Below are 72,089 nucleotides of genomic sequence, written 5' to 3' on the forward strand. Positions count from 1 at the left end.
ACTACAACTACTACCACTACTCCTCTTACTACTACTACTGCTACTATTGCTAATAAAACAACTGCTACTACTGTTACTGCTACTGCTACTACTACTGCTACCACTCCTACTCCTCCTACAACTCTTACTCATACTACTAGTCCTACTAGTCCTACTACTACTATTACTACTACTACTACTACTGCTACTGCTACTACTACTACTAATACAGCAACTGCTACTGCTACTACAACTACTACCACTACTCCTCTTACTACTACTACTCCTACTACTACTGCTACTATTGCTAATAAAAAAACTGCTACCACTCCTACTCCTCCTACAACTCTTACTCATACTACTAGTCCTACTACTACTACTAGTCCTACTACTACTACTACTACTACTACTACTACTACTAGTCCTACTACTACTACTACTAGTCCTACTACTACTACTACTACTAGTCCTACTACTACTACTACTAGTCCTACTACTACTACTACTAGTCCTACTACTACTAGTCCTACTACTACTACTACTACTACTCCTACTACTAGTCCTACTAGTCCTACTACTAGTCCTACTAGTCCTACTACTACTACTACTAGTCCTACTACTACTACTACTACTACTCCTCCTACTCCTACTCCTACTACTACTACTACTACTACTACTACTATTACTACTCCTACTACTACTACTATATAAAAAACATCTGCAATTGAATAAATGTAATACAGGTTAAGCTGTTTAATGTCATACTGTGGAATATTCCAGGCAGAGCAATGACATCTCCATAGAAACAAGCAGGTGACGGACCCTCAACCAAAAAGTTACACAGTGCACCTTTAACTATATTTCTGAATAGTATTTAATTTTGTTTATTGTTGTAAAGAGACTTTGAGTGTCCAGAAAGGCACCTAATAAATAAAAAAATGTATTATTAAGATTATTATTATTAGTTGTAGTAGTATTAGTACTTCAGAATAATTACTAAAGATACTACAACCAACTCTTTGTGTTTAAAACTGTAAACGAGTGTAACATATGAACCAGCGGAGCTCCTAATCCTCCACAAAGACACAATACTTAACAGCGTGTAATGAATCCTAACATAAGGTCCGCGCCCTCCTCTCCGCAGAGTAAGACCATAAGCCTGTGCGCTAACTGATTACACTTCGCTGTCTCTCCGTCGGCAGCGGTTTGGGGTCCGAGCTGAAAGAGAGAGGGGCCGTATCCCACTGACAGGATTATCCAAATGAAGAGGAGAATACAGTAATCCTGAGCGAGCAGCGCCGGACGACCCCAGCTCACACCGTAATTACATTCACACATAGAGTTAGTTTCACACTGCTAAAGCCAGAGACCAGAAAACAGCCGCTGATTCAGAGACATGTCGTTTATCACAGATGTATAAAGACGGGAATATAAATGCTGCAAAAAATCTTGGTCAAAATCAATCAGAAAATGACTTAAAAGTAGTGAAATTGTCTGTCCATGCAGCAAGATAATTTTACTTGACAACCAGGACTGAACAGGATTAAACCAGAACTGAACCAGGACTAAAACTGCACTAAACCAGGTCTAAAACAGGACTAAAAAAGGACTAAACCAAGACTGAAACAGGATTAAACCAGGACTAAACCAGGACTGAACCAGGACTAAAACAGGACTAAACCGGGTCTAAAACAGGATTAAACCAGGACTAAACCAGGACTGAACCAGGACTAAAACAGGACTAAACCAAGTCTAAAACAGGACTAGAACAGGACTGAACAGGACTAAAACAGCACTAAACCAGGTCTAAAACAGGACTAAACCAAGACTGAAACAGGATTAAACCACGACTAAACCAGGAGCACTAAACCAAGACTGAACCAGGACTAAACCAGGACTGAACCAGGACTAAAACAGGACTAAACCAGGTCTAAAACAGGATTAAACCAGGACTAAACCAGGACTGAACCAGGACTAAAACAGGACTAAACCAGGTCTAAAACAGGACTAGAACAGGACTGAACAGGACTAAAACTGCACTAAACCAGGTCTAAAACAGGACTAAACCAAGACTGAAACAGGATTAAACCAGGACTAAACCAGGAGCACTAAACCAAGACTGAACCAGGACTAAACCAGGACTGAACCAGGTCTAAAACAGGACTAAAACAGGACTAAACCAGGACTGAACCAGGACTGAACCAGGTCTAAAACAGGTCTAAAACAAGACTAAACCTGGACTGAACCAGGACTAAACCAGGACTAAATCAAGACTAAAACTGGACTAAAACAGGTCTAAACCAAGACTAAACCAGGACTAAATCAAGACTAAAACTGGACTCAAACAGGACTAAAGCAGGTCTAAACCAGGACTGAATCAGAAGGACTAAACCAGGACTAAAGCAGGACTAAACCAGAACTGAACCCTGACTAAACCAGGTCTAAACCAGGACTAAACTAGGACTAATCTTGGACTTGGACTTGGGAGCGAGAGAGAGAACCCTGAGCCCATGGAGCAGACTGTCCGCAAAGCTTCGCGCTGTGCGGTCACTCGACGGTCTACACAGACGCACCTCCGGGCTCGTCCCAACACTCAGTCTTGGTTCAGTCCTGATTCAGTCCTAGGACAGTACTGCAGACATCCTATGCAGTTTGTTTTCATCATTGCCAGTAGCTCCGGTTTGACATTTAAGTTGTAGCTATTTTATATTTGTTATTTTTTTATCTCTCACGTCGGGAGAAGTGGGTGGACGCCGGAGCCCCCACGTACCACGCCCACTACACCCCTGGTTGGGCTCAAACTCAACAGCAAACTCAGCAAACTACAAGTAAGTAAATAGTCACACCTCTTGCCCAAGGACACAATACCAGCACAAGTTTTACCAGTTGAGAGAATCTATATACATTTTCTCGAAGGGTTTTTGTCCATCAGCAAAACCAGAAAAGACCTAAACAAAACTAATCGGACCCCAGCTCTTCTATAGGGCGACAGCATCACCATGAAAAAGCAGGTCATAAGAAAACTCCGTAAACAACCTAGTACAGTGTGTAAAACAATAAACCAGCCACTCATGAGGAAAAAACATGCACAGATACAAAGAGCTACAGCCGCTTTAATTAATCGTTACGTTCGATATTGATGTGATTGGAGTTTACACGAGCAGAGGACATGGATCTGCAGATGGTGATTGGCGAAGGGTAATGGAGGATGCTGCTGCGTTTATTCAGTCTTCACTCATTTTCATTATGACTCACTGGACTGAAAATACGACTGGTGCCAAATAATCAGAGGTACATTTACTTAAAAGTGCACTGTGTAACTTTTCTGGCGCAGTTGCATCGTCAGGCCAAGTTACAGGTCAGATCTGTGGAGAAGTGGGACCGCTCACTATAATAATGTACATTTTTGTGGTAGTTTACAATTGACTAAACGCATACTGTGGAACAATAACATCACCATAGAGACAAGCAAAAGGCGGACACTTCACCAGAAAAGTTACACGGTGCACCTTTAACTACTAACTAACTTGCTTTTTCAATAAAATTGTACTTCTCCAACTTCTCCTGAGTAGTTTTCTGACATTAAACGAGACAGGTCTTGGTCTAGGGATCGGCCACGAGACCATTTTTGGCGGTCTTGGTCTAGTCTCGGAATCGACCGCATTTGGACTCGGTCTTGTCTCAGTCTTGAAGGCACTTGGACTTAATCTTGTCTTGGTCTTGAAGGCGCTTGGACTTAATCTTGTCTTGGTCTTGAAGGCGCTTGGACTCGGTCTTGTCTCAGTTTTGAAGACGCTTGGACTTGGTCTTTTCTCAGTCTAGAAGGCTCTTGGACTCGGTCTTGTCTCGGTCTTGAAGGCTCTTGGACTTGATCTTGTCTCGGTTTTGAAGGTGCTCGAACTCTGTCTTGTTTCAGTCTTGAGGTCTGACACTCGACGAGTGATAAAACAGATAGATTTATACAAAACATTGATATAAATGTGTCAAAATAAGTGCAAAATACAAATAAATGTAGAAATTACAAAGATGGTCTCGATGTCTTGTCTCAGTCTGTACCTTTAAAAGTCTTGGTCTTGTCCTGGTCTCGGGACCCTGTGGTCTCGGACAGGTTTTGGTCTCTATTAGTGCAGACACGAGCTCTGTCAGATCGTTTCTCATTTTTGTAGCCAATTCTTTGAAAATACCAGATCATTCTTCAGATTAACTCACCAGATAGTTACTCTTACAATTACCCTTACTTGAGTAAATGCCTCAGATACATTTTTAGTTAACTTTACTTTTTTACTACTACTTTTTTACCTGAGTAGTCTTTTTGGAACATTATTTTAAAATAACTGTCCTCTTACTCATTTTACAATTGACACTTTGCAGCTGATGACAACATTCCCTGGGGGTTAACTGAAAGCACTGCTCTGTCTGAAGCTCTGTTCCTCAAATTATCTTTCATTCTGAGCTTCATTTTAACACAATCTGACCACAAACAGCAGACTTGGCTGGAACTACAACAGATGAGCTGATTTGTGCTGCCAACAGTTTTTCAGCCACGCTCAACTTTTTGTTGAAAATCAAACACCTAACCAGGACCATGAACACTTGTATTGATCGCAGGCTTCTAAAAATGTGCTGTTTAAATCAGTTTTGTACTTTTTCTTCAGTTTTCAGACTATATATAAAACATTTTTGACAGTGTTCGTTGATGTGTGCATTGTGTCACCATAGTAACTGTTGAACATTTCGCCAATAGAGATACGCAGATATTGCAGTGAAATGTGTCAGAAAAAGTTAGTTTTGACATTAAAAATATATTTTTTTACAAAAGAACATAGCCCTTTAATTCCGACTGTCACAAATATGCGACAAACCGTTTGGATTAAGATATAAGCCGAGATAGCGTCTGCATTCCCCCAGTGCTGGTTTGTGCATAAGCAGCACCTTCTTAGGAACCTTTGGCAAAGCATGATTAATCTATTAATCGATAATTGATCATTAAGAATTTCATTGATTACGTTAATTTTAATCGACAAACCGAATGTAGGTTGCTGTGCGTAGCGTGACCAAACAGGGGTCTGTACATGTGTCTCTCTGCACTCAGAAGGAGCGAGACACAAACAGTAGGTCAGCCTGCAGCGTGCCGAAGCACAAATGTGTATTTAACGATGATTTGTACAAGAAATTCCACGCTTTCTGTTGCGTTCGGGACAAGTGGGAGTCCTTGTGCACAGTGTACAAAGCAGCACATATGTTTTGGTGTTCAGTGGGAAAAAGCTTTACCAGGTGAGAGTCGCGCAATGTCGATGACGAGTCCCCACCTCCTCCCCCCGTACGGTGTCCTGGTTTTGACAAACGCAAATATGGTCACACTAACCTGTATTCCACTGAATCATGTCTTTTAATCCGACAGAAATTGACCGCATCAGCGACACAAGAGCTGTAGTTTTATCTTCGCTTAGTTTATGCAAATTAGCGATGCGGTTTTAAGTTTTGTTTCTGTGAGAGTTGTGCAAAACTGAATTAAACACATTATAATCTCAAACGGGCTGATGTGGCTCTAGAGTCGTTACGGTTTATATGTCGTAAAGTTGAATTTATTTATGCAGATTAGTAGTGCAGATAGTAATAATAATGATGATCATTTTAATATAAAAACGTTAATGATTAATCGATAATCGATCGTTAATTCTTCCGACGATCGATTAAGAAAATTTCATCAAATGCCCATCCCTAGTACCCACATTTCTATTTATTTATTTTTTGCTATAGTCAAATTAATAATCTCAGTTTAATTTACCATCTACTTAAAGGCTAGCCTGATTCATTCACTTTGTGGAAACCATCTGAGCTCACAGCGCTAGGATTCGTTCACTCGACAGTAGGCAGGTACTTCTTTTATTTAACCAATCGCTGCTATTTGGTCGTGACATATGTAATGCGCCACTAACGGGGCTAACTGGTATATTAAGCTTTTCCCAAATCCCATAAGAAGAAGGGCAATAATGTCTTTCCCCTTGATAAAATTCAACAAACATTCTCTTTGTTCCAGCTTTAAATATTCGATCTCGTGAATCGTTGCCAACACAGAATATATGTCTCTTCGCTGATTGGCTGGTGCTCAAATTCACACTTCCGGGGGTTTTGAGAACCATTTAGTGTATATTCTGATTCCTGATCTAGTCGCTGGAGACAAATGAAATTGAGCGGAGGCACTAGGTTACTGGCTACTTAAACTCTGGCAGAAACACACACAAAACATTTTTTATACAACTATATAAATTCAGTTGTTAATGGGTTAAATTTAAACAGGGAAAGTGCTAACATGCTTCAGTTTTATCCAATTGTGTAGTGTTTTACTCATTTTATGAAAAAAAAAAATGGTACCAGAGTTAAGAGTTAATGTCATATTAGGGCAAATTGTGAAATTCTTCAAAACTTTGAGAAAAATTAAATAAAATAAAAACTTTTTAATGGCCTATTGTTTATTTGTAGAGCTCAGTTTGTGTTTGAGTTATTTTAGATTTCATTACATTTTAACAATATGTCCGCTGCACCAAATGACATTTTTAAGACCTCCCTGGCTTTAAATGCAGAAAAATGGTTTTAATCAAAGTTTTTTCTAGGGGCATGTACAAAATGATAAAATATACACCAGAAAATCTACACATTTTGTATGCCATTTAAATTTTTTGAGCATTTGAAAACTACATAACTCACAAACTGACCCACATGTAGAACACCCCCAACACGATATCCCTGTAAAGTATCAATTAAAAATGAATAATAAATAAATAAAAATAAATAAATAACCAAAACTGCCTGTGTACGTATTGAAAAGCTCCTCCCATCATCATCGTCATCATCACCGCTCTAGTCACAGGGACACATTCGCACATTGGAAAAGGTGAGTAAAGTGTCTTGCCCAAGGACACGACATCAATAGATCCGTGTTTCGACTTGTCTCCTCTGTATAGTGAAGTCAATCCGCTTTGTCATCATAAAACGTATAGCGCTGGTATTGACAGATGTCGAGGCCTGTCCCTGAAGGTGACACAGATTCGCTCACACAGACATGGCTCGGTGTCACCTGTCACAGCTGCCGGTGAATGGCTTTAAAAACAGCTTTGCTTTTTAATCTCCACGACAACAGAGAGTTTAGACCCAATCTGTATTCGAACACCTTCACTGCGCTGTTAGAAGGTCATTTACATACCTGGACGCATGACACAGGCACCCACTGACCCAGAGGAGACGGACCTGGCTCAAACCTGCTCGATCTGGGTGGACAGACTGGAAATTTAAAGGTGTACTGCGTAACTTTTCTGGTAGACAGTCTTGATTATTCTACAGTATGGTAATAAACTCAGTAATCACAATGGAAACAGATGAATGGTCAGATCTATGGAGAACCAAGCGAGAAGAATTCGTATTTTTAAAAGGGTTCCCACTCTTTTTCACTGACAAAATTTCAAAACTTTTTTTTCATGACCTAAAATAAATTTTCCATGACTTTACAGCACCTACATGTGTAAAACTGATCATACTTTTAGGGCTAAATATGAAATGTTAACTCTTTCCACTCACCTTATGGTTTGGTATTATAGTTTTTTTTAACGTTCAAAATACTGTCAGTGCATTTATTGTCGTCTCTTTTAAACAAAAGGTGCATAAATTCAGAAATAATCATAATAGCCTCATGATAACTTAACAGAACGCTGTAGTTGCGAGAAAGAGATAGTAAAATTCCATGACTTTTCCAGGTCGATTCAATACGGTTCAATAAAAATTAAAGCTAAATCATGACACTAAAAGTCTTTGTTAACTTCTTATGCAAAGTTAATATGAAACACAAACATTTTAATCATCAAAACTGTAGCACTGACAAAATAATTTAGTAAAATGCTGAATAATGCTCTGTAAAGCGTCTTTGTGACATATGTCTGTGAAAAAGCGCTAAATAAAGACTTATTTACTAACTAAATTATTTAAAAAAAAATACTCTTGCTGATCGATACAGCAGCCCACAATATCAATACTGTATCATCACATTCAACAATACAATATATCGATATTTTCATATTTTTGCACACCCCTTTTGATTATATAATATTAACGAGGAAGTATTTTACTTGCATAGATCAGCATGTTACTTTTAACTGTTTTGAAAATGCTATATTTGCCGAAAACAACGTATTAACATGTTTCACTGTTGTTTTTCTCCCTTTGCTCTCCACACTAAGGCACTCCCTCTTCAGATTGTTATCACAACACAAGTCAGTTTTTCTCTACAGTTTTTTTTTTAATCATGCTTTTGTTTATTTATGGAGAATTGTCATGTGGGAGCGTGGGTGATGTAGCCGTGTGGGCGGAAAAATGGACAGAATCTTACAACTAGCAATAAGGAAGGTTCAAATATTGCCGGGAGAGATCGGCAAATTACTGAAACACGCGTGGATGATATCTAAAATCTCTTCAGGCATGTTTTTGAATGATGTTTCACCATGGTAGAAATGTCAAAAAAATCAATCTGTTTAGCATAATAACCCCTCTTTAATGAAAATATAATGCGTCCTCTATGTTCCTCTTTACATCTTGTGCAAAAAATGTGGATGAGTTTCTTGCCTTACCTCACCTTTTTACCACTTCACCACTTCTTTCGTGTAAGGTTAAGAAAAACAAAACACTCACGCGCTGTAATGTTCCCACATCACTTTAGTCATTCTGAAACAAACCTGACAAAACAAAACACTTACACGCATGTCCATGGACTTGAAATGATACAAAAGTACTGACATAAAGCAGAGAGGTCTCGGGATCAACATAGCAATTAAATAATAATAAAGTAACACATGAGTAAAAATAAAAGAATGACATTTTCTGTTTTTAGTTCTGTGCGCTATAAATATGACAGTAACTGAGTACTTGCAAAACTACTGCAGTGGTAAACAAGCTGAACTTCGTCGATACTTACCCATGTTATAATAAACGTGGCATAACACACACAAAATAACGCTACACTTGTTTTGAAAAAGAAAAAAAAAAAAAAAAACGGCAGAAGGCCAAAATGGTCAAAAAAGTGTAGATGTTCAACGTAAAGATCCGAGGGCTTTTAGTGACAACCAGGCCAGTCGTACCGTTCCAAAAAGGGCCTGAATCTCCAAAAATAGTTTGTCTGTTCCACACAAACTCATACATTAGGGGAAAAAAACATATTCACGATTATTGGCTTTTCCAGTTTTAAAAAATCGGCCTAAAAAGAGTACTTCAAAACTACTTGGAACACTAAACTGTAGGAAATCCTTATTGATTGTAACAGTGCAGAAGCCACATTCAAACTTCTTCAAGTGGGGGCTCCAGTGTTGCCTTCTCGGTCCGTATATTCGTATATATCCGTACATCCGTATGTCCGTATATCCGTATTTCCGTTCGGCATTACATTAGGGGACAAACATATTCACAATTACTGGCCAGCTGTTCCAGTTTTTAAGAATCGGCCTAAAAAGAGTACTTGAGAACTACTCAAACACTAAACTGTAGGAAATCCTTATTGATTGTAACAGTGCAGAAGCCACATTCAAACTTCTTCTTCAAGTGCGGTTTTTGCCTTTCGGTCCGTGTGTGTGTTCTGTGGTTAATATTTGTGATGCCATTCACACTGGCCCACGCTCACCTCCTCGATGTCGATGTTCTTCCTGGACTTGTAGATGAATTCTCCAATGGCCACAAACACGGAGAGCACGAGACCGGCGGCCAGCACGATGAAGATGCCCCCGATGTTCTCCACGCCCAAAGCGCTGGCCTCTTTGCTGTCCTCCTCTGGGCAGCCGTTCCCTCTCCACCACTTCTCCTTCATCATGTGCAGTTTGCCCTCCTCCTGCAGCTGCAAGATGGCAATGGTCACCTTGTCTCTGTACGGCGAGCCTGAAAACATACAATTCAAATTTAGGTATCCATATTTCCCAGGTATTTGAACAAAATGTAATTGGTAAAATGGTAAATGGTCACATTTTTATATCGCGCTTTTTCACCTTCAAGGCACTCAAAGCGCTTTACATCAAGAAACCATTCACCCGTCCACACACATGCATACACCAGGGGACGAGGTGAGTTAAGTGTCTTGACCAAGGAAGCTGGAATCACACCAGTCAGTTTGGGTCAGTAAATCTGACCACTCACTGAGCTACTGTCGCCCCAATGTTTTTTGCTCCAGTGCATATATGTGCATATATGGTGGTTGGGTGGAAAAGCGCATAGGATAGTTTTTAATGGTGGCAAAGCGCATCATGTCAAATTTTTCAGGAAACGGCGTGATAAATAAAGTTTGATTAGATTTTATATATATTATATAAGAAGCTCTTGAGGTCAAAAAAATCTGCTGTGTGCTTTCTTCATCTAATTCATGCTACTTGTTAATAATTATTCACTGAGTTTATTGTAAATAGTTTATAGTATAGTAAATAATTAGGAACTTGAGAAGAGAAGTGTAGACTAATTTTGGGCCACTCCAAACTGTTAAAAAATCTTTATTCACATTTTTAAGGCAGTAAAAATCAGGTACAGCACCTTTAACTTTGATGTTTGCTCATCATTAACGTAGTCAGAGTTGTATCTATGTCGTCGCCACTTACCTCCTATCTCTATCTCCTGTCTCCACCACATAAAAACCTGAACTAAAACAGTCATTGCCCCACTGACAACTGACAATGCCAAAATTAGGACAAAATTAACATATATTTAGAATGATTCAAAGTTCTCAAAATTACATCTGCCAGTACCAGTAAAAGTAAAATCAAACTAAATCAAACAGAGGATTGGGGGTTCAAACAAGACCTAAATGAAAACAATTGTCTCTGGGGAACACACTTCCCACTCACAGTATATTAAAATTTTAAGTATGTGGTGTTTGTAATAGAAAAGGTGTCTGATTTGGTCTGAACAAAACAGTCAGACCAAATCATGGCAGGTTCACAGTGAATCTGCTTAAAGCCAGAGGAGATGTTTTGCAGTAGAAAAGTGTTTGTGTTTGTGTGTGAGTGTGTGTTACCAATGGGAGTCCCGACGCCGTAGCCCTTGGAGTCTATGAGCCCTCCGATCTGGGTGAGGTTGCAGTTCCTCTGGCTGATGTACTCGATGCTGGTGGACTCCATGAGCAGGGCGTAGTCTGTGGTCAGGACGCGCTGGATGCCCTCCCGGTTGTTCTTCACCAGAGCTGTGTTCTTCCTGCTGCTCATGAACGCCCACATCTTCTCGTACGTGGAGATCTTAGATTTCTGTCAGGGCAAAATCAGAGAATATCAGCTTTCTTAGTATTTTCACTGAAACATTCAATACATGGAATAATTCAGAAACTTTGCTTTTGCTGAAATGAGACTTTTTTAATAGACTTATAAGTGTTTCGTTCGTTCATTCTGCATAAATCTGCCCTGTTTCTCAGTCCTCTGTGTTTGTTTTGGTTTACTTCCAAGTTGGACAGAACGTTCATATCAAAAGTATTTCTCTGACTACTAACTCTGTCTGTCAATCACACCCGTCTGATATTGTTGTGACAAAGAGCCTTTGTGCCTTTATACTCACTTTCCTTTTCATTTATCAATAATCAGTTCAGCTCATAAATACAACTATCCCAGGTTTGTTTTATTTAGTCTTTGTTTAATTCCTTTACCTTAAATATATTTTATTTAGTTCACACTGTTCAATTTTGTTAAACATTTCAGACACTTACCAGCTCACCTGCTACTCCACATGGTCTGGAGACAAAAGAAGAGCCGGTTTTGGGCCAGACCATGTGGAGGGGAGAATCGGTTTCAGTTCTTTTTAGTTTTATGGATTTGGTTCACTTGATTTAGATATTTCAGTGTTTATACTTTATTTTAAGAACTTTTATGCTTAAGGCTCTTATAACAAATTAAATGGTTAAGTTTAGAGACAAGTAAAGTTGCCATGATATCTAACCTGTGTGTGTTTGTACTGACCTGGAGGGAGGTACGTCCTGCGGGAAAACTATGAAATCAGTTCAGTTCAGCCTTTCAAGAGCCTCAGTGTAGCCAGGTACTAGGGTTGGGCGGTATCTAAATTTCCAATACTGTTAAACCTTCTCAGGATTCTCAGGATCAGCGCTTTATAGTTTATGCAAATGAGCCATGTGGTTTTAAGTTTCATTTCTGTAAAACTTATGTGTGCCTAAAGCCAAAAATGCCAAATTGCAGAAATACTAGTATTTTTTGGAGGGGGGACCATCCTGACAATGGAACGAAACTAATCAAACGTCATCTCCCCACGCAGTTAAAAGAAACATTATAGATCCTATTAGTTTTAAATCGTGATAGCATTAAATTGAAAATACAACCACACATTCATTTGTGCTGAGTAAACAAATGTAGGTATCAATAAATTATAATATTATATTAGGTCCATATGTGCTGCAGATTTTTTTAATGACAGTAATGAAACTGATACCGTTGCTACTTTTTGATACCGCATGATACCGTGATACCGTATTACCCTAACCCTACCTGGTACATGTTTTTTTTCTTAGTTTCATTCATTTCTGTTGCTTTTGACCTGATTTGAGCACAGTTATTTTTTATAAATATGTATTATTTCTTTTTCTGCCACAGTGCCAAGGTGAACTTGAATAAATGATTTGTGTTGGTGAAAAGGACATTTTTTTAATCTGCCCTCTGCTTCTGACCACACTGACCAGGTTCCCCACAAATGTGCAGACTGTATTTAAGTTCCAAACCACACATAAGGTATTGTACATGAGCGTATTGGGCATCCCAGGCAGCAGTACATGTACAGTCCATCTACTATGAACAAATGTCTCTATGCTGCTTATACCCTGCTCCCACTGCTCATTAGCACATAATAATGCCATGCCATCTGTGCTATAGGCCACAAAATCATCAGTGTGCAATCATCATTTACTTATCTAAATACATAAATGGAGTCACAAGGCTAAACTCAATTTGAGCCCTGAGACTAGGACTTATACTCATATTAACATGCTAATCAGGGGTGCCCAAAGTTATTTCAGAAGGCCAAAATGAATGCACATTAGCAGGTCGAGGGCCAGACCTAATGACAGTTTGCACAGAAAATGTTTTGATTGAATTTACTTGAAATATTGGGAAACAGACAGACAATTGGCCTCCTCCTCATCTCCTGGCCGTCTTTTCAGTACAAAATTCAATCAAAATAGATTCTTCTTAAAATGTCAGAGTCCCCTCGCAGGCCAAATTAGACTCTCTGGACTCTCTCTTTTTAGCTAAATTTTGATCAGAAGAGGAGGATGACAATACCTTGAAGAATGTCATGGTGGATCCGTCTCGCACAGCACCGTACTCAATCTTAGTTTGTTTGGCCAGATCGTCTGCAGAGTCTATGGGTGAGTCCATCCTCTCCACTGTGAGGAAAGCAGCCAGGTTAGCAGTGTAGGAGGAGATGATGATGAGCGTGAAGAACCACCAGATCCCCCCCACGATCCTGGTGGAAAGCGCTTTGGGCATCAGCTCCGACCCTGGAACATGAGCAGGCACAAAGGTAAGGCCGAGCTGGAGGGGTGACTGCTGAGTGACTGTGAATGCGCAAAGACTTTACCTTGCTGCATCAGAGCTCCCACCCCGAACCACACACTGTTGATGAGGGTGAAGTTGTTCTCCACCACGTCGGAGTCTGGGTTACACGGGTGAGGATTGTACCACTCGTATGGGGTGAACCTGCAGGACAAGAGGGGTTATTTATTCGTTAAGTCGTCTACAGGTAAATGTCTGTTGGAGCCTTTTTCATTACTGAGATAATTAATCTTATTTTGTTTGTTTGTTTCTTTCTTTCAATTAATTATTGCTAATGTTAATCATAAGTTTACTTAAGAAATGTTTATTTTTTGTATTATTTTGTGGTCTATGGCTCCTTATTTAAGGTGAGTGAAGGTGCATCATGAAAGTGGAGTGGAGCCAAACAGCTTTTTGACCTCCTGTCACCTGCATGTTAAAGTTCTCCTTTCTGTATGTATTGTATGTCCTCAATTGCACTTGGATCGCTCTCTGTGGATTCTTTCGCTTTTCAGACATTTCTAAAAGTGGAACAAGTTTGGTTTCACAAATGTTTGGACCTTACAATGTCTATGTGAAATATTAGGTGCTGCTAAATACACAATCATAATACATAATCCTAATTTTGACCTAGTTTAAGATTTTATTATTTGTTTATAAATCTCTTCATGATCCGATTGCTTATTTTGCACATTCCAGGCAGAACACGCAGGTCAACATTACACATTACAGCTGCTAATTCCCTGGAAAGTTTACAACGCTGCTGAAAATGTACTTTTACTTTTACACTGGGTTTTAACTCAAGTTTATTTTCTATAGTTTTATCTGTGTTCTTAGCCTTGTTTTATTGTGTTTACTTGTGTTTTTTCTTATTTAATCAGTTAGTTTTTATCTGTTTTGGGTTGGTACAGTCTGTTTTTAAATGTGCTACATAAATAATCCTTAACCTTAGAAGCAAGATGTTGGTAGGAAGTAAACAAGGGCATGTCAGTTTCACTCTAAAAGTTCTCCATTTGTGGCTGGACTCAGGTTAGGATAAACCCCAGAGCTCCAAATTGAAAATAATATAATATAATAATAATTCTGGATGGCGCCAAAACATCTTGATCACAAAAACAATGTCCAGATGAACATCGTTGAAACCATTATGGTTATGTCTTCGTTTCACCCTAGTTTAGTCTCACTTGTTAAAGACCCTGTACCTGATTTTTACGATGTATCTGAGCTAAATTTGTCCTGTCCTTGTACAGATATAATCGATAAGCAGCTCTTGAGGTCAAAATATGTTAGCATGCTAGTTGTTGTTGGTTTTACAGTCATGGCAAACTCCGCTCTTCTTAATCCGTGTCTCATTAGTTCATTCGTTTTTCAAAATAAAACCAAAAATAAGAAAATTTTCTTCAATATTTGTCTCCAAAACCAAACTGAAGAAATGAATAAAGATTTTTTTTTCACTTTTCAACTTTGTGTAAAGGCGTTTTTCCATTTCCGTGACTTAAACTGAGATGCCAGACTGAACCAGGACTGATCCATGACTGAACCAGAACAAAACTGGTCTCAGTCCTGGTCTCAGTCCTGGTCTCAGTCCTAGTCTCAGTCCTAGTCTCAGTCCTGATCCTGTCCCAGTCTGGTCCCAGTCTCAGTCCTTATCACCCAACAGTCTACGCGGGCACACCTCCGAGTCGGCCCCGACACTCCTGGTTCAGTCCTGGTTTAGTCCTGGTTTAGTCCTGGTTTAGTCCTGGTTCAATCCTGGTTCATTCCAGCATCGCAGTTTAAGTCACGGAAACAGGAAACGGGCCGTTATCCGTTTTTTTCATTATTCATTTAAACACAAAATCAAAAACTGAAAAACAAATCATTATCTGTTTTTTTATTTTGGTTTTAAGACAAATAATGAAGAAAATTGTTGTTTTATTGTTTTCTTATTTTTGGTTTTATTTTGAAAAACGAATGAAAGAATGATACACGAATTCTTCTTGCCGAAAGTTGTGAAAAATATTGGGGGTGAATTAAAAAAAAAGCTCAGAAAGTAAGTGAGGAATTCATTTTGAACCACTGCAAAAGTTTAAAATGAACCTGAAGCTGTTTTTCATATTTTTAAGACAGTAAAAATCAGGAAAAGCAGCTCTAAGTCCCAATTTACTCTTGGTTTAGCTCAGTTTAGTAAGACGAATATTTCAGATGTGGTGTTTGGTGCAGAAGGTTTGGAAATCTGTTGTGTAACTACAAAATATGATTGAGGGGCCCAAAATAACCAGTTATAGCTATATTGCGTTTCACTGCTACGAGACAAACATCCAAATCTCCCAAATGAGTTTACCTGGCGATGACGAAGAGCACACAGCTGACCCCCAGACAGGCCAGAAGCACGTACATCCATATGTCAGGAGAGAGCGGGTTGAGGAAGGAGAAGACGCCCGGGTTGGTGCCGTTGGGTTTGTGGTACAGGATACTGATACCAAGAGTCATGAAGGGTTTGGAGAAATCTATCACTTTCTCCCGCACATAGGTGATGGTGAGGGGCGCCACTGCCAGATCTGCCACCTGGAAACAACAGAGGGTTTATGTCATGAGTAGTAGCACACAGTAGTCATATTTTGAGGTTTCTTGGATCAGGAATTTGTACTTCTACTTGAATAATACTGTTTTAAAATAGCTTTACACTTATTTCAGAACAATCTTTGACTACACCAAACACACATACACATATTTTACACATATTTTCACAAACCTTCAATGTCAATAGACAATAGACATTATTCATAAATCACAAAATAAAGGTGGATTTGATCATTACTGAACATTAATGAGGATATTTTATTGTTGACTGAGTGATCGTATCTTTCTGAACAATTCGTATTACTCAAGTTTTAAACAAGGAAAAACAGTAATTGAGCCAGAAATAAAAGGATCCATAAGTCACCTATTTGGACATTAAATGTAGCCTATTTCTTTTTCTTTTCAGTACTCAATTGAACCAGCAATATTGGAACAAAATAGTCAAAACCTAAATGCAAATCGTGACAAGACGAGCCAAAAAAACTATCTAAAACTGAACTGAAGAGAATTTGACCATGTAATCTAAGAAGGAGGACAAATTTTTAAAATAAATGACAAAACATAAATTCCATAAATTATTCAGATTTTTTGTTATAAGACATTGAGTCCACAAATTAGTCTTGTGGCTCAATGTTTTAGCAATTACCAACTATTATGCATATTATACAATTGTATAACACTTCATTTTTTGACACAAAAGTGAAAATATGTGTCAAAAGATGTCATTTTGTTTCATATGAACAGCCTGAGCTATTAACTATAGTCTAGGTCAAGACATACTGGTACATTTTCACAATTCAAAAGATTTTAGTTTAGGTAGTTGAGGAACATGGATGTTTCAGCAAAGACCCCATTACACCGTTATCTCAACAGTAACCACCCTCCACTTAGTTCCAGAAGTAAATTTCGCATAATTTGTTTTTCCCACAGACTTTCAGGAAAAAAAATGAAAGTTTGAAAGCGTTGTCAGGGCTAATCAGCAATATGATAACGTAAAATGTACTCCTGTGAGCTTTAAGGTATGTTTTAATGTTACCCCATCAAAAACAGACCTGGAGTTGTGTTTTGTTTCATTCACAAATATTTGAGTAACACTTTATTATATGTCTGTCTACATCTCCAAAGCTCAAAATACTGTGTTCCACCTTGTGATGCCATGAAGCAGTAGTTTTCTAGCCTGATTCATCAGCGGGTCTGACCTTGCAGCATTAGGATACATTCACTCGACGGTAGACGGATACTTTTTTATTTATCCAATCGCTGCTATTTGGTCGTGATGTATGTAAATGCGCCAAATCCCGTAGGAAGAAGGGCAATAACGTCTTTCCCCTTGATAAAATTCACCAAACATTCTCTTTGTTCCTGCTTTAAATCCTCAACCTTCGGAAATCGTTGTCAACACAAGAATGTTTGGACTTCGTCTACATCCATCTCAACCCCTTTGTTTACTGTTGTGCTGTACCACAAAAGGGACCCAGACAGGCGCTTGAGTTTGACGTCATGGCTTCACAGCTCTTCACTGATTGGTCGGTGCACGGTCTACAACTTCTGGGGTTCTTGCAAACCGTCTAGTGTATTCCAATTCCTGACCTAGTTCGCTGGATAGAAATGAAATTGAGCGGAGGCACAAGGTGGCGCCAGCCTGGCTAGTAGATTTCAAGTTAACAGTTACATTTTTGCTTTTTTTTCTAATAGAGATTTGCATTTCCAGGGTTGTAACAAACAGAAAAGGAAATATGCAGAGAGGAATAAGCAGGATTTTTGTGTTAAACATATGTGAATGAAACAAAACACAACTCCAGGGATGAGGTTTGTGATGAAGAAACAACATTATAACATAGATCAGAAAATAACATAATATGGATCCTTTAAACATTGACAATTAGTAGTGAACACTGACTTAAGCTGCCTGTTTTGGTTTTATTTAGCCTCATGTGTTGTGTTCATACTCACATGATCGATGAGTTCTCGCACCATGCCGTTCCACTCCCCTTTGTCGTTCTGAGCTCCGTATTTCCCGTCAGACACTAGTTTGACCTCGTAAGAGAAGCCCAGGATGTTGGACAGTTCTTTGAGCAGGTCCAAGCAGTAGCCTTCAAACCGGTCGTTCCCATACAGAGGCTTGTCCGACTTCTTATACATCACATAAGGGTTTTCCTGCAGGCGTGTTTGAACAGAGGCAAAAAATCAGAAGCAACATTTTATTTGCTGCTAAAATATTGCATAATTCTAAAAATGAAGATAAAAAAGACACTGATAAAAAGCTAAATCAAACCTTAATACATTTTTGAGTTTTTTTGGTTTTGTGTGTGTCCATGTAAACACAGTATCCTGATTTCAGTATCCCGGTTATGAGATACAAGGCTCCTCTTATTGGAATATTCTCATAGTATTTTCTCAACATTGGTGCTGTACTAAGCCTATGCAAATTGAAATGACAAATACAGTAGGAGCAAGAAGTTTCCCCACCAGGGCTTTTTAAAACATATTATTTTATACCTACAAACTGCAAAATGAAGCAGTCTATTTATCCATAGCAAAGGATAAATTAAATTCTGTCAACAGGTTAAAAGCTGTTTTTTGTTTGTTTGTTTGTTTGTTTGTTTGTTTTTTGATTGATTACATTTCACAGCTCTTCAGCTTTGGACAGACACTGGAGGACACTGCCTGAAGTGAGGAGCTAACTACACTGAAACTACTCTGAAACTAACACACCTACTTATTTACAGTTTATCTTAGTTAGCTAGGTCTATTGAGGCATATGAAAGGCAGTGTCCACCAGAAATCTGAACAAAACTGAAGAAGCAGCTGTGTGACGTATTCAATAAAAAATAAAAAAGTTGTCCATTTGACAGAATTGAATTTCTCCTTTGCTATGGGTCCTACCTAGCCTGATTCATCAGCCAGTTACACTTCATAGAAACCGTCTGACTATTTGGTTGTGATGTATGTAATGCTCCGCCAACGGTGCTAACTGGTATTAAGCTTTTCCCAAATCCCGTAGGAAGAAGGACAATAACATCTTTTCCCTTGATAAACTTCAAACATTCTCTTTGTTCCAGCTTTAAATCCTCGATCTTGGGAATCCTTGCCAACACAGAATATTTGGCTCTTTGCTGATTGGCTGGTGACCAACTCACACTTCCGGGTTTTTTTACGAACCGTCTTGTGTATTCTGATACCTGACCTAGTCGCTGGAGAGAAATTAAATTGAGGGGAGGCACTAGGTGGCGCCAGACCAGGACGACTGGTCAACATCATAGTTACCACTCTAAATATCCAGGATACTCTGACTGCATATGTATACAGCAGGAGTCTCCAACTTGCATCTCGGGAGCTACCAGTATCTCTCCACCCCCTTCCAAGTAGCTCACCAAGGGATTTCTGAATCATATGTATTGTGCTGGATAACTCAAATTTGATTGATTAAATGCCTATTTCCATTGTAAATTTATATTTTTATGCCTAACTTTGTACACTGATAACTGGATAATGGGTTGTGTTTTATAGATCTCTACCTGTACCCCGTCTGAGGCTTACTGTGGCTCTTATATTTCCCCCTTTCTGGCAACCGCTGAAACTAGTAGCTCTCTGGCATTTTCATTTTACAGAAAGTAGCTCACAGGAGGAAAAAGGTTGGAAAGCCCTGGTATACAGGGATATGAGTATCCCGGTTTCTGTGGCTGCATGTAAACATCATATCCAGAATACTGTCACACCCAGGATAATTACGGCTCATAATCAGGACACTCAAGCGCATGCGAACACACTCAGTGATATAAGACTAGTACCTAAAAGTGCATAAGATTGGTGAAAGCTCTAAAAAGTTCAAAAAGTTATTGTTCATTAAATGTAACCACAGGAGGAAAAAAAAAAAAACAAGAAAAGGGTCTAAATCTGAACTAGTGTTTTACTTGTTACCTTTAGCTTCTCACCCCATGAAATATTAATTATAAAGTCTATTTTTAGTGTTTTTTTGGTACCAGAATAGTGGTGACGATGAGTGTCCGGTTGGCCATAGAGTCCGTCACGTTGGTAGAAGCGTCCTTGTTGTTTTCTGTCAAATTAAGGCCAGTGTTGGAATTCCAAACTCCAATCTAGATATAAAAAATACAAACGAGAAATTAGTCATGTTGAAACTGAAGATCACAATTATAATATTTTATCAGAGGAAGGGCCATATGCCAGAAAGAAGACAGCTAGCACTTGCCAATACAGTTTTTATTTTGATTTAAAGTTATTGTCAAGTAGATTTTTACACGGCAGATCCTTTATTGTAACTGAGGCTGGGATCTACCAACTGTGTTACTGACTGTGCCACAAAATCTATATTATCATTAACATTTACATGGTAAGTTACTTGGATCCAAAGGTGTTAATCACTAATCTTAAATCAATATGTAAATTAAAATCTGTGTAAATTACTGTATGAACTGACAAGTGCTATTCGTATTTTATGGACAGAGAAAGGGGCAGAGTAAACAAGTCCACAACACCACTGGGTCCTGGGTAAACTCAAGTGTATTAGCTCCATACAAACCTTCTTCCACACTTTGTTCAGACGGTTGGTGCCTGGGTTCGGCTTGTGGAAATAACAAGGACAAGTATTTAACACATGCAAAATTGTCATATATGAGTAGCTAAAGTCCAGCACACCAGACCTGACCAGTCCAGAGAGCAGACCAGATTACAGATTAAAGTCCAGACTAGAGTCCAGACTTGTTTAGACTAGAGATGCCAGACCAGAGTCCAGACTAGAGACCCATCTTGAGTCACAACAAACAAAGCTTGGACCACCAGAGTCCAGACCTGAGATCAGTCCTGACTTAAGAGAAAAAAGTCCAGAGTCCAGATCAGAGTCATTAGTTCAAACTCAAGTCCAAATTAAAGTCCAAACCAAAGTCCAAATGTTTTATATTGTATCGATATCATGAAGCACTTTGGTCACAAGTGTTGAGTGTTGTAAAGGGCTCTATAAATAAAGTTTGAAGTTTGATTGATTGATTGATTAAAGTCCTCTCCAGAGTCCTCTCCAAGAGTCTAATGCAGAGTCCAGACCAGAGATGAGTCCACAGTCTTTGGTAAAAACATGAATCCAAAATCCTGTCTTCTGTTCAGAGCAGAATAGAGACCACAAACGAGCCAAAAGCAGTGTCCTAAGTCTAGAAAAGAAGCCTGTCCACGAAATAGTGATAAAATAATAGTGAAATAGTGATAAAATCTTTAAAACTCTTGGTCATATTGTGGTGATACCATCGACTCTGCTGTTGGTCAGCCTTTGTAAGACTTTGACTGAATCACAGCTGAATTAACCAATCACTCTCAGAAGAAGCAGATTATATGTATCTCTTAAAGACAACAGGAAAATATTAAAAAGTGTATACGAATCATGACAAAATTGTAATCATTATCTGGCTTCATATTGCCCAACAAGAGTCCTTTCTGGAGTCCAAACTAAAAAGCACACTGTAAAAAACAATATTTAAGTAAGTTAAAATGACTTAAATTGATAATTAAATTGACTTTATTTGAGAAGATTCAATTTGACAAGTAAAATTATTTACCAATGGAATACTGTAAGTGTCTTTTTCTTAAATCAAGCAACATTCGATTTTGATTCAAAGTGCAAAAAGTTGTTGTTTTTCTTATCTTCAGAGTAACAAGATGTATTTTCATATTTCAAGTACAAAAAGTCCTGTTCCATTGGTAGATCATTTTATTTGTCAAGTGAAATTTACTCAAAACCTTATTTAGAATCCAGAATCAGGCTCTCCAGTCCAAATTCCAGTCTGTTTTCTTTAGAGCTCTGCTAATGTCACAGCCTTTTGCTTTGGTGTGTTAGGGTCCGTGCCTCACCTTGCCCAGGCCGTCCTCCTTCAGGCTGATCACGTCCAGGTCAAACTCCTTCCTGAGTCCGTCTGTTTTGTTGATGATGACCTGTCCTGTCAGACCGCTCCACTGCGTCTGAGCCAGAGGAGCACAACAAACCTGCCTCAGTCCTCCACATGTTAATGACCAGTGACTAAGTGAGGGGTAATGGGCTCGTGAGCACTGGCCTGTTGTAAATATGTAGTCTGGGGTTATGTAATGGAAGAGGATTTGATGTGAGGAGGCAGCAGTGAGGGGGCGAGGACACACTACAGCTGGAGAGACATTTAAAAAGAGGATGAAAAAATAAAAGTACGGTCAACTAAATACATTCAAACTAATACGCACTGACGCATTGTGGAATAAAGTTAGACTAAACCTAAAACACTTAAATCAGGCTTACTGTCATAAATTATATCTCAGCTAAATAAGCAACTATTTTTCTCATTTTAGCTAGGCTCCTAAAAACACATGGTGATTTGACCGATTTTATTCACATTATTACAGTTATATAATATATTAGTACGAGCTGCTGAATAAAGTAATATATAGTTTTGCTTTATATCTTTTTATATTTAAAGCAGCACTTTCTGGAGAAGGCACATCACCTAAAAGTTTCCATGAAAAGAGAAACTTAAAATCTTTAGTGGAAGATTAAAGCCAAGGGAACAACACTTCCATGGACACAAGCAGGAGGAGGCACTCCCCAGCCCAAGTGCGAGTCAGGTTTGTGGAGATGCAAGTCCACTCATAGTAAGGACACAATAAAGACATTAAAAAGAAGTAATTTATATTTAACCTGTAATGTGTATGTAGGACGTGAGTGGGTGGGGTTGGTGGGGTATAAAAAAGTAAATTTGTGAAGAAAAGTAGAAAACAAAAAGTTGGAGAAATCAGAAGTAGCCCTGAGTTATGAAGCAGAATCCCTCTGCTTATGTCATCAAAAGTCCATCCAGAATGCAGAGGTAATTCACGCACAAGGAAGATCTTTTTCTGACACTTTGAACCTTTGTTTCACGAAATTATGTTGTGTTCTTTTATTTGTATAAGTCTGATTAGAAGTAGTATTTCAGAAGTTGCCGATACGATATATATCTCGATACAGTGAGCTTTCGATTCAGTGCTATGTATTTCAAATCGATTCAATACGGTTCATTAAAAATAAAGACAAAATCATGGCTATGATACTAAAAGTCTTTGTTAAACCACTTCTCATTCAAAGTTCATATGAAACACAAACATTTTAATCATCAAAACAGTGAAAATGTCAAATGTGTTGCATAAACGAGTTTCCTTCCTCTAAACAAGCAACAAAACTGTAGCCCAGTAACAAAATAATTTAGTAAAACATACACAAAAAATACTCTTGGCGATATATCGATACAGCAGCCCACGATATCAATACTGTATCTTCACATTAAACGATACAATATATCGATATTTCAATATTTTTGCACACCCCTAATTATAAGTATTATAGTATTAGTATTATGTAGTGTCATTTTGGAGTTTTGGCCCTTGTTCAACCTGGAAGTATTATGTATTTATATTATGTCAGATGCCCGCTCTCCTGTAATAAATTCTGGACTTTGTTTTCATTGATCATTCTGAAAATTGTACGATTGTTTCTTTGTTAAAATGTCCATTAAATAAAAAAAACTAAAATTAAAATTAAATAAAATGGTGAGGTCTTGTAGCAGAATATGAATAGTTACTGTATGAATGACAGAGTGCGTGACTTAAGTCGGGAGAGGGAGCGATTAGATGCATGGACTTGGCCTTATGTCGTACTTGTGAGAACCAGGCTGTAATTCTCTTTAAATCCTCCGCACAATCTACAGTGTGGTGTCAGTCAGTCACACAAGTCAAAAGTGTCTTGCCCATGGACACAACAGCTGAGTGCACTTGTAAAAGCCGGGATAAAACTGCGAACCTCCTAGTTATAAATCAGCCTCACTACCACTCTAACCCCTGTTGTCTCATATTGCCCACTTCCATTTGCTCATTCACTCATTCCTAATCCTCCTCTACTGCTTGTGTCCGTCGCGAGGTGGTGAGGGTGGGGATGTAGGGTGGGAGCAGTCGCCCATGGGTGCACTCACGTCTTTGAGCATGTTCATGAAGCGTCCTCCGAAGCGCCAGGGTTTGTGTCGGTGGCACTGGAGCGAGCTGACGGTGATCTGGGAGGCGCGCTGAGAGGCTGTGGCCACCATGTACACGGCGTCGTACATCAGGGCGGCTTCAGTCTGGAGAGCGGCGAGCAGAGGGAGGGACAGGTCACACGGAATCACATCAGAATTAATGTGTTGTTTTTATTCAAGTCATACATAATCACATCAGAATTAATGTGTAGTTTTTATTCAGAAGGTTAATTCTGTTTGATTAGGTTGAGCTGGTTTGAATTAGTCAAAGTCCAAGAAGGATTTTTAAATACATTTTGATTCAGTTTTCTTATATATGTTCCAAAAAATTGAAGTATTAAGAGGTAAGTAGCTTGAGGTGTTATTGTTTTCAGTAACTACAATCACAACTGAATGAACCAGGGACACATAAAGGTTATTATTATATGGAATATGAAAGCTCTCCAGAGTTCATGCCGGGTTTACATAGATTACAAGTGCGGTTCGGGTCCTGGTGCAGGTCCTGCAGGATTTACAAAGTCATTAAAACCAATGCATCCAGTTATACTGACCTCTGCCACACTGACCTTTGACCTCTGTAGAGTGCGTGTGTGGGTGAGGCATGGGTCTGTCGAAAGAATCTGCAAGAAGTTTCCACTGACACTACAGCACCTGAAGCGGTTTTCAGGGCATTAATCGTGTCATCACATGAACATGCTCGAAACTGCACTGCCTTGGCCAAATACACACCACAGTTGTCGTAGATGGTGTAACAGGCAATCTGCAAGTAACCCACTAAACCCAGCTTCACTCACTGAGCTACAGAGGCTGCACTAGCACTGACTCATGATTGGCTGTGACCATTCGGATCAGAGAGTGGCATTTTAGGTTTAAACCAACTGGATTTCAGCATTGAAGTCCAAGTAGAATCCCTCAGTCGTCCAGGCAGAATCCATGGCAAAGGAGAAATTCAATTTGTCAACTGGACAAATGTTTATTTAGGTTGAAATAAATAAATAAATGTTTGTCCAATTGACAAACTACTTTGCCAACAATTTATAACATAAATATATGGAACATCATGTCCAATGTTTTTGTAATTAAGAATAAATCAGCATTACAATTGTAAAAACTATATTTGATTTGAACATTTACCTTGAATCTAGGGATCCAGATAGGTCATGACTCATGTTTATGAATTTCTAAATCATTATTGTACATTCTGTCCTTTTACAGTCATGACAGAGGCTCACACATGTTCATAACGTGGTTGATTATAATCCAAAAAACTTAGGGAAATGTTTTAATAACTTTGTGGTTTATGTAGTTTCAGAATATCTTCACACTGAGACAGTACATAGAGGTGTGGTCAGGACCCTCACCGTCATCATGCCCTCCATCATGCCCATCTCCAGTTTGGACGGCGCCTGCATCCTCTCCATGGCCCAGCGCTCCACCACAGACGCCACCTGCGGGTCATCGATGTTGAGAAGCCTGAAGCCCGTCATGTTCACCCCACTGTATCGGTACGGCTCCAGGTCCAAGGCAAACAAGTCCTGCATTGGAAGAAGAGCTGTTTAATGTCGTACTGTGGAAAATTCCAGGCAAAGCAATGACATGTCCAAGCAGGTGACGGACCCCCAACCAGAAAGTTACATAGTGCATCTTTAAAGCTATTAAAATGCAGTTATAAAAACTTTCCAGCTGTGAAATGTGGAAGATTAGTGTTAAGGTGTCCAAAAAGTAACTCACAACTATTGAATAATGAAAAATAAAGAACTTTAATACAGAAATAATACTGTTCAAAGGGATTTTAGTATTCTTACATCACTTTTCATTTCTGAAAATTGTTTTTGGAGATATGACCTAGTGACCAGGATAAAGACGAGCTTGATTAAAAACGGGAGCACTATGGAATTTGGCCAAGTATTACAAAACACACCGGTTTTCTTTCCACATAATCAGGTTTATGGGTGAGCAGCCCAATGCACAGCAGATAGAAAACTGATACTCCAAAATGTCTTCCATCAAGTATAACCAAGTATAATCTCATATCATAAGCAATTTGATATGATATTTGATATGATTCAGCTATGGATCAAAAACAATACAGTACAATACAATATATATTTATGCTACAGACTAAACATTAATGGTAGTGAATAAGAGTTTTTCAGATAGTGAAATGAGTGTTATAAGGCTGTATGATACACAAACATCTAATATATAATTTTATATCTCAGAGAAATACATTTAGTTATTTTTGCAAAAGTGAAAAGTGAATTTGTGATCTTTACTTCAACTTAACATGCATTGTGTATCATTTCAGGTGGAGGGTCCATCAGTTACTTTTCTCCATTGAGATGTTATTGCTTTGTCTGGAATGCTTCACAGTATGCTATTAAACCATTCTATCTTCATTAAGACCAAACCAGATCAAGTTACAGGTCAGATCTGTGAAGAGGCAACCCCACTCACAGTCAGAATGTCGTTTTTTCTAAGTATTTTTGAGCTATAAAACCACCTGTAATTGAATAAATGTGAGGTAGAGCTGTTTAATGTCATACTGTTGAACATTCCAGGCAAAGGAAGCCCCTTTCCTCCAGTAAATAAAAAATAAAAGCCTCACAGAAAGTCATAATTATGAGTTTAAATGTCATAATTACTAGTTTTAAACTCATAATTAGGAGTTTTTGAAGCTGATTCTGAACCTGCTCTCGCCATGAAAGCACGTGGGCTGGGGCGACCATTTTCCTGGAGAAGCCTTGTATGAACCCACTACAAGGAAAAATGTGTAGTTATTTTACTAATTCACTTCACACTGTCTTCAAAATTATTTGCTATGTGCCCATACTTTCATCAGTGAGCAACGCAAAGTAGCCTGTGTTAAGTGCCCAGCAAAGATCAACAATTTCCGGCCAGGACCTACTCATTCATGTGGGATTTGTGTGGATATCTCTCACTTTCTTGTTTTTTTTACAACATTCACAAGTTAACAAGGATATGGAGCTATGTGAAGATGTCCTGAGCTCCTGGAGGACGGTCTCTCCAGGAAAATGACCCTGTGCTTGCATGACAAGGGCTGGTTCAGAGTCAACTTTAAAACCCATAAGTATGACTTTAAAACTCATAATTATGACTTTTTTCCAGGCAGATTAATGACATATTAAGAAACAAGCAGGTAGCAGACCCCAGACAGAAAAGTTACATAGCACACCTTAAAGATAAATTTGTACGCCTTTCTATGTATTTTAAAAGCTAAATATTGATATCAGCAAATACTGGTTATCAGTCACAGCAGCAGGACAAACACTGGATGTGGATATTGAAAAAAATCCAAATTATCTCTACCACAAACCCATCTAATCTTGAGTTTTGTTCCATTTGTAAGAAAAATAAGCCCAAAACCACTCAGCTCACGTCTATGTAAAGTGCTCAGAGGTATTTATTGTTTTTTGTAGGAAGCTGTTTGTAAGGAGTCTGTTTTACTCACCAGCGTGGTGAAGAAGAAGTGGTAATACTCCGTCATCATGCCCATGGACAGGATCTGAACAGGAACAAGGAACAAAAACAAAACTGTTAGAGGCTGTTTCTCCTGTGTAAGAAGTAATGTGTTATAGACTTAGACTTAGACAAACTTTATTGATCCACTAGTGAAATTAAGTAAGTAGCAAAAAAATCTACTGATGTCAATAAGGCATAATTACATAAATGTATATGCACAAGTAAAAATAAAATAGAAAAATTAGTCATAAAAATAGCTCAACTATATACAAAAGGTCATAAGGAAAACCGTGCAAAGATGAAATGATGATTGATAGGACATGGGGTAAAAAAATACCATAAAATAACAAAAAATAAATAAATAAAATCTTAAAGTGCAAACAAAAATAACTTAAAAAGGTGGAGGTTTTCAGGAAATTTTCAGAAGCTACTGTGCCCCTGTTGCCACTCTCTCAGAGCCTGTGTTTTTATTCTGAAATCACAAACTATGTCTTCAGCAATATCTCCACTCATTCTGCGACATGTATTTCCTTTTTGGTTTACAGTATCACTATCAATATCAAGAACCTGTATAAATGATACTGTACAAAACTATCACATGCTGAACTGGATATATTAGATGAAATAAAAAATGCACATCAAAGTTCTTGTAGAGGTGCAAATGCAAAGAAGAGCAATTTAAACGTGAAAAAATGCATAGCACACTCAGATGGTTAATGTCAAAAAGCTTTTTTTTTTTTTTTTAAATAACGTCTTGGCAAACATGGACATAGTAATAGTCAATACTACAGAGTTTATAATTACCTGTTTGATATCTGTAATTATATAACTCACAGGAACAACAACAGATGAGTAAAATCATTCACAACTGGCTTTCAAACATTCAGTCCAATCAAGGCTCAGTTGGTAGAGGGTAGAGAGAGTGTATGCAGCAATTGGCCTTAAATCTCCAGCAGAGGCTGATGTTTTGTTTGAGCCAACTACATGGACACTTACAATAACTACCAAGAAGACCCTGCACAAAACGTGACTACACAGCTCTCTTATCCACTAAAATAAGGTTGTGGGTGAGCTTGTAGTAAATTTAAATCTATATCTTCCCTCCGTCCGTCCAAAATATCGGCAGTGCTTAACAACCATCGTTTTTTCTGCATTCAATATATCAGTAAAGGGGTCTTCTTAGGCTACCTTCAGACTGCAGAGCTTAATGCTTAATAAGGCTTTTGGATTTTTTTGTGAAATCCGTTTTTTTTGTGAGGTCATTCACATTTCCAATTAACTGCAACTTGTATGCTTTTTTGTTATAAGGAGGAGATTGAGAAGAAGGACAAGGTTTTTGGCCATGGTGTTTTGTGGGGCAGTGGCAGCAACATCCGTAGAAAGAAATGTGTGGGTGCAGAGTCGCAGCCAAGAGTGGGGGGACTGCTTTGTGCTTCACTGCTTCACTGACACAGAGTTCATACACAATTTTCGTATGACGAGAAGAACGTTTGTGTACATTTGTCTGTGCCTACTTGTACCACACTCGCGAGAGGAAACACATCTTCACCGGCCTATTTCAGTGAGAAACTGAGTACGTTTTTGGATATGTATCGGTTTTAGGAGCACATATCCAAGTGGCCTGGGTCACATTCGAAAAAATCATATCTGTGTCGTTCAGACTGTCATTAAAAGATCAGGTACAGGTCCCATAGGGGCAAAAAAAATCGGATTTAGGCTGCAGTCTGAACTTGCCTTAGCAACAGTGTCAGCGATTCATACTGTCATTGTGTCATGGGGCAACCCATTTCACCAACCTTTGCCCTGTATGAATGTGTGATGCTTTTAGTCACAAAGGCTGAGGTTTAGATCTGCAGCCTTCCACACTACAACTGTGGCTAAAGAAGCAGCTTAATGACACCGAATGTATAGAGTAAAGTATTCATAAATTTAGCATTTGAGTACCTTAAAATGCACTGTGTAATTAAAAAATGAAAGATATTACTATACAAAAATCCACACACATCCAATTTGTGAACTTGGTACCCAACAGCTCACAGCTACAATAATCTGAAGAGGGCTGTGACATGTTTAACACAATTTGGGGCTGTCCAGTCTGTAGTTCTTAGCACATTTCCAGCTTTATTTTTTTCATTATATTGTCTCCTTTTCTTTTGCCTGCAGGTTTTCACTCAAACTACCCTCATATTCTGTCGCTAATAGAAAATTTGCCATATTCACTTTAACTCACAAGGGAAATAGTTCCAGCTGAGAACCAACTTTTCACACCAAGAATCAATTCACTGGAGGTGTGACTGTGGCAGCTGCTCCGACATGATAGAAGTGCGCCTCACGGAAATCGCACTGGAATTCAAGTCCATCAGGAGCTGGTAAATTGGTGTTTTAAGCTCCAAATGTGCGGTAAGACAAATGGAAATGAAATTCAGATATGACCCTGTGATGATCTGCTAATCTGGAAAGAGAGTGATTCTTAATTTTTGAGGGATTTTTTTCTGTTTAATACAACTCACACATGCTCAAACACACATGCATGCTCCAGCGTGTGTAAAAAAAATCCTCGACTGTATATATCTATATATAAGTGTTCTCATATATTGTAAGGATGTAAAGACAATCGAAATGTCGTGATACTGTATCGTCGAAAGTCTGTCAGTAATATCGTGGGCCATCACAATATATCGAATCTCAAGTCTCTTTGCTTAAATTCATTGTTATGGTGCAGCAATAGTTAAAAGAAACAGAGCGAACTACATAGACCATGATCCTTTGCTCTGTTTCAGTCCAATTTCCGTAATGAAATAACCGTTATTAAGCACTTTTAAATCTTAAATCTTTGGTTTATGACAGAATGAAAGGCTTGTCAAGGCATTTTTAAAGGAAAAAGTAGTATATTCATAGTTTTGTTAGGCTCCACAAAATATTGCAATAAATATGGAAGCATGAGATGGATATCGTGAATATCATACAGAGAAATTTAGGTATTGTTACAGCCCTAATATATTGTTTTATGGATAAAATTGTGATATAAAGACCGGGATCATGTACAGTTGGTTAAATTGAGCAGAATGACAAGGCTGACAGCAGTATTTTCAGAGAAGGGGGCCACAGTTTTTCAAAAGAAAGTGAACTGGGGTGGTTAGCAGGTTTGCTCCACCTACAGTATATAGACAGTCTATGGTACCAATAATGAAACAAATAAACAACAAGTAAATTAGTGAAAAACAACATAATAATAATGAATAATAACACTCTTATTTCATGTTGAAAATTACATTATTTTTATATGTAAACAACAAAATTGTCTGATTTTGTTCAGATTTTGGTCTGAATGTCATTTAAAAAGATCACAAAGGTCTCGAAATCAGATAATAATCAGATTGGAGTGCCTGTAAACAATGCCATTGTGTTTTCAAAACTGTGACAGAGTTTTGTAAGTCAAAAGATTGTAACATAACAACTAATTGTACTTGAACTGATGACAATATCTAAAATCACTAATTCTGTCCTAATATTTGCTGTCACGTAAAAACAATGACTGGAGATATAATTGATATGAATTATGATGAACTAAAGTGTATGACAGTGACCTGTTTGAGCACATCGGCGGAGGTCTGGTAGGAGCAGTCGAAGATGACGTAGAACTCTTTGCCCTTCTTCATCTCTTTGAGCAGCGGCCGGGCGTCTTTACTTCCTGTGGGCAGCTGTCGGATTTTGATCTTGATGCTGTACCTCGATGGAGCTTTGATCAACTCTTGCAACCGAATTAGTCCTGGAATATAAAAATGAACACAGCTTTTGTCATTCAGTCTAAGCCCATCTCAGCAATAAAATGTTCCACTACTTGACAACATTTTCGTGAAATTATACTTGCTCTTATGTAAAAAAAAAAAATACAACTGTTTAAATCTGTACAAATTTGCCTGCATAATTGTACACATAAATGTACTGTATCTGACATTGTAAAATTGTAATCGTAAAATGGGGGTCCTTCCTCACAAAATTCTTCATGGACCAGACCACATTTCTTATATTTATGTGTATTTAAAAGGGTTCTCAGGTAGCTAGAGTTGGATTGCATAATAGTTTAGTAATAGGCTCTATTCACGTTACGTCAGAAAGCAGGAAGACATTTGGACAGATGTGATTACAACTTCCGGCGTGCTCTGTTCCGGCCATAAGTCTGACAAAATTTTGGAAAAAATTTGAAAATGGCCCAATTTTTCTTCATCTACATGTCATTGTAGCACTCCGTTATGTTCGGCTAATGAACAATTACAACCACACCTCATTTGTCGATCGCAAGCCCAGTGTCGGGAAGTTGTAATCGCATCTTTCCAGACGTCTTCCTGGTTTGTGACGTAAGCGTGAATAGAGCCTATAGCATAACCTCTTATTATCCTTCACTGGAATCGTCTCATCCCCAATTTGAGAACCACTGCTCTAAACTAGGGCCCCATCCACACTAGTTCGTATTCGAGTCGTTTTCGTTGCAGATGCAGTGTTTGTCCACACTAATCCGATGGAAAACGGCTCCAGAGACGGAATGATCTGGTCATTCATATATACGGTCTGTGCGTATGACCTGCAGATGTATAATCTCTGAAAAGTTTAACATGAACCATCTTCAACGCGACAGAAGCACTGAACAGACTCACCATTAGCAGAACACCCCTCTGTCACAGAAAGAACACTCACATTCCACTGAGTCATGTCATTTAGTCCAACAGAAGCTGAACCGCATCAGCGCACAATAGCGGGTTGTTTTATGAGCGCTCAGTTTATGCAAATTAGCCATGCGGTTTTAAGTTTCGTTTCTGCAAAATGTAAACAAATATGTGCAAAGCTGTGTGGATAGGGAAGGATTGCAGACATAGAAACGAATCTGGATGAAAACCGTTTCCAATAAGGTGATTTGTTTCTGTGTAAACGTAACCTAAATTTTACATAGGGCTGTCGCATTAACCACGTTATTGCATCGGTCACTCCTCACAAGGGCTCAAGTGATCATGGTAACCGCATTTTGCATTTTAACGAGGCCTCACACAAGTGCCCAGAATAATTTTACTATTCAGCTATTATCCCCTTCAAAACTGTGCACTGAGCTCCTTTTCTTGCCGCTCCACACTTGAAACAGATTGGAAAGAACATAACCCTGCTTTGAACCGTTTCAATGAACTCACCCGTAGCGTCCTCATAGACCACAGTGACGGTCTTCCACTTGTAGTACTGCACAATATCGAGCACGGCGCGGCTGATGGACGCATACTCGGGGAACAGGTTGACGTAAACTGTCCTTGTTGTCCACAGATGGGTGCTTCCAGCGCGTCTGGATGTGAGGCACTTCCAGAGCGTTGCAGATGGACTGGACCGCACTGACCGAGGAGCTGTGAGACGGGCCGAACACAGCGCCCACGCCCAACGCCAACTGGTCACAGGCTGATGGAGAAAGGACACGAATGATTAGCGTAAGACAAAAACAATACAGGTAATTAAATCTGGGAATCACAATACGGCAAACTATTAATTACAATACAGGAACAATTACTGTACATTTGATATGAGATACAAATACATTTTAAGCAGTATTACTTTATAAAACCACTACAGTATGCGCACAGTTGTTTATGAAATTGCTCTTAGCTCATGTGTTAAAATGTTTCTCTATTAATCTGAAGGTCAGCAGTTCAAATTCCACTCCCAACATTAATAGGGAGAATAGTCTGATTCACTCAGTGTGTCCTTCTGCAAGACACTTTACCTGCCTTAACCCCAGTGTCTATTTAGACTCGTCCACATGGGAGAGCATTTTTTTTAAATTTTTTTTTAATGTAAAGCATTTTAAGTGCCCACTGGAAATAAAAAGGGCAAAATAAACATGCCCATTTACCATTTTAAATCATGTAAAAATATTGGAACTGCATAATGATGCTACTCGAAGTTTTGTTGTATTTTGTACAATGACAGTAAATCTAAGTCTAAATCTACCCCAGTGTAAACATAAATGCATTTTGTTTAAGTTCAGTATAACCCGCATCTGAGACACTTTAATTGTAACAGGTCAGTTTCTGCTCTACCCCGATTTTCCCCACTTCCTTTAAGTTACGGGTCAGAGTGTCACTTCCTCCTCCTTCGCTCCACTGTGGCTGTGGCGTGGTTTGGCATCGACAAACAAACATTTCAAACTCACAACCTTCATATCCAAGCACTTCCATACACATTTTATTATTCGGGTTGTGCATGGGGAGATGCTTTGAGTCCAGAATTCAAAGCTCAAGGTTTTCGTTATGGACTGATTCATCACAAAATCAACTAAACTGCATCTTTCAACTCAACTAAGACATACCCTAATGGCGACCTAATTCACGGTAGGAGAAACCCACTTATTTTTTTCCACCTACCGAACCCTGGACTAAATACTTTCAACCTGGATTACATTACCTTGGATTAGTTTGGACCATACACACAAACTGCAACCACTGGTTTCCTTCCGCTTAATCAATACCCTGCCAGGATTATATTTTGTTCTAGGTTTGCTGTGGTGTTATCATTTGCTTAATTTATTTCAATATAATTATAACAAAACTCTAAAAACTGGTCAGGTCTGGTGTCTATTCACTCATACTCGGGCTCCATAAAGGACAAATCTTCTGATGCTGCTAAACTGTGTAGCTGTAGTCTGCCCCTTAGTCCTAAATTTTACATCAGCCCTTTGTGTTATATAGTGATCACTACATTACTTGATCCCAGAGAGACACATGTGGATGAAAATGTGTGTGCATATACATAAATAATCTGTTGTAGCTATCTAATATAAAGGTGGAGTAGAGAAAAGTAGGGTGTTTGTTGACAAAAAAAAAAAACTTGGTGAACTAAAGACACGCCATGTGCATCAGTTAATTGACTAAAAGTGAATTCATGATGATTAAAATCTGTATACAGGGAGGTAGAGAGTGAACAGCATCTTCATAAGTGAAAAGGGAGATTAAACTGCTCATGAAATTCCAGATAACAACCCCATTCGTTCTCCTTTCCGTTGTCCCCACTCCTCACCTCTCCTGGAAGCCTCAAAACTATCAAACAGGTTGATCCTCTGAATGTCGTAGGTCAGCGTGGTGTTTGGCATGAGCGTCCGGTTACGGTTAATATTGGTGACGGCGAATTTAAAGGCCAGCTCCTCCACTCCGATGGGGTCATTCTCCAGCGTCTCAAAGATGCCCCCTGTGGACGCACACGGCAGTACAAATCAGTATTAGTATCACAGTTAATCTCCAAATCTCGGCCACTTGTCTAATTCCAGATTTGAAGGTTACTGTTGTTGACAATTGCATAACCTTGTTTTTCTTGTGGCATAGAAATAAGACCTGGGAGAGATGGTTTAATCCGGCTCTGCTTGGACTTCCCCTCCTCTCGTCCATTTGCATGACCTGATATGTCGTACTGTCTAACTGGAGAACAGGCTTGTAAAAAGTAGTGAAAATCTAATATTGAAAATAGACTCCTTTGAACAAGTACAGATACTAAAAACAGGTGACAGAAATTAACTTCATATTATTATGTTATTTTTTTCAGACCAAGAGTTTGTTTTCATACCTGATAATTTCAACCTCCTCAGTGGTCACATGATGTTGCTGTGACATGTCCGCTCAGCTGATTTAAACAGGTTTTGGCACTGTCTTGCTACCGGTGGAGGAAGGATGACAGTGCCATCTACAGTCTGACTTCCTCAGGACAGTATCCCAGGTGTGTGAGAGTAAAAAAGCCCCCTCATCCTGGTTTAAAGTCCAATGGGCATGTCTCTGTATTTCCATTGCAGACACAGACATTTACATCGACAGTCTGGGGTAATAACAGATTTGCTTCAGGTATTTTGTGGAGTGGGTGAGACTGTTTTTAGTGGCAGGATAACTATGGCCATTAACATGCACTAGCCTAGCACCAGCGACCTCTGCAAATACAAGGACTGGATAGAATATTTTAAAAAGTGTCTCCACACATCTCCAACACTCTGGCTCACTAGGATATGAGGTCCTATGTTCAAAATTCCAGACTGTCCCTTTAATCGATATTTGTTGTCCTCTGTTCCAATGATGTTTGCTCCGTCCCAGTCCCTTATGTGGTTCTGTCTTTTGCTTTTTTACTCTCACACACCTGGGATACTGTCCTGAGGAAGTCGAACTCCACATGGCGCTGTTGTCCTGCCTCCACCGGTAGGAAGACAGCGCCAAAACCTGTTTAAATCAGATGATCGGACAGCTCACAGCAACGTCACGAGACCACTTTGAGGAAGAGCGCTAGTGATCAGTCGAAAGTGTCAGGTATGAAAACAAACTCTTGGTCTGAAAAAAATAACTTAATAACATAAATTATCGGAAAACCAAATGATGATGATCTTGAGCTGTATCAGAACAAGTAAGAGCACATAGACTAGTTTACGCCCATGGACCACTATAAAACCTACCTGGACAACTGAAAGATTTCACAGATACGATATACAGTAAGACCATGGTAATATAAAGATTATTCTAAAGCTATTCAGGAAAGATTCATTTCTGGCCTGTGAATGTGACCTTTTTGTATCGATACCTGCTCAAGTAAGTATCTAGTTTCAATACTAACTGACACTAAATTGCACAGATGTAAAAACACATGGTAATATAAAAGAAAGTACTATGATTTAATGTTGAAATTCACATTCTACTGTCTAATGAAAGAGTGTTTTAAATGATCATTGTGGTATCAGATTCAGTATCGTGTATCAGTATTTGTATGGTGGTATAGTAGTTTGAAATTTTAGTATCATGACAACATAAGTCTATTTCTGTAATCATCATTCAAAAATACAACAATTTATAATATTCTAGAGAAATAAAACCATAAAAACTGCATTTGTGAATTTAATCACATTCACTGCAGAAAGACAAATACTGAATCTTGTTATTGGCTGAAAAAGGACCATCCCAGACCACACACACGCTCGCTATGACAATGTCTGTTTGTGAAATGAGAGATTCTCGACACAGAACGGAAACCACATGACTGTGAGCTGCCCCGAGGCGACAGTTGCAGCCAGTGACTGCACCAGCATTGCCGGGATTTTTTTTACCTGACAAAAACTACATGAGGTAATTAACGAGGACTAAAAAATAATGAATGCACATTTTATAATGATAATGAGATCCAAGCTCCTAATGAATCAGTTTGGGTTTAATGTATTCCTCTTCAGTCGGCCCCCTACTGCAGTTTTACGCACATCAGACAAACCATCTATAAACTATATAAAAGTATCCAAGTAACGTGTGATGCATTGATCTGATTACGACAGTTGCCTTAATGGTTTATGTTTGAATATTTCAATTAGAATAAAAAAAACATTTATGAGTTGGCCTAAATCTGGGCTAAAACTAAAAAATAACTTAATAAAGAGTCAGGTTCATGCACAGAGACAGATCTGTTCAGTGTCGTCCTTAGTGTGATGAGATCTGAGATACAAACATGTCCACGCTAAACTGCATAATACTGTGTGTCCAGAGGAAAGCCCGCACAGTGCTCTACAGCGACAGTATGAAATAAGACTTCTCACTCACATGTGGATTATAGAGAAGAGCAGCCTGTCTGTCACACGTCCGTCAGAGCACAACTGCAGCAGACATGTTCTTCTATGTGAGCAGAACAGTTATGGTGTGTGCGTGAGTGATGGTGGTGGTCGGGGGGACCGATGGCACCAATTGGCATGGCAGCTGCGCTTCTGTCAGTCTGCCCCAGGGCAACTGTGGCTACAACAGTAGCTTACCATCACCAGGTATAGAGTGAATGAATAATGCTGAATGAATAATGTTGAATAATGCTCTGTAAAACGTCTTTGTGACAAAAAATGTCTGTGAAAAGCACTATACAAATAAAGACTTACTTACTTATGATTTTAGTGCAATAAGCCACTTTTCTGGTGCAGGGTTCACCAGCGCTTTTCTCAGTTGAATTGTATTATTTTCCCTAAAACACGCCACAGACATTAAACATACCTATCTTACTTAATTGCAAGTGTTTTAATTGACAAAAATATCTTGAAAAGCCCTAAAGTCCTAAGGCCCGCACAGCTTTCAGCGTTACTCATTTCATTTTTCATTTTCTGCAGCAAGTGACTGGAACCACCTTTAACAGGCTTTAACACTTAGTTCATTTTTACCTCTGTCGACTTTTAAAAACTCCATCCAGAGTATTTTACAGGATAATTGCACATGTTTTTAACACTTTCATATCTTTAACCTGCAAATGTTTTACTGTCTTATATCTCTATTCACTGTTTCATGTTATAGTTGATGTGTAAGTGTTTTCTGTTTGTGCTTTTGTTTTATATTGCCTCTTGGCCAGGTCGTCACTGTAAATGAGAAAGTGTCCTCAAGTGACTTACCTGGTAAAATATTGAATAAATAAATAAAAAAACAAAAAACATGCAATTTACTGTGAACGAGCCCACCTCTCCACAGATCTGACCTGTATTAGCCTGGTGGCATCCTCTGCATGTCTCCGAGGAGAGAGATAAGTTTAATGCCTTAATGTGAGTTATTTCAGCATCTCCACTGAGACGGGCGGGTGCCATCAGGCTTTAATATCAGCCAAATAAAATGTAGACTGTTAGAAAAGTACAGAAACAATATTGAGGCTTCATTTAAAAATAATCATTCAAAAACAGGCACTGAATGATTTTAAAGCAGCTCATGTGGACAACAAAGAAGTCTGCTAAGTAGCAGTAGCAACATGAGGCATTAGCTTTAGCATTTAGCTTTTTCAGTTCATTAATCGTGATTCAATATTTTTGTAAATGGAGTAAACTTAGATGTCATACGCTGCTTTTTACACACACATACAGCTATATTACAAATGACAAAGATCACTGTATAATGTAGGACTTAAGATGCTAATTAGCCTATGAGCTACATGCTAACTAACTAACTAACTAGCTCAGTTAGCTCTTACCTAAACACAGCAGCCTGTACACTGATCATGATGACCTGGTCTGACAGAAGACAGTCCATGTGAACCATTTGCAGATCAAATAATATACCGTTATATTCACTTTAACATTTTCTAGTTTTGTTTTGTGTCTTGTGTAAAAAAAAGTTTGAATCTGTGTTTACCAAAATGAGGTCTAGCGCTGCCTGGTGGACAGTAAGAGCACAGCAGGGGCAGACACAAGTTGGATTAGACACAGGCACAGGCGACTACTGTAATATTTGTTTAAAATATGACTTTTTTCTAAATTATTTATTTGAATATATTATTTTTGTGGTTTATATGACTGTCAGACAGGTGGGCATGACATTGGCTTTTTTTTCCTACTTATTTTATTATGTGAGTAAGTACCATATTTTTTGCACTATAAGTCGCACTGGAGTAGAAGTCGCACCAGCCAAAAAATGCATAATGAAGAAAAAAAAAAACATATATAAGTCACACCGGACTATAAGTCGCACTTTTTGGGGGAAATGTATTTTATAAAATCAGGGACCAGGAACCAACATTTTATCTTGAAAGGAAAGTTATAGTAAAAGTAAAACAACAGGCTGAACAGGTGTTAATATGTTGACGTAACATATTAACAATTATTCAGATAACTATAGCATAAACAACATAACATACGTTTACCAAACTCTCGATCTCACTCCAAATCACAAAATCCTCGGTGTCACTTCTGAGCAACTCTTTGCAACTTTGGTTGTCACTGAAGTCGCTTTGTCATCCAGTGACTTCCAGGAAAGTTGCATGGTGCACCCTCCCAGTTGCCGTGAAGCTGTGTTCTCCTTTCCCACTTTCTGCCAGTCCCTCACAAGTTTCTCACTCACTCCAAGCTTTCTTTCTGCTGCTCGATTACTGTTTTCTGCTGCATATTTCACTACTTGCAGCAGGACAGTGGCTTTTCTGCAGAAGATATGCGCAGAAAACTGATACACAAGCCTAGAGCCTCTTGCAGCTGTCAGTCTGAAAATTTGAATATATGTCGCATCAGAGTATAAGTCACAGGACTACCCAAACCATGAAAAAATGTGTGACTTATATTCTGAAAAAATACGGTAAGGCTTTATTTATATAGCACCTTTCACATATTAAAAAAAAAAATCACAAAGTGCTTTACAGAATGCAATAAACAACATGTACAAAAACAGAGGAATTACAGACACAGTCAATCAAAAGCTTGTCTAAATAGCATTGTCTTGAGCGAGTCAATAGAGCCTGCCTCACGGAGGGCTAGGGGTAGGGCATTCTATTAATTTGGGGGCCACAGACTGAAAGAACTGGTCCCCTCATGTTTTATAGCAGGTCTTTGGGTACCATCAAGCGGCTCTGACCAGAGGACTGGAGGGAACATTTGTTTCTTGCAACACTCCTTCAGATATAATTTAGTTTGTTTCATTTTTGTGTCTCTCCTTTGAAAATACCCCCCAAAGATTTCAAATGTGAACACCCTTTTTCATACACACTGATGCTGCCATGTCTGTGTACCACTCAGGCTACAATCAAAACTGAGTGGGGATGTATCTATTCTACCCTGTAAAATATAGAAACAGTGAGATTTTTGTGAAAGATTGGGTAAAATCTAGACTCCTTTAGAACAAAAATAGCAGCTGATGCCTCATTTGCATCTTGTTGTTGACCCCTAATCACATGCTAATCATATGCAACCAGCAAATTTAAATTTGGACTATACTAAAGCTTGTAAGCAGACAGCAGAATTAGTCCTAAAGGTGGGAAAATAGCTCATGACCACGTATTGACTTGTTTTACATGTATGAATGTAACAAAGTAAAAGCAGTAAAGGACTGTACTGTATGTAAGTATACATTTTAGCTTTTTACTTTTACTTCACTACATTTGAGAGAAGCTATCTAGTTTTTTTATTATTATTACTGTCTGAGACCTGCTGAAAAGGCTGGGAGTAAATTTAAACACATTTGTAGTTTGAGCAAACAAAATATACAAATAAAAACAGCTACAAAAAAATGCTCTCTTCTATTCTACTTTTATCTATTCAATTGCAAACCTTTATCAAAATTACTACATGTGAAGACTTATTTTAATACTTTTACTTGTTGCTCTTTAAGTACATTTGAAACAGGTACTTTAATATTTTTACTGAATAGATTTTTTCCTGTGACACTTACTTCAGTATCTGTACTTTTGCTTAAGTAATAAGATTGTGTACTTCTTCCACCAGTGCAACCAATAATATGATTTGATTTCAGAATGACAAGATTAAAAAACAGGACAGGCGAGAGCTTTCATGGTACAAAAATGTTAAAATTCCTTTGACAAACCCCACTTCAAAGGAAATATGTATTAAGTGTTCAAGCCGGTCTTTTCTGTCCGTTTCTGTGTTATAATTTACACAGAAAAGGAAGGTGACACTTTAAAAACATGAAAATGGCTTCACTCCTTTGACATAAATGCAATCAACAGGCTCTGGTTATAGAAGACATAGTGTTCTTTTTTCCAGCTTAGGGATTTCATGTCCAGATCCATTGATTCCTTTTCAAAACTGCAGAATTTAAAGACCCTGGCTCTTCATAGTGGCTGCAGATTTTAAGCTCCATACATTGTGGAACAGAGCATTTTGAGTTTTGGACAGTAGACAGACTAATAATAAAAAAAAATACTCAAACATGAATGAAAAAAAACACAAGGTATGTTTTTGAGGAGGTCCAACATTCTAAGATGACTAAAAGCTCACAAGAGTCAATTTTGTGAAATATAGGACCTTTAAATAATTGCAAGTAAGTAAACAAAAAGAGGGCGGATATCCTCAAACATGCATCAGTCAATCGAAATACTTTAAGTAACATCAAATGAGGATAATATATTTGTCTTTCAAATTCACCAAATCATCAAGTAACTAAACAAGCAAACTATTGAAGATTTAAATCAACTTGAATAAAAAATATTTGTAGTAGTGAAGTATTAGCAGTAGAAGTAGTAGTAGAAGTAGTAGTGGCAGTAGTAAAAGGCAAAGTGGTTCAAGTATTAGTGGTTGAAATATTAGTACTGGTAGTAGCAGTGATTGAATTATTGGTAGTATTTGTTGTAGTAGTAGTAGTAATAGTAGCAGTAGCAGCGGTTAAAGTAATAGTCATTAAAGTATTGGTAGTAGTAGCAGTGGTTGACGTAGTAGTCGTTGAAGTATTTGTAGTAGTAGTAGCAGTAGAAGTAGTGGCTGAAGTATTAGTAGTAGTAGTAGCAGCAGTTGAAGTAGTAGTCCTTTAAGTATTCATAGTAGTAGTAGTAGCAGTAGAAGTAGCAGAAGTAGTAGTAGTAGTAGAAGTAGTAGTAGTAATAGTAGTAGCAGTAGTAGTAGCAGTGGTTAGAGTAGTAGTGGTTAGAGTAGTAGTGGTTGAAGTGTAGTGGTTGAAGTAGTAGTGGTTGAAATAGTAGTAGTACTATTTGCAGTGGTAGTAGTAGTAGTAGTAGCAGTAGTAGTAGCAGTGGTTAGAGTAGTAGTGGCTGAAGTAGTAGTGGTTGAAATAGTAGTAGTAGTACTATTTGCAGTGGTAGTTGTAGTAGTAGGAGTAGTAGCAGTGGTTAGAGCAGTAGTGGTTGAAGTAGTAGTGGTTGAAATAGTAGTAGTAGTACTATTTGCAGTGGTAGTAGTAGTAGTAAGTAGTAGTAGCAATGGTTAAATTAGCAGTTGTTGACATAGTAGCTGTATTTGCAGTAGTTGTAATTCCAGTAGTATTTGCAGTGTTTGAAGTAGCAGTGTATAACAGCAGCTGCCAGTCATCTTTGCAGTATTTTGATGAAGTATTCGTGGGCTCCTGTTATCACTCTGCCTTAGAGCACATTTATGATTCATTGAGTCCTTCATTTCCTCCTGTTTGGTGCCCCCCACAGAGACAGACGGCCCACCTCCTCTTTCATATCCACCCAGATTAGATCATACTTTTATTTTCATATGTCGTAATGACTTTGCTGATTTCCTGCAAAGAGGTGCATGCTGGGTAGTGGGAGCGGGAAATAGGCCATCACTCTTCAATAATCCTGGTTCTTATTTCTAGTGATTTAAACACAACTGCGATTTCAATTTTAAACAATTACATTAAACATTTTCTATGTCTAACACATAACATATTTAGATCTCTGTGTTTATTGTTTTGAAAATGTTATAGTTGCCAAAAACAACGTATTAACATGTTTTATAGGTTTAATTTTTGATACTCTGAGTTTCCACCTCCCTTTGCTCCCCGTGCTAAGTCAGTCCCCCTTCAAAGCAGTGTCACAACACAATCAGCATTATCACGATTATTTTGGTCGATATTGAAATCACGATTATTCAAACGATTATTTTTACTTACTTACGCAATGCATTTATTCAGCATTTCTCTCTCAAAAAAACACTTTGTTGTTGATAATTTATGCAAAATTTTCAAATTGAAAATAAATATAGGCTACAAATATGAACCTTAGAGCAGTTTTGCGATGTATAAAACATAAAATAAATAAAATAATATACTTTGAACAAGAAATAAGGCATAGAAAAGCATAAATGTATCCAAAATAAACTATATATCCAGCTGTTCTACAATCTCTACATTAAAAAAAATTTAAATATATACTTATTTATATTTTAAAAATCCCAAAATAAACTTTGTTAAGGTTTAATCGTTTCAACTCGATTATATGAGTTTGGAGATCGTTTGACACACAAATCGAAATCGCGATCAAAATTCGATTAATTGGACAGCCTTATTTTGTATCATGTTTTTTTATACTTATGGAGAATTATTATACTTATGGAGAGATCGCTAATTTACCCAAACATGCATGGATGACATTTAAAACCTCTATTATAAGATGATAGAAAGTTTAAAAATCTACTTTTCAAACTATAACTATAAAACTGCTTATTTTTTCCATCTAGTCAACACATTTTTATTCAAATTGGAAATATTATATAATCATATTAAGGGGCCATTCAAATTTAAATAAATTCTTTCCAAGGTTAATACTCGTAAAACCATCATTATAAAGTTTACATAATTACACTTTAACTGCACTTTGATGATTGCATAACTAGGAATGAATAATTTGGGAAAAATATCAAAATTTTCCTTTGTATCCGATTTTTCTGACAACCATACAATTTATACTTTAGTTCACATTTAAAACACATACAGACGAATTGACAAAAAGACTGAAATATCAATAATCAATAGTTTGATAATCGACAGTTTTAGCAGTTTTTATGCAGAACAAGACAAGAGTTTTTGTTTTTTGTGGAGGAATTTACGGCAGAAGTGGGACCAAGTCGTTGTTTTGTAAGTCTCAAGTAAGTCTCAAGTCTTTGACCTCAAGTCTGAGTCAAGTCCCAAGTCAAATACAGGCAAGTCCAAGTCGAGTCTCGAGTCACTGACCCATAAGTCCAAGTCAAGTCCAAGTCGTCTGGTTTGAGCTTCAAGTCATATGAAGTCTTTAAGCGAAAGTACCAAATGTAGCTTAGATTTTAGCAATTTATATGACTTTTAAACTAAATTGTACTTAAAAGTCATGGTATATTTATAATTGAGTATATATAAGAGTTGTAGAAATGTTTTTTTTAGTTTTTTTTAAATGTCTTGACAAGATCTTAGAGTGAATCATTACGGTCAGAACAGAATGAATTAAGATTTAAAAGTGCTTAACAACAGTTATTTTGTCATGCAGTCTGCACTGAAATGGAACGATCATGTTCTATGTAGTTCCCTCTCTTTTACTGTATTGTACTGTACATTACTGTAGTACATTTGAGGATACTACATCACAGTACTTCAGTTACATCATAGTACCAAAGAGAGAAGTGGTAGGGACATGTTCCAGTTTGTTTCTGTAAAATTAAGCACAGCATTTATCAACTGTAAAGAGTAGGGGTGTAACGATATCCAAGTCTCACGATACGATATTGTCACGGTATGACCCTCACGATACAATATTTATTATGACATTTTGTGGAGGCTAAACAGCTAAAAATCTGCTACTTTTTCCTTTTAAAATGCCTTGACAAGACTTAATCCAAAGAACTAAGACTTAAAAGTGCTTAGAAGTGTTATTTCTTCTTGTAGTCTGCATCTAAATGGAGCAAAGGATTATGGTCTATGTAGTTCCCTCTGTCTTTTTTTTAGTTATTGCTGCACCATAACTCTTAATTTAAGCAAAGAGACTTGTAATTTGATATATTGTGATGGTCCACGATATTACTGTGAGAACTTTGATGATACGATATCACGATATTTCAGTTACTGTTACATCCCTAGAAAGGAGAAATGTATTTTCTAAAAACATATTTTTTAGGAGAAGCATCAAGTTTTATTAAGTCACAGGCCTCAAGTCCAAGTCAAGTCCCACATCACTGACCTTCAAGTCCACGTCAAGTCCCAAGTCTTAGTCCATTTTATCAAGTCAAGTCTCAAATCCTAAAAAAGTGTGACTCAAGTCTGACTCGAGTCCAAGTCACGATTTACAAGTCCCCAACTCTGTGATTTATGGTACTTGGAAAATTGCTGCCTTTGGTATTTGCTAATTGGTACTGGATTCATTCATTCATCATTCATCGTGCAGCCTTGAAAATAACTTTATTGTACTGATCCACCACACCAGCCTGGAATGATGAAGTGAATTATGAAATATTAGCTCATCGTCTCCCCGCCCCCTGCAGTGTGTTGGTCTACCCCCTGTTCTTGGACCCCTGGTTGGTAAACACTGCTCATAGTACAATAGTGAAGAGACTTGGTCATATTATCACGCTGTAATGAAGTACGTGCAGTGATGGTGACAGGAGTCCTATCTGCACACAGCAGGCCCAATTAAAAGTTCACAGTCCAACACAACATGCCTGTGTCCTGGACAATGTTTGTGTCATCCACGAGCTTAAAGGTCAGCGTCGTATATTCTTGTCTTGTTTTGCCTTGACATGTACACACAAAACACACAACACACAATAGCAACATGGCTGGCAGAGTAATACGAACACAATTTGATGCTGATGATTAGAAAAAGTCCTTGAAGAGGGAGTATTTTACTTCTGTGTTGTATTAATTGCTAACCTGGCTGTCTCCAGATGTGTGTCACTCTGAGTTGAGTTCTACACATTATCTCGTTAAAAGAGATCTGAAAATGCAAAATGTCATGACGACTGTTTGAATCTGATTGGTCAAAGCATCATCACGGCAGAAAAGTAAAAAAAAAAAAAATCTAACTTTTATTACATCAAGTTGAGAGAAAAGCACAGACCTCTTCCATGTCCACAAATGTAACACAAAAAATATTCTGTATTGGTGTTAAAATAAGTACATCTGAAGTACATCTCTTGGTTGGTGTTTGTTTTCCGCACAAACCTCAGTGCTGTGATGTGATTAGCTGTAGTGTATTGTTTGTATCATGCTTTTGTATATTTATGGAGAATTGTGTAGGAGCATGGGTGGGCTTGTGGGCTGACCATTGGACAAATCTTACAATAACCATAAGGAGGGTTCGAATAGGGTCTGAGAGAGATCTCAAAATTACTCCAACATACATGAATGACATAAAAAACCTCTTCAGGCATGTTTTTGATGAGGGAACAATGTTATTACATGGTAGAAAAATGTAAATTTAGCATAATACGCTTTCCTTAAAAACAGCTCAGGAAATGATTTCTACCTGAGACGCTAGCCTGATTCATCAGCCGGTTTCACTTTGTGGAAACTGTCTGACCTCGCGGCATTAGGATTCGTTTGCTAGAGGGTTGGCGGGTAGATTTTTTATTTAGTGGTGTAAGTAACACTCAGTGGTGTAAGTTAGTAATTGCGTGGTACAACAGCAAACAAAGCAGACAGTAAACATGTCTGTTAACGATCATTGTCAAATTAAAGGTGCAATAAAAAATGCAAAGTTTGTATTTGACAAAGGAGGATAGCATATGCAGTCTGCTATCGCAACTTGGGTTGGTTCAGCTCTTCGCTGATTGGCCGGTGCGCGGTCTACAACTTTCGGGGTTCTTAGAAACCATCTAGTGTATTTTGATTCCTGATCTAGTCGCTGGAGAGAAATGAAATTGAACGAAGGCACTAGGTGGTGCCAGCCTGGCGACCTGTGACGCAATAATCCAGGGAAAACTGAGACAGTGAAACTCAGAGCAAGTCAAATGTATAACATTATTATAATCTGCTATATGTTATATGAGTACACAAACAGAAGAAAGAGAAGACTATAGAGTCATTGAGATGTTACAGGTTCAATATTACACACATAGAATTAAAATAGCAATAGAAAGCTGTTATCTCAAGTAACTGTTCAACTGACAAGGATTACAATTAGATTTTCTGTTTTAATAAGAGGATTATGTTCAAAGTTCACATTTCAAACACTTCCACAAAAAGACTGAAATATAAACTGACAAACTGATACAAGAATCACATTTGAGAATTACAGTTTTATGACATTCGGTTGTTTAATTGCATCTGTTCAAATTGCGATTTTGATTCGATAGTGATTCATCTTTCAGCTCTGGCAGGGTTTAGTTTGTTGTGATGAGAGGTTCAACATTTTGGACAGTTTACCACCGAGCAAACACACAAACACACACACACACACACTTGCATCTCCCATGTGGTGCAGCCCAGATCTGGGTCACTGGCTCTGGCCCCGGCCCGCCTGCCTCTCCTCTTCCACATTGTGCCTCTGAGCTGTGGCTTTGAGAAATAGACTGATATACTGTAATACAACTCTCCAATAAGAGCTCATCACACACTGTTTGCACATGACACGCAGATCAATGCTCTCATTCGATACACGATTAGGCCCCAAATGGACGAGTGTCACTTATTTACAAGATTAAGGGATGTGTGGGCTCATTTTAGCTGAAATGACACAAAAAGTAGCTCACACCAGAGTTTGTGTCATGCTGAATCTTGGATGGCTCTCGCTGAAAATGATCAGAAAACTTGGAGTGTCATGACAAATATCTGAATCTGACTGGTCAAAGCGTCACAGCAGCAGAAAAAATAACATGAAAAATTAAACTGGTCCAAATCCAGTTGAGAGAAAAGCACAGACAAACCTTTTGGGTAGGATCCGTTACCTGCTTGTGTTTAACGATTTGTCATTGCTCTGCCAAGAATGTTCCACAGTATAACATTAAACAGCTCTATTTTACATTTATTCAATTACAGGTGGTTTTAGGGCTGCTCGATTATGGAAAAAATCATTATCACGATTATTTTGGTCAATATTGCTCTTATTATTTTGGTCACGATTATTATTTTGGTCACGATTATTCCAATGATTATTTTTTTGTTACATGATGCATTTATTCAGCATTTCTTCTCAGCATTTCTAAACACTTTGTTATTGATAATTTACACAAAACTTTTAAATTGAAAATATATAGGCTACAAATATGAACCTCAGAGCAGTTTTTTGAGATGTATAAAACATAAAATGAATAAAATATACTTTGAACATGAAATAAGACATAGGAAAACAAATTATATATCCAGCTGTTCTACAATCTCTATATTAAAAAATAAAATAAATATACTTATTTATATAAAAAATATCCAAAAATAAACTTTGTTAAGCTTTATCGTTTCAACTCGATTATATGAGTTTGGAGATCGTTTCACGCACAAATCGAAATTGTGATCAAAATTCAATTAATTGCACAGACTTAGGTGGTTTTATAGCTCAAAAGTACGGATGCCGAGGGGGGTCACAACAAACGCAAACGGCGCAACAAACACAAATGCGACAACACAACAAAAAGCCACAACAAACCAAAAAAAGCCACAACGGAAATGACCGCGGGACTCTATTTTAATGCAAACGCCACAACAAATACAAACGCCACAACACAAACGCAAATGCCGCAACACATTAAAAAGCCACAACACATCAAAAAGCCACAACACATCAAAAAGCCACAACGGAAGTGACTCAATTTTCCGACGGACCGATCAAGTGGCAAGTGAAGAAGAAAAACTACAACGTGAAAAGTAAAGGAACTTAGAAGTTGGAAACGTAAGTAAAAGTAATTTATCGTTTTATCATTATTCGTTTCATGTTGTAGTTCTTCTTCTTTACTTGCCACTTGGTCGGTCCGTCAGAAAACAGAGTCCCACGGTCACTTCCGATGTGGCTTATTGATGTGTTGTGGCTTTCTAATGTGTTGTGGAGTTTGTATTTGTTGCAGCGTTTGCATTAAAATAGAGTCCCGCGGTCATTTCCTTTGTGGATTTTTTTTTGGTGTGTTGTGGCTTTTTGTTGTGTTGTCGCATTTGTATTTGTTGCGGCGTTTGCATTAAAATAGAGTCCCGCGGTCATTTCCTTTGTGGATTTTTTTTTGGTGTGTTGTGGCTTTTTGTTGTGTTGTCGCATTTGTATTTGTTGCAGCGTTTGTGTTTGTTGTGACCCCTCTCGGCTTCCGTACAAAAGCACCTAGAAAAACAGACATTCTGACTGTGAGCGGAGTCGCCTCTCCACAGATTTGACCTGGTCTAATTTAGTCTCCATGAAGATAGAAAGGTTTAATATTATACTGCAATAACATCTCCACTAAGAAAAAGTATTTGACGGACCCTCCACCAGAAAAGTTACACATTCTCTTATTCATTTATTGGAGTTCATAGTTTTGACAAGATTGTACATTTAGAATACTTTTAGGGGATGATTGTGATTTATGGTTTTCTAATTAACAGCGTAAGTGATTCATAAAACAGTAGTGTGTAATTTTCAGCACAGATCGCCCTCCCTGCCCCCTGCTCTATGTAAACTCCAGTGGACATGTCTTCGGTCCATCTCAGAGGACGTCCATGTGAGAGCACAGGGACAATGACGTAGTGTTAAACTGCACACATCCCCCCTCCATCCATCCCTCTCCTCCTCTCTCTCTTCTTTTCCCCTGTGGTCTCACTCTCCCTCCTCTTTCCTTATCTATCCTCTTTCATTTCTCTCCTCTTCCTCTCTCGCCTCCTCTCCTTCTGTCTCTCTCTGTCTCCTCTCTCCTTCTCTCTCTATCTCTCGCTTTTTTCGGCCCTGACTCTCCTCTTTCCCTTTCTCCCCTCTCTGATCTCTCTCCTCCTCCTCTTCCTCTCGCTCCCTCTCTTCTCCCTTCTGGCCTCACTCTCCGTCTCTTTCCCCCTCTCTCATCTCTTTCTCCTCTCTCTTTGTCTTTTCCCTTGTGGTCTCACTCTCCCTCCTCTTTTCTTATCTCCCCTCTCTCATTTCTCTCCTCTTCATCTCTCTCCCACTCCTCTTTCTCTCTCTCCGTCTACCCTCCTCATCTCTCTCCCGCTTTTTATTTGGCCCTAACTCTCCTCTTTCCCTTTCTCTCATCTCTCTTCTTTCTCCCTCTCTTTTCCCTTTTGGCCTCACTTCTCTTATCCCAATCTCCCATCTTTCCTCCTCCTCTCTCATCTCTCCTCCTCCTCCTCTCTCTCTCGTCCAGCTCCTGTCTGAGTCCAGACCACGATGTGTTTGATGTGCAGGACTGAGCCTCCTCTGTTCTGGCCTCTGACACCAAAACATTCAGCCCACATGACGACTGCTCTAAATACTGATAAAGCAGGAAGCCGCCCTCTCACGCTCTCCTCTGATTGGTCCGTCTCCATCACACTCACTCACCTGCCACAGGGAGTGGACAGGGGCTTCAGCCAATTACAGTGAAGTACTGTCTTTCTGAAGTAGAAGATTGTGATAAGACTGAAACTGACCTATAGTGACCCCTGAGAGACCAGATCAGAAAGAGTAATGTGAGCCCTTTAAAACATGCACTAACACTACTTTTTCATTTACTTTACTTCCATGATTAATAGTGAAGTAGAAAACAGAAAGGAAAAAAATTAAGTATAAGTTTGTAAAATCGTCGTTCCGACCAGAACTGAAGAAGCAGCTTGGATGAGCTGCAAAAAGTTTTTGAACTAAATAAATGTTTGTCCAGTTGACAAATTGAATTTCTCTTTGCCGAAGTCTAAAGTTTTGACAGATAGTGTAGGTCAGTTAGACCTGTCAGTTTCCCTGTTTCAAAAACAGGAAAAACAAAACTTGTCCAGCTGTAATTTTTCACTTTTGGCATCCTGGTAATAGATGGAGTGGCTAGAACTTAGCACTTGTATCACAAGAAGTTTCCTGGTTCGACCCCTGGGTTGAACTTTGTATGTTTTCCCTGTGTCTGAGAAGGTTTCCTCCAGGCAGGACTGTTTCCCCCTTACCCCAAAACATGCACAACAGGTCAAATCCTCCAGCTAAAGTAGTCCTGACCAGGACTAGATCAAGATCTAGAGATGGGCCCCTGGGTGCTGTATGGCAGGAGACACTGCTCCTGACAGTTTCCCCAGTGGAACTAGGTGAAGGATGGGTCAAATAAAATGAGTGAATCAGTAAAGCATACCTTACAAATCAAATTGACTCTTGGGAGCTTCAGGTCATGTTATAATGCTGTTACCTCATCAAAAACAGAACTGGAGTTGTCTTTTGTTTCATTCACACATGTTTGAGTAACCCTGCATCTGTCTACATGTCTAAAACTCAAAATGCTCTGTTCCACATTGTGATGTCAAGCAGTAGTTTTCAACAGTTTATTTTGTGACTGTTTGAGCATGGAGCAGCAGTAAAAGTGAATCATAGGATCAACATCATCACCATCACCATTGTCCTATAATGCACAGCAGTCTTAATTTGACCCTAAGTGCTGCTTTTACAATATATCTGTACTGGGGTGAGTAAATCTTACTTTAGTACATGGAAAAAAGACAAACCTGCAGCATTCATTGTGATGTTTAAGATTCTGGATTGGAGATTGACTGGATGGGCCAAGTTAACAGATTATAGTGTTACAGTGTTCCTCAGAGCGAAGACACTACTGTATCTCCCTTCACTGGTGCGCTGACGACATGAGAAATTATTGAACCTACATAAAACTACACATTTGGACGTGAATTTGATATTTATTTGAGCAACCTCAGGGAAAGAAGGTGCCTGATTTGTCTGTTATTTAAGCTCTTATCTTAATTTTATAGGCAAAACAGCGAAATAAAACCTCCAGGATCATGAAGAGCGGGTTAATACAAACATTTAACCTCACCCATGCTCACTTTGAACTTGGAACGCGGCAACTAGCGAGTTATCCGTGTCCATGGTTTCCTCTGAGCACTCCAGTTTCCCAAATCAACCCAAAACATGCACCATCAAATCCTCCAGCTAAAGTAATCCTGACCAAGACAAACTCAAGACTGGGAGATGCATGAATTTCAATAAAGCATTTCTTAACCTCGCACTACCTCCAGTTTGTTTTTTATGCTCTTCACTGCTGTAAATAGTCGCCATGTTTGCTTGTGCAGAAGAAAGAAGAGATTAGTGAGAGTCGCCATCGGTCGAGTATCATTACAGAACTCAAAGAGAGAGACGGAGAGAGACAGGGAGAGTGGTGTGCAGCGGACAATCGGACGGGGCAGTGGTAATGAGGCTCACCATATGGGCCCGATTATAACGCTCAGACTATCACGGGGATTACGAGGTCACCCATAGATCATTTACACAGATTAACAATGGACACAATCACTGGGTTTAGACAAGATGTGCATGTGTTTGAATAAAGAAAAAGAAAGAAAATATCAGTGTTTGTTTTCTAATTTACATCTCCCCATAATAAATATTACAGAAAATTACAATATAAAGTGTTTCAAAGGGAGGGTTTGTAGAAATGTCAAATTCAGTGCAAGAAATATGACTTTTACTGATAATAATTATTGTTGATTGTAAAAAGCATCAAGGTACTCAAGACGATTATCCAATCAGAAAGCCAAGTCCAGTTGGTTTAAACCTAAAATGTCTCTCTCTGATGTGAATAGTCACGACCTAAACCCCAGCACCTACAGCCAACCATGAATCAGTGCTAGTGCAGCCTCTACAGCTCAGTGAGGGAATTCTGGAGGATCTGAGCTTTAACATGAGGCATATAAATATAAACCTAGTTCTTCCAGTTTTTTTATTGCAGTTCAAATCGTGCAAGTCCAATGAAAAGCTTGAAATGGTACAAAGGTAAGAACTGAGCAGACAGAGGTTAAAAATAAGATAAAAAATAACAAAACACAAGTCCAAGCTCTGCCAAAACTACCTCAGGAAAAAAGAACAAGACAGTGAACTTGAAAACATGGAGTGTCCAGCACAGTCTCCAGACTTAAACCCCATCGAGCTTGTTTGGGATGAACTGGACAGAAGAGTGAAAGTCAAGGAACCTACAAGTGCCACACATTTATGGGAACTTCTGCAACAGAATTGGGAAGAACTTTCTGAAGAATATTTGATTTCTATTGCAAAAAGAACGAGCCACGAGTGTGTTCAGCTGTTATATCTGCCAAAGGTGGACACTTTCATGAATCAAAAGTTCAGAATACATTTTGGTCAACAGTAAACAGTAAAAAATGGAAAAAGTGTGGTGTTCTAAAACTTTTGACCGGTAAAGTATACTGAGCAACATATAGTATTTAGTTTTGAAAACAAGAGTGAAGGCCAAGGTAAGTTTGCAAAAGAAAACTAATGTTCATGAATTGAGGACTAAATTTCTGTAGCCGTGCCTGAGAACCCACCAAGAATCAAATCTTCAAACTCAATATCACTAGAAATATGTTCTACAGGGATAGCAGTTCCCAGTCCTAAAAATAAAACTAATACTCAGTATACAGATTTCATAGATGCTGTTGCAGCCTTCTGCCAAAGCCCGTCTGAGTTTGAGAAGCTCATAATGCCTGTAGTCCTATAGCCGTGGGTTCTCTGCAGACACAGCGAGGAGTGCAGCCTGTGGCACTGCACACCAGAGGCCAATATTTCAACATGTGTGATGCAACTCAATGAGAACGAGAAGCACTTCATTAATTTGCAACAAAAAAGACAAACTCTCCCCCTCACACTTTGGTCCTGGTTACATCAGAAATCTAAGGAAGAACAAAGAGGCAGAAGCACTTTGGCTTTCATAACTCTAGACGAGTTGCCATGATACATTTCAAACTCTCTTTCAATTCTAAGGAATAGACTCAATACTCAATACTTAATACAATGAAAAACACTTTCTTTAGAAAATAGAATGTGATTTTCAACATTAAGTAGTACTTTTTAGTACTCTTTCATATTACCATGTGGCCTTATATCAGTGTGCCTGTGTGTGTGTGTGTGTGTTATATCATCAATATATCTGTGGTCCAGGTAGGTTCCACAGTGGACCATGTGCTCTTATACTTGTTCTGATACAGTTCACGATCATTCTAAAACTATTCAGGAAAGGTTCATTTGTGTCCTGTGAATTTGACTTTTTTCCAATACCTATTCAAATGAGTGAAGAAAAATATTATTATTAGATTATTAAAAGCAAAAAACCAGGGGCATCTATAGAGTCAAGACCAAGATCCATGAAGAGTGCTAAAAGCAGTAAGAAATACTGATTGATATGATTGATTGATTGATTTTATAATTCATAAAGATACAGTATGTAACTTTCTGGAGGTGGCACATCATCTATAAGATCTCATAGAAATAGTTTAAAACCATACTTTGGAACATTCTACATGGAGATAAACATGTTGTATGCCTTACTGTGGAATATTATAGCCAAAGGAACAACATTTCCATAGAAACAAGCAGGAGGAGGCCCTCATCCATGCCAAATAAGTGTCAGGTTTGTGGAGATGCAAGCTTGCTCAGAGTAAAGACATGTTTTTCTGTGTTTTTCAGTGCAATAAACACATCCATAATGAAAATGTTTTTATTTTAGTCCACTTTTTGGTAGAAAGTTACATACTGGGGCTTTAATTTTCTTTAAATGCATTCTTATTTTCTTTGCTTTAATGTTAAAGAGATGACAGCAGTTTTAATGCAATAGGTATTTTTGATAGATAATTTGATGGAACTTTCTAATGTTCTGGCATCTTTTTTCTTTCTTTCCTTTCATTTTTGTTTATTTTATTTATTTATTTATTTATTTTCAATGAATCATGTGGGTCTCAGTCTTTAAATCAGATTTGGCGTGAGCACAAAATAAACTAGATCAATGTAAGAGTTTGAATTGGAAGTTATAACCCAGTTTGCAGATGTGGGTCTACAGTGGAATGGTTTGACCAAAGTGTGGCCTACATATGAGGTGATATTTTCGTTTACTTCAGGCGTCTTTCTTTAGCGTCTCATCGGAGCACTCACCGATTCTGAGCACTTGCGCCGAACCGAGGCAGAAGTGTGTGACAAAGTAAAGCAGCGGAGACAACAGTCCCTTGTGTGGCGCCATGGTCCTCCCTCCAGAGTCCAATCCCTCATTCACATCCGTGTTACAGCTCCTTCAAGCTCATACTGGAACTTTTCTGTCTAAATATCCAAAACGAGACAGGCACCAGACTCGCATCCTCCTCTCAAACATGATGATCTGTCAAAATAAACCTGAAAAGTCCGACATCAACATTGAAGTGTGTGCAAAAAAGTCAAAATTACTCCATTCCGAATGCGTAATTTGTGCGTAAAAGTGACACGGAGCGCACGGGCATCACTGTAATTATGGCTTTCCCCGCGCGGAGTTGGATTGAAGCAGTAACTAAAGACGGTCCTGTGATTGGTGTCAAGAGAAAGATGTCATGGCAAACTGCTTCCTGTCTTGTATTTTCACAATAAGAGCGTAGGACATTAACAACAATCATTTGCAAGGTGTGTATTTTTTCACGAAACTACCTGGAATCACGCGATGTTTTGAAGTTATAGCTAAATATATTTACTCAAAGTCAAGATAATTATGGCACTGATAATTCATAATAAATACCAGTGCTGAAAGAAAAACTAAATTTTGTTACTTACGTACAGATACCAGCGCAAAGATGTACTCAAGTCAAAGTAAGAATACAACATGAAAATGTCGGCTTAAGTAAAAATGTTAAAGTACCCGTTTAAAAATGTAGTTAAAGAGTAAAGAGTAAAAGTAATTTGTATCTAATCTGAGATCTAATAAAGCTTCAGATGTAATGATTTTGATAAAGATTTTTCTTCAGTAGAAACAATTGAAGTCATGTTATGTTCTGTATAAGTTTTTAATACATTTGTTTATATTATTTTATTTATTTATTTTATTTGTTTGTTTGTTTATTTATTGTTTGATTAAACTACAAATACTTTTACTTTTCAGTCCAGTTCAAAAATTTTGTGAAGTAGAAAGTACAGATACCTGCTCTCAAATGTAGTAAAGTAAAAAAAGTATCTATGTATTTGCACGTACCTACATACATATTATAGTACATTGTTTCCCAAAGACTGGGTCGTGACCCTTAGGTGGGTTGCAAAAGATTTTTTGGGGGTCGCCTTGTCACAATCTGCATGTAGGTCTGCTGTTGCACTCTCCTCCTGCACCCTGGACTGGAACACGCTACAAAAACACAGACAGGTCCACCTATCTCAATGGAAATGTTGAAATGTTAAAATATGTTTTGTATAATTACCTCCGCCAAGGAGGTTATGTTTTTGCCGGCGTTTGTCTGTTTGTTTGTTTGTTTGTTTGTCTGTTAGCAACATAACTCAAAAAGTTATGGACCGATTTTGATGAAATTTTCAGGATTTGTTGGAAATGTGAAAAGGAAGAACTGATTTCATTTTGGGGGTGATCCGGAAGAAATCCTGGATTCTGGATCACTTTGAAATTTTAGTTAACATTGTGGTAAATGGGGCCAAAAAATTTGTTTCTCAATATCTCGGTTAATTATTGACCAAACCCCATGAAATTTGACTCAGGGATGGACAATGGGATCCTCTTTCATATTCCAAAGGCTGATCCGGATCTGATCCAGAAGACTGATTTTATCGCAATTTATATAAAAAATGGGGGTAGTCCTTGGCGGAGGTCTGCGCTCTCTGAGTGCTTTTCTAGTTTCTAATCTTTTTGTAATTATTTTATTGACTATTTTGTTCCAGTATTGCTGGTTTAATTGAATGTTGAAAAGAAAAACAAATGTGCTACATTTAATGTCTGAATAAGCGACTTATGGATCCTTTTATTGCTGCTTCAATTTCTGTTTTTCATTGTTTAAAACTTGAGTAATATAATTGTTCGGAGAGACACGATCATTCAGTCAACAATAAAATATCCTCATTAATGTTCAATAATGGTCAAATGCACCTTTATTTTGTGATTTTATGAATAATGTCTATTGATTTGGGTGGCAAAGGTTTGTGAGTTTTTAAATATCAGTCCTTAGAAAAAAGCTTTGGGAAACACTGTTATAGTACAAACATACAACTACTGGGATTTCACCTACAGCCCTTGGACCCATATCAGTCCACACAGAGTCTTTCACTTCAGTATTCATATTATCGTATTATACATGTTTAAATATTTATAAAATATATTTATTTTTAACATTTAAGCAGACAAGCAGGCTCAATTAATGGAGAATATGTGGAAATAGTGTAAGATTAAAGTTCTCAAATGGCAGTACGAGAGTCACTGACGGTTGATTTATGTTTCCACTGGTTTAAACAATATTCAATAACTTTTCAGTGAACTCCCGACTTCACACAGAGTTACCTGAAAACATGCCCAAAACTTGTCAATTTCACCAAGGTATTTTTGAGTACGACAGGTGGGTATTCTTTTTACATTGGTTTTGGAAGCACAAAATGTGTTTAAAGTGTGATAAATAGTAACTAGCTCATTTGAGTAGTACTACTGTACTAAAATCCATTTGCCTCCATTGCAGATCCATTTCTGATCCACTCAAAATATCCAAAATGGATTCATTCAGCATGAGGGTAGCAATCATTTCTCTCCTGAGCGCCCAGCGAGAGTATGAACTTATTCCCGAAATGGCCCACACCGAGTCCGTCACCGAGTGGGACGACTGGCTGGACATGGTGGACATCCTCAAGGCCCAGGTGGACCAGGACTTCGACACCCCATGTCCTGCAGAGCCAAACCCTGTACAGGAATATGTCCAGGTCCCTTTGGCCCAGCCCGAGGTGGACGAAGATCATCTCCCATCTCAGGTCTTCTCACCTCCTACCCAACAGGCCAGTTGGTTCAGGGACATGGGGTGTTACGGGCCTACCACTGAGGACACATTTGATTATGTGGACGAAGAGGCAAGATTAAACCCAGACGCTCAAACGGTTGGTTTCTCCAGCCAAGTGAGGCTACATCCAAGACTCGTCCAGGTAAGAACTGTGCTTAAAAATGGTTCAGATGTTTGAATGAATTTCATTTGCTGAGATTTCAGAAAAACTATAATAATAGCTTAAGTACTAACTCAATTTGTTCATGTGTTCATTTTGAACAGGGACTAGAGCCTTTGGATCTCCCAGACTATTTTGGAGGAGCTGTGTTTGAGGCCCTTACTCCACAGCCCACCCTGTTGGACTACAGTTCTCCAAAGAGAAAACGCAGTCTCTCTGACGACGAGGGTCCTGAGCCCAAACGGAAGTCCCCCGCTCCTGTGCCCATGGACCCTAATCCTTTGTCAGCATCCACCAGTCCTGTGTCTGACCCTCATGTTTCAGTATTTGAGACTCCTGATTTCACATTTCAGGCCTTTGAGTTCATGTGTGAGGCCTCTGACACTCTTTTGGAGAACCCCAGATCTTTGTATCAGCACCTTTCTCCCCAGTCCAGTCTGACTGAAGACAAGGGTCCTGAGTCAAAGCGTCCGGACCCGTCTCCTGTGCCTGCAGACCCCACTCCCATGTCTGCGGCCCCTATCTCTGCGGGTCCCTCTACAGTCCCCAGTTGTTTCACCCCTTGCTCCTGTGGGTGGTGCTAATGTGGGTGGAGCTCCTGGCTCCAAGCGCCCTCCCCCTGCCTCCAACGACGGCCCTACTCCTGTCACAGGGCTGCCACAGCCTTCTCGCTGTTTAAACAACAGCAGTGGGAGAAGGTAAAATCTGAGCTCCACAAGGGGAACTCAATGGTGCTGAACGCCGTGCTGCAAAAAAGAGTAAGTCTGAAACAAGTCTTTTCTATGTTCTTCATATAAACATACTGATATAAAATTATTTCTTACTCGGGCAAGAAGTATTTCGTACAGTATTATTAAAGTCTCTCTCTTGTTTTCTCTGCAGTGGGAGCGTTTGCCTGAAAAGAAAAAAGCCCAATATAATGTTCAGGCTGCAAAAAAAGAAAGGATCTTCCTCCAGAGTATGTCCTCTTCTGAAACTCAGACTCACCAGCCTCAGAGGTCCCCCAGACTCCCTGCTCCTGTCACTGGGGCCGCCACAGCCTTCTCGCTATTTAAACAACAGCAGTGGGAGAAGCTAAAGAGTGAGCTCCACAAGAGGAACTTGGGCGAGAAGTATTTCGTACAATATTATTAAAGTCTCTCTCGTTTTCTCTGCAGTGGGAGCGTCTGCCGGAGGAGGAAAAAGAGAAACAAAACAGCCACTTCACAAGAGGATGAACTAAGACAGAAGAGAGAGCAGCAGTGGACCTCAGTCTGCTGTTCATCAAATGTTTGTATTGTATTGTAGTTTATTATAATAAATCATACAAGCTCTATTATTGATCTACTGTTTTTACTGATTCAAACTACACAGGACAGAACTACGCTTTGGCTTAAGATTAATAATAATAATACATTAGTTTTATACAACATTTTCCCAGATGCTCAGAGTTGTTTTATAATTTGCCCTAGGGCAGACAGATGGAGGTGAGGCTGGAAATCTGTGCCACCACCAACACTCACAAACACGCTGCTCTTTTACTACGCAATGTGGGTGAAGCATTTTGGCCAAGGACACAACAACAGTTTTTGCCACTGCTGTAGCACTTCGAAATCACAGCATTTTCTTCATAACACTGTCACGTTTTAACAACTTTCATTTTAAATAACGTTAAGGTTAAATCTGTCCCCATCTCCAGATCTTGACCTAGGCTTGGTCAGGAGCTCTACTTTAGCTGGGGATTAAACAACTTAAAATATCTCTCTATTTTTGTATTATTATTTTTGCTTGTGTATTACATTTGAAACATAAGAAGTAAATAACAAAAAGAAAACAATGTAATGAAATGTGCTCATGTAAAGTCTGAGCAGAACAGTTGTGCTGCACTGGAGCTGTCCATGGTGCTAGTGAATCCTCCACGTGGTCACTTTTATTTACAATCTATTGGAATGTGCATAATTCAGAATTACTGCCATAAAATATTATTACCAGTGCAGAAGAAGTAGAAAGTCAAATGCCATGTATAGCATTGTTAAGACTACAGCAATAAATATATATATAAATAAATAATTTAATAAATACTACATACATTATACGTTCTTTATGGTCAGTCACAATCATATGACCTGGACAATAATTCAGACTATTTGTTTATGTTTATAGAGCTTATAAATGTATGTTTATAGTTTATGTTTATACATTTTATAGTTTATGTTTAAGTTTATGTCTATAGAGCTTATAAGTTTACATTTATAGTTTATGTTATGTTTAGTTGATGTTTATGTTATGTTTATAGTTTATGTTTAAGTTTTTGTTCATAGAGCTTTTAAGTTTATGTTTATGGAGCTTATAAAGTTAATGTTTAAAGTTTATGTTATGTTTATAGTTTATGTTTATATAGTTTATAATTTAGTTTTATGTTTAGAGCTTATAAGTTTATAGAGTGTTTATAGAGCTTTTAAGTATATATCTTTTCAAAACAAAAAAGTCAAATGAAAGAAGAACAGCTTATCTTCCATTGTATCGGAATAGGTTTTTTTTTTTTTTTTTTTTTTTTAAGTTTGGGTTAAATATATAAATGTGAACAGATTGTGGCAGTAATAATGATACACTGATTTAAAACAAAAAACAAAACAAAAAAAAAAAAAAAAAACTTCTAATGTGACTTTCCCCTCACTTCCGGTGTACGTCCGGGATTGACGCTGCCTTGGCACGGCTCAGCTCGGCGCCTCGGTCCCGTGCAGGCGCTCGATTGGGGCCATGGCGGGCGGGCTGCTGCTGATCCCACCGATAACATGGATACGTCCCGGAGATTAACGTCAAATCTGGCAACGCACGACCCCGACAACGTCTTTGCCGCCGTACACCGAGGAAATGATTAAATCTTTGCTCGCTGCTCCTGATGGAAACGCAAATCTAATCCGTGCGTGAGAGATTACCCCGCGGTCTCGTGCACAAGTCGCTGTTCTGCGCGTCTTGTGATTTAACCCACTTGACTTTTCACCCGGGGGGAAAAAAAACGTGCTTCCTCCATAGGCTGATGCAGAAGCACGAGGAGAGAGCGTGAGGTAACTCCCATTCACAACTTTCACCACAAGCTCCACGTTTGACCCGAGTTATTTAGGCTACTGTGTGAAAGTGAATCGTAAAAGTATCCTCGAACTGAAGTCTGCTTATTTTTCTGCATGGAGGGACATATATGCAAATTAATGGTTAAACTTTTATGCTTATTGCTTTGCTCAGGATGTTCCACAGTCTAAACTTATTTTTCTCCATGCTATAATTGATTCGTAAGAGTAAGAATGCCCGTTTTTCCAAGGTGTTTTTGAGCATTATAAAAAAAATTCCAGTTTATGCCATACTTTGGAACATTACAGCACTGTGAAATCTAATAAGTAGACCGTAGGAAACCGATTGCCTTGAAAAATCTGGGACTGGGAATCTAAAGTTGATCTTACAAGTAATTCCTCGGTGTAGTGTGCAGTAAATTCCTCTTTCACTCAACTAGACTCAGGAAGTTAAGAGTCAAGGAAGGCAACTGGTGGACCCAAAAAATGAAGGAAAAGGATTTACTGACAAAAAAATAGTCTTAGGGGGAAAGTGGGTTCCAGGGATGGGTCCAGGCCGGCAGCAGACGGGAGGTAGGTGGTGGCTCGGACTCACCAGAGGTTGACGGAATCTGAGGCAAACGTGAAGAGGCTGGCTTCACCTGAAGGTACTGAAGAAATGACCAAAGAAAACCTGTAAGAATATAAAAATCTTGAACAGTCACAAAACTAGAGAAAGCCTGAGTATTGGTTCACCACTTAATGACGGAATGATCTGGCACTGGAGAGAAGGTCAGCAGGTCTTTTATGGCAGGAGATGGTTGAGTGATGAGGATCAGGAGTGGAGCTCAACAGGTGAGTGTAATTGGGATCCGCCCAGGAAGCTCCAAACAAGGTAAGGAGAGAAGGGGAGACGGAGCAGGGATAGGAGGGGTAGGAGGAGCAGGATGAAACCCTCACATTAAAGGTTGTATAGAGGATTTTTTAAGGAAAGAGAAATACAGCGACAGTCCTTTTTCAAATGTGCATGCGAAATAGAAATAATTTAGCGACCGATGCATCAGTTTTTAGACACTTTGTCTGCTTCAGTCACGCAATTGCTGGAAGGAATCTCCAAGAATCACCTCAGTTTGGTTTTGCTCCTTTTCCCCTTCTCTTCTTCTTTCAGCGACCTCAAAAATTGACTTTCTTTTGCGGCAAACTGGTCGTGGACTCTCGTCCGCCATCACAACAAACTTTGTGCGAATTGCAAGGAAGCTATAGTTTTAAAAAGCCTCTAAGAATCGCTGCAAAAAACACATAATTCCCTCACGCTGGCGAGTCAGTTACTCTAGAAAAGTAGGGAGTTTGATTGACAACCTAACAGCCAATAGAAAATGAGGCAGCCTCGTTATCTATTGGCTGATATTTATCTGGCCTCACTACGTCCACAGCTGATAGATTTTCATTCTTTTTTTTTTTTTTTTTTTTGGTCATCATAATTACAAGGCTGCTGCGTCTCTGTAATGGTATTTTAAACTTTCATTGACAATTTGAAATTAAAAAAAAATCCTCCATACAACCTTTTAAGTGTATTTTAGTTTTCATTCATAGACAAACTTTTGTCTAGTTGACAAACTGATTTTTCTCCTTTGCCATTCATGGAACTGTGAAGCTGTGCCAACTAATCAGTCAGTTCTTCAAATCTGAAATATGTAGTAACCTTTACTTTAAGAGTAAGTTCATCGTACTTGGTAAAACCATGGAAACCGATTGCCTTGAAGTGAGCAAATAAACAGGTTCTATTCTACAATAATGCCATTTAGATCTGCATCAGGTACACAAGGACTTGAATATTTATTAGTCTTTGAAAAAAAAACGTAGCAAAACTCTAGTTCAGGTTAAGTTCAAAACACTTTGTAACATGTTTAACAATAAAATAATACAGCTCAGTTATTCCATGTCAACTCAACCAACGCCCCCGCACTTAGGTCTCAAAAAATGCTGGAAGAAACAAAACAGGAGTACAAGTGTAATCAAGCACAGACTGAATGAACAGAGGGAGGAAATAGGGACATTTCTGGGTTGATCAGAGAATGAGTGGCGGCTATAAGAAAAACACAGAGGTAGCAACAGAAGGACCGGAACAGAGTGAGAAATGGAGCTGGACTCTTGGCAGTAATACGTCACTGCTGAAGTTACTTGTCTCATTCAAGTTGATCTTAGTCTAACTGACAAGTAATGTGCCTTTTTGCCCAGAAAGTCACTGTTACTTTACCACAATCATTAAGATCTACAAATTCGTAGCTGTGAGTAAAGTAAACGAGCTGAATGCAAGTTAACCCTAGTTTTAGATTTTACAGTGTAGCCTGTTCCCCTTGTTTGCAGGTACGCACACGAATTATTAATAATGTCATTGTGCAGGAGAGAAAGAAGAAGACAGAAAGGAACACTAGCAACAACAGATTAGATGTTCTCATTTTGATTTCATGTTCTTTGCTGCCATCTAGTGCAGAGAAATGAACGCTGTTTCTCCCATGGAATTAAATGTGAATATACTGCAGAATATTGTGATCTACTGAGACACAATTATGATCTAACTCGCATAGCTGTACAGAGACATGAGCTCTGCATGAAGGCAATGCTTGGGCAGTATTTCATCAAGAAACACATGCTTGGTGCACATTATGAAGCACAACTTTTTAAAATAGTTTTATTGACCTTAAACCAGGGATCTCCAACCTGTAGCTCGGGAGTTTTCAGCAGCTCTCCACCCACTTCCAAGTATGAATTATATGTACAGTATTGTCATTAATAACTAAAATTTGTCATTTTGATTCCTAACTTGTGCTCTAATAAATGGATAATGGTTTATGTTTAATCGGCATCTAACTGTACACTGTCTAAAGTTTGCCTTAGCTTTTCTACTTTCTCAATAAACCTTTTTCACAATGGCCGGAAGTGCCGCGATGTAGGGTAAACGTAACTCCCGGTTAATGCTTTTCTATGGCAAAATACCTGTGGAAATGTCTTGCGTATTTTCCACCAGCTTCATAAATCTGCCCCATCAACAAATCTTCAAGCAACAAGGTCAACAAAGGATAAACATGAAGAATGTATCCACAACTATCAAGGTAAGAAAGACAAAAACGTAAAGAAGAACAACGACGAGCATTAATGAACTAAAACTAATGTTATGGTCATGAATAAAACATAAGTAACTTGTTAACTCACACTGATTCTAGAATTAAAATAAAAAATCAATTTCATGATGTAGATATTAGTATAGACAGATTTGTGCAGTTTAAATGCTCGACATATCTACATCATGAAATCGATTTTTAATTTTAATTCTTAAATCAGTCTGAGTTAACAAGTTACCTATTAATGTATTACTTATTACTTATGTTTTATTCATGACTATAGCGTTAGTTTTGTTCAGTAGTTCACTAACGCTCGTCGTTCACCTTTACATTTTTGTCTTTCTTACCTTGATAGTTGTGGATAAATTCTTCATGGACAGAATACGTCCTTTGTGAAGCTGCTGGAAAATATGCGAGACATTTCCACAGATATTTTGCAATAGAAAAGCATTAACCAGGAGTTACGTTTACCCTACATCAGACATGTCAAATTCAGGCCCAGGGTCCAAATTTGGCTTGCGATATAATTATGTACATATACAAATATGTATCAGAGCTGGCCCGTCGGCTACAGATAGACTATAGAGACATTATTTATTTAAAATGTTGCTACTATTTATATTTTGCTTGTTCTGGATTCAATGTTTAAGCAAAACTATTATGAAACATTTAATTTAATATGTAATGTTAAATCCATTCTTATCTCAAAAGAAAAGAAAACATGCATTGTGTTGTTGAAATTATTCAATAAATATTTCGTTTGGCCCACGACTTAGTCCCAGGTTTTAATTTTGACCCTCAGTGAATTTGAGTTTGACACCCCTGCCCCTACATCGTGGCACTTCCAGCCGTGGTGTAAAAGATTTATTTCTTGCGACCGCTTAAATGAGTAGTTCTCTGTTATTTTCCTTTTATAAAGAGAGCTCACCAGAGGAAAAAGGTCAGAGAACCCTGCCTGAAACAAAACTTAATACTGTAATATATTACCTATAGAAACAACAAGAAAGTAGGTTCAAGGGTTCAAGGACTCTTTATTATCCACAAGGGGAACTTTGGTTTGTAGCGATGTCCTGTACATAACTTACAGACCACACACACAATAATAAAAAGCATAATAAATTGCAGCCTAATTGAGATGTGTAAAATAATAATAATATATGTACAACAACATTTACAATATAGACAAACACTCAATGACCCAAATACACAAGCTGCTCCACTGTTTGTTGACATAAGGGCTTCTCACAGAGTCTGTTCAAGCTCTGAGACACTTTCTGTTTACACTAAGAACAGTTTACTGCTGTCGTCAACATTAGGGAGGTTAAAGGTGCATTGTGTAACTTTTCTGGTGGAGGGAGTGGCAAATGTTTTTCTCCATGGAGATGTTATTGCTTTGTCAGTATGTTTTTAAACCTTTCTATCTTTACGGAGACCACACCAGACCAAGTTACAGGTCAGATTGGTGGAGAGGCAACCCCTCTCACAGTCACAATGCCTATTTTTCTACTTACTTTTGAGCTATAAATCCACCTGTAGCCAAGAAGTGTAAGGTAGAACTGTGTAGCTGTAGAACATTCCTGATAGAGCAAAGACATAGTGCACCTTTAAACCAGAAAAACCTTATAGGCTGATTTCAAAAGTATAATTTATGTGTATTCTTTTTAATTATTGAGCAATATGGAATACAATAGGAATACAATATCCTCCTGAGACCCGGGCCATTCATTTGTGTCTTTTATAGTGGACACTGAGTTTACCAGTCGATCTTTTAAATGTTTTGAGGGGGACTAGATTCCTCTGTCTAAATAGGGCTGGAGGATTATAGGGTACAATGTCCAGTTTGTCCATGTCCAGTTTGTGGCTGCACTATAGAAAAAAATAATAGAAAAGAAATTAGAAGTTGAGTTTAAAAACTGTAGAAGGTGGTCAGAGTTGTTTTGTTAGGTTGTTAACTTCACATGGATTTAACACCAAAATGTCCCCGGTGTCCATTACAGACAAAACTCATAAAATTAAAATTAACAAAAGGTTAATCCAAATAGAAAATCACAAAAAATATTTATATTGCAATACACTTTTTTTCTTCGGGTCACAGGAGGATATAAACAGTATTTGCAACATAATGGGGAAATTTCAGGTTACAACTATTGTGAGAAGAAACATCACAATTTTACAATCATTTACAGTTATTGTGACCTCTACCAAACAAATGTGAAATCTTTAATTCTCTTTCATAGTCATTGTCTAATCGATCACCATTCCTCTAGTGTGTGGTCAGCGTTTTGAAATTAAACCTTCTGAATCATGAAGTAGCATAATCAAATAGATAGAAAAACACTTTACATTTTAGTTTACTTTTTGATATAAAAACTGATTCTGAATTCTTTCTTTTGCTTTTAAATCCATGTTGAATCCCCAAATAATCATGACATGCCTGATTGCGCCTTACTCCACAGTCCTGGGCATAGAGTCGTAGAACCTTCCGTCCACAAAGTCTCTAATGAGTCCTTTCAGGCTTGAAGCTTGAAGTGAGACTTGACTTATAATGAACAAATAGTTTCTTAAGAGTGTATCATTATTACATCCTCTCCACAGGACGCCGAACAACCCTCTGTGGTACATTGCGCTTGAGCCATGGGTTGTAACAGGTAACAACGAGGGGTGGGACGAGACATGATTTCCACAAAACGAGACGAGATACGAGACTGGGCCCACGAGAACGAGCCAAGACATTCCTAATATACAAATTTCCCCATTCAGTTTCCAATTTTGGCCTCACAATTTTTTTTATTTGAGTTCATATTTTTGTTTCCTTTCTAGTACCACTTTTTGTAACTTTAAAATATGGAACTAACGAACACCCAATCCAAATGTAAACACTTGGGGTAAAAATCTCACGAGAAAATTTTTCTCATGTGTCTGCGATTTTCTCTCGCGAAATCTTGTGGCATAAGATCTTGTACCATGCCCAGTAACAACATAAATGAAAAAAATTGTGTTATGTGTCCTTTAAGGCCCTCAAATATACATCCCAGAACTAGTCACGCTCGGACGATGCACTATGGAAGTATTATAACCAATGAAAACCGGAGTTTGTGGAACGGGGTAGAAACTGGACTGATATGATGTGGAAGGATTGCCGGTCTGAGTGGTGTACGTCAACGGCACCGTGTTGTGGCTGGCGTATAATGAATTCCCCGGTGTGTACATGCTGTGCGGATGGCTGGAACTCCTCATGGAAGACTGGTGCGCTAAGTTCGCTTGGTACTGCAACACCGCGGTATCTGGCAAACCTGGGTTATAAACTATCGGAGCGTTGATTGGCGATCTGTGCGTGGAAGTCCGAGTCGAGGCAGAATTCGGAGGTGCAGAAAGGCTGGACACCGTCGAAAGCGGATCATACCTCATCATCGGAACGTGATTTGGCTGTTGCTTGTAGCGTAGCAAGTTCACGGGATGGTAAATGTCAAACGAACCCTTTTCCGATGGGAATTTCCGGCACAGGAACAACATGGCCGACGCAAACAAGACCGCCCCGGTGACCCAGCCGATGTAGAGCGCCTCTCCGAGTTCTCTCCTTTGGGCGTCGATCAGCAAAGGGTTGTAAAAGTCGCGGATGATGACGTGACCTGTCCAAGATACAGGGATGAAGACGCAAACGCTAGCTGCAAGTTGCATGGCGCCGGCTGTCATCAAAATTAACGTTTTGACTCGCTCGTTGGCCTGGAAGCAAGTGATGCATCTCAATCCGGCGCAGGCGACAAGAAGGCCCAATCCTGACAACGCAAGGGAGCAACACATAAGTCCCCTGGCAGCTTGGAGTTCCGGTGGTAAGAACAGTAACGAATCGTAGACTTTACATTGCATCCTGATGTTGGCTTGACGGTAGCAGTTCATCCAAAGACCTTCCCAGCGAGTTTCCATGACGATTATATTCTCGCCAATGAAAGCCGTCACCTTCCACATGGGCATGCCGGTGGTGGCCGCTGCGCCGATGAGTCCCAGGAGGCCCACAGCCACAGCGGCGATCTCGGTGACGCCTTGGATCATGATGACAGAAAATATGGACGAAAATGGAATCGAAAAAGTTAGTTGTCCATGTTGAAGAGATGAGGTGATGTGAGGTGGAGAGAGTGCAGGAGGAACTGGGTTGAGAAGTGGGAACGTTGGTTGTTTTGGGTAAAACAAAGCTCCTGGTTGGTTGAGGAGATAGGGGTGAAGATGACCTCTGTTTGTTTACTGTTTATACTCACTCTGGTATGGAGTGGTATAGAGTGGAATCGTACTCAAAACATATTTAGTAGGTCTCACGATAATTACGTTTATGATTTATGATAATTACTTTTAGTTTTTTTTATTTTATGAAAGCTGGAATTACACCTTTTGGGGCTCAATATTTAATTGTGTGTCCAATATGGAACCTACCTGGACGACTGAGAGATTACATAGATATAAGACTAGGGCTGGGTATCATTCAGAAGTTGCCGATACGATACATACCTCAATACATAGGCCACGATACGATACATACCTCAATGTAGTTTTGGTTCGATACAATATATTTCAAATTGAATCAATACAGTTCAGTAAAAAAGTAAAGGCTAAATCGTGGCTGTGATTCTAAAAGTCTTTGTTAAATCATGTCTTAAGCAAAGTTAAAATAAAATATACCCATTTTAATAATCAAAACAGTGAAAATATCAAATTTGTCGCATAAACGAGTTTCCTTCCTCTAAAAGAGCAACAAAACTGTAGCACTGTAACAAAAATATTTAGTAAACTATACCAAAAAATACCGATATCGATACTGTATCATCGCACTAAACGATACGATATATCGATATTTCAGTGTTTCTGCACACCCCTAAGTAAGACCACATGCTAATATACAGAAAGTATAATTATTTAATGTTGAAAACCACATTCTATTGTCTAAATAGTGTTTTTTTCTTTTCTTCGTGGTATCTGAATCAGAATTGAGTATGGAGTCTATCCCTTAGTATTGAAATTTTAGTATCGTGACAATACTATGTCCTTTTACAGATTACATGGGCAGAATCAGAGTGAATCTTGCTTTGTATTTTTCATTTTGAACTCTGTATTATTTCATTTTCTCTATTATGTGTTAAAATATGAGCTTGTTAGTCTTTACAAAGATTGCACACCTACTATACATTCTCACAAATAACATCTTAATGGAAAATGGATTCATAAATTGTTACAAAGATGTTTTCAGTTTAGAAATCCTCCACAAGGAAAACAAACAGTGCACACAAAACTGCAATTTCAATATATTTATTTTTCTCAGTTTATCAAAAAAGCAATTTAATATACAGTGCATTTCACACAGTCTTGCAGTACTCCTCTTGTCCACAGGAGGGCAGGCAGGGGCTTAGTGGTGTCATGTGTTTTGTCTATGGCTTATAATAAAATGAAAAGCTGATTTTTTTTTCACAATACATGTTCGTGCTGTTCAGAAATACACCCAGTCTTATTTAATTTAAGCAACAAATCCACGGACACAAAAGTACTTTATAAAAATCACAATGACAAGAAACAAAAGTACAAAAGAACAATGATACAGATAATTATGGAGATTGAAATGCATATTAGGCTTTTGCAAATCCTTAATCCTTAATAAATGAAATGTCAAAGAGTAAATATATTAATTTAAATATTGTATGAAAGTGAATTTAGTACAATTAACATGCCTCTTTAGGTTCTTTAGTTCAGTGAATACAATATTTTTAAAGTGCACTCTGTAACGTTTTGGTTTTGGGCCCATGGATTTATGACTGCTCTGTCTGGATTGTTCCACAGTATGACATTAAACAGCTCTACCTTACATTTATTAAATTACAGGTGGTTTTATCGCTCAAAAATACCTAGAAAAACAGGCATTCTGACTGTGAGCGGGTTGCCTCTCCACAGATCTGACCTGTAACTTGGTCTGTTTTGGTCTCCATGAAGTTAGAAAAGTTTAATGGCATACTGTGAAACATTCCAGACAAAGCAATAACAGCTCCATGGAGAAAAGCGTTTGATGGACCCTCCCCCAGAAAAGTTACACAATACACCTTTATGTAGGCCTATTATTTTTATTTAAGCTTTGTATTTATCCCTTTGTATGGCATTAATCGCATCCATCTTTCATTTAATCTATTATATGTGTTTTATTAACAAATACTACTTGATTTAATGTAATTTTGTAGCTCCTTGGAGAGTAGAAAGTTTCAGATTTTCCCCCTAAAAACTTACATATTACATATATTTTCTTTAAAAATGTACTCTTTTGAGCTTTAGACCATATTACAAGGTTGTTATCTCACGGAAAACATACTTGGAGTTGTATGTTATTAGGTTCTACAGACCAAGAGTTTGTTTTCATACATGACAGTTTCGACTGCTCACTAGTGGTCTTCCTCAGAGTGATCACGTGATGTCTGGACATCATGAAACTGTCAGGTATGAAAACAAACTCTTAGTCCGTAAAAAGAACCTAATAACAAAAAAATATCGGAAGACCAAATGAATCTCAGTGGACTATACTTGGAGTTGTGCTTTGTTTCATTCGCACATGCATTGAGGAATCCTTTATTATTATTAGTCTGTCTACATCCAAAGCTCAAAATGCTCTGTTCCAACCTGTGATATCACGATGCGGCAGTTTTCAAGTGAATCAAAGTGAAACTACCTTTACCTCTTGCCTAGATAGAAATTCCAGGTCTTAAATGATCCAAATGATTCTAGTGTGATTGTGCTTAAGAGAAGAACTCAGCCTAAATATGAAGTGTTTGTGTTTTAAACATGTGAGACTGAAACAAACTTCAGGTCTGTTTATGATGAGCAAACAACATTATAACAGATCATAAAATAACATAACATTGGCTCTTTATTGTTAATATCTGGCCATATATTCTAAGAAATGTTTTGCGATCACTGTCAACAACTTCACAGTAGCTGTAGTTTCAACCGAAAGCAGCATGCATGTCATTCAAAACAGTTTGCAAATAGTGGTCACATGATTGCAGTGGTAGATGAAGTAATCAGTTTTGTTAAGTAAAAGTACAGGTACAGAGGTAAAAAGTTACTCAAGTAAAAGTATCACATGAAAAATTCAACTTAAGTAAAAGTATTGAAGTACACATTGAGAGTAAAAAGTAAAAGTATTTCACACAGATTTTGAAAAAGTGTTATTCATTTGTAAAAGTGTTAAATGTAGTAATATTGATTCAAAATTATACAAATACAGCGCCAATGCGAATCAATTTTTCATTTTTCTTATTTTTTTCTCATGACTTTTGTGTATTTACGGCATGAACTCAAAACCTTTAGTGAGATTGTTTCCTCAAACACAGTAAAAAATAACCCATCGAATCATATGGAAACTACTTTTTACTTTTCAGTCCAGTTAAAAAGTGCAGTGGAGTAAAAAAGTACAGATACCTGCTCACAAATGTAGTGAAGTAAAAGTAAAAAGTACCCACTTACTTAAGTAAAGTACAAATACCTAAAGTCCAGTACTTTACTACTTGCACTTCATTCACCACTGCATGACTGTTTTATTGCTAGTACTGCTCCTTCTTTACAAATACAGCATGTATTTCCTGGGAACATACCTAAAACCTGCTGTGTGTGTTTTTAGTTAGATATTAGCTTCAACTTCTGCTAAAACCACAGGGCGTCTTTGTTTGGTGAGCTTATGAAAATATCTACAGCACTGTTTACGCAAAAACAACCTTGTATTTATTCCATGTGTAGTACAAAATGATGATATGCAATTTTAACATGGACTGCAATTTTATTTCCATCATCACTATTTGTATTTTATAGGGATGTAACGATATCCAAATCTCTCGGTATGATATTATCACGATGTGCATCTCACAGTACGATATTTATTGAGATATTTTTGAGAGGCTGATATAATTGTAGATAGGACATTTTTTTGCTTTTAAAATATCCTGACAAGATTTTGATATGAATTATTACTGTCACAATCCCAAGAATTCAATTAAAAAACATATTTCTTCATGTTGTCTGCGCTGAAATGAATCATGGGATATGTAGTTCCCAGTGTTTATAAGCTATAGGTTCTATAAAACCATGCATTTAAGCAAAGGATTTTGTAATTCGATATATTGTGACAGCTCATGATATTATTGTGAGACTTTTGACGAT

The 72,089-nt window shown here is 38.3% G+C and overlaps 2 protein-coding genes across 2 annotated transcripts; both read right to left on the minus strand.

Moving 5' to 3' along the window:
* Positions 1-9,190: 9,190 nt before the first annotated feature.
* Positions 9,191-54,842, minus strand: LOC110175100 (glutamate receptor ionotropic, kainate 1). Its single transcript, XM_020941215.2, is given in 18 exon segments — positions 9,191-9,496; positions 9,641-9,891; positions 11,015-11,240; positions 13,272-13,489; positions 13,570-13,688; positions 15,847-16,070; positions 18,039-18,242; positions 20,069-20,182; positions 20,626-20,667; positions 21,942-22,049; positions 24,056-24,199; positions 25,456-25,629; positions 27,567-27,620; positions 31,165-31,346; positions 32,758-32,864; positions 32,866-33,013; positions 34,628-34,795; positions 54,758-54,842. Coding segments are annotated over 18 exon segments (2,634 nt in total). The 3' UTR covers positions 9,191-9,430.
* A 10,595-nt stretch (positions 54,843-65,437) lies between these two features.
* Positions 65,438-68,031, minus strand: LOC110175057 (claudin-8-like). The gene has a single exon (XM_020941179.2). The coding sequence runs from the start codon at positions 67,956-67,958 to the stop codon at positions 66,927-66,929; it is 1,032 nt and encodes a 343-aa protein (XP_020796838.1). The 5' UTR covers positions 67,959-68,031; the 3' UTR covers positions 65,438-66,926.
* Positions 68,032-72,089: the final 4,058 nt, after the last annotated feature.

Source organism: Boleophthalmus pectinirostris, unplaced genomic scaffold (assembly GCF_026225935.1).
Source record: "Boleophthalmus pectinirostris isolate CB_2022bp ecotype Guang Dong unplaced genomic scaffold, ASM2622593v1 HiC_scaffold_9, whole genome shotgun sequence".
NCBI lineage: Eukaryota > Metazoa > Chordata > Actinopteri > Gobiiformes > Gobiidae > Boleophthalmus > Boleophthalmus pectinirostris.

Bases quoted from the DNA above. Each gene is read 5' to 3' on its own strand.
- LOC110175057 (XM_020941179.2), bottom strand. From the start codon at position 67,958: ATGATCCAAGGCGTCACCGAGATCGCCGCTGTGGCTGTGGGCCTCCTG.